Below are 72,089 nucleotides of genomic sequence, written 5' to 3'. Positions count from 1 at the left end.
CAAAGGATCAGAAGATACAACTTCTGGCATTTTGTTTGATGAAGCTTTGTTTAGAACTTGATGTTCATTGAGTTTGAAGGATTCATCGAAATTATGGATGGTGAACTTTGCCAGATTTTGATGTTCCTTAATCTGTGTTCCATAATCTTCCCATTCAGGACCAAAAGCTTTGATGAATTTGATGTTTAACTCAATCTCTGATTTCTTGACATTGTTCTTCCTATTTCATTTATGACATTGCAGAATCTACAGTAGACAGCCTCTAGAGATTCATTTGGCAATTTGCTGAAGTTGTCATACTCAGTCAACACATTTGTCAATCTTATTGTTGAAGTCAGGTCAGATTCTTCCATTTGTCTTGCCACCTCATCCCATATCTCCTTGGCTGTATCATAAGAATCAATAGAACCATAGACTTCATCTGGTAGTGCTTTGTATAAGCATGATCTAGCTCTGTTATCTGCAGCTATTCTATCTTTTTGTTCAACATTCAAAAGATCAAGAGTGAGTATAGCACCAGTAGTGGGATTGCGATGAACTGCAAGTCCAATAAGAATAGAATCTTTAAGTAGGTGACCATTTGGTTGACATTCCACATAGTCCATGAATCTTTTCTTCCATAGTCCATAAGAACCACGGTAGAGAACTGGAGGTCTTGTATCGGAACCCAATGCCAATGCTTCACGAGAAGCCATTTGAAAGAGATTTGGTTTCAAACTTGAAATGAATTAAGAGTTGGAAAATTAAGGAACTAAAACGATCTTGGAGAAGATCGTTCTAGGTGATGATCGTTTTGGAAGATCGTCCTAGAAGAAAGAAGTAAGACGACTTAGTGAAGATCGTCTTAGGTTTAGAAATAATGAGACGATTCAACGAAGATCGTCTTGTAAGAGATTTGTTGAAATTTGGCTAACTATGGAATGAAACTGAAATTGAGTAATGATTTTGTGTTTTGGAAATGGAAACTGAAATTGAATTAAAGAAATTCGAAATGGAAATTGGAAGTTGAAAGACTTGGAAATGAAACGGTCTTAATAAAGATCGTTTTGGAGTTTTGAAGAAGAAAATGAGACGGTCTTGTTGAAGATCGTCTTGGGTGACTGAAAAAATTTCTAAGTATTTTGTGAAAATTTGGACAGAGTTTTGATTTGAATTTGAAGGAATTAATTTGAGCAAAACCAATCAATAATGATCAGTTACGCAGGAAGTGTGTGATTCCCAATCACAACAACTTCAAAGAATCAACCACAACAAACCAACAACCAACACACACTGAGACGATCTTAGTCAAGATCGTCCTAGTTTCTGCCAACTTTTCAAACACAAACAACCACTTTTCACAAAAATCACTTGCTAGAACGATCTTGTGAGGATCGTCCAACAAGCTAGAACACTGAATGTATGAAAAATGAATAATCAAGCACTGAGACGATCTATAGAAGATCGTCCTAGTGAAGATCGTCCTAAGGTCGTCTTCTTCAACAGAACACTTTGCTGAAACTCCATTGTTGAATTTTAAACCTTCAATAACTTTCGATTTACTAAGTGTTATAACTTGAAATCACTTGCAAAATGTTTGTTTTCTTGTCCGCAACAAATCCTTGAATAAAATTCAGCTAATAACACAACAGAATCAAAATCCAAATTTTGAGCGCCAAAACTAAAAAATTCAATCTAGAGAATTAGATCGAATTGAAACATGAAATTCAACAGGAATGTGCTTTGAGCTATAAGGAATCTATTCGTGAACAAATATTGATGATTTTATGTTATTTGAACAACTAAAAATGATCAAACAGTGACGGTATTAAGAAACGGTTTTTGAATTTGATTTTTGATGAAATTTGAGATAGAAATCTGTTATGGATCGATATCAAAGTGATGTTTTGCTTTGATACCAATTGATACTAACACGATTTGAGCATACTAATCACAGATTCGATCTCGTTTGAGTTGTGTGTGTGTTCTTGGTGTTTGGAGTGTGTGTTTTTAGAGAGAGAGAGAGATTGGAACGGGTTTGGAATTAAGTGTGTGTAAAATGGAATGGTTGTTATTGAAATAGTTATATGTACATGTATATATATGATACCTAGGGAATGAGGAGTATTTATACTATAAGTCCTTACACAAGCTAAACTTTATATTTAGCTCCTCATCCTTAGTTATCATATATCTATAGTTTAACAACAAGTAAGTCCACAATCTTAATTACAATTTATCACTATTTTTGGATTTCTAACATTCTCCCCTTAGTGATATATTGTAATGGATGAAGTACGTGTTATTTTGTCTTGTAGGAATGAAGTTGATGAGCCCGGTGGTGAAGACAATTGGTTTGATGAAACAAGTATTTGGAGAACTTGAATCAATCTTGGTCTTGGACTTCTTGAAGTTAAATCATGATAAGATTCTCAATGTTCTTTTTGAACAGAGAACAAGTGTGTGTTCTTTCTTGAATCTTTGAAAATTGTTGACCATGAATCAGAGTTATCTTTTGAGGTGCGGAAGGTATAAACTTGGCTTTGGTTCTTCAATCTTCGATTCTTGAGTGAAAATTAAGTTCTTGGAATAAAGTATCATGAACCTGTACTCTCCCCCTTTATGTATGCATTGGAGCTTCTATAACAAGTGTAAATGAACAACTTGAAGATCTTGAATGAAATATGTTGATGAAGACTCTTTTGAAGCTTTACTTCTTTGTCTTAAATCTTCCAATCAATCTTTCAACTTTTTGTAGCTTTGATCTTTGTCACATTTAGCTTGAATACTTTGGAGAGTAAACATTTGAATGAAGTTTGGTTAAGCATATTATGAAGTGATCATGCTCCCCCTCAATTCATGAGTATAAGCATTTTGGAGCATCTTTGAATATTTTCCTCTCATCTTCGATCTCATTATTATCTTTGTAAACATCTCAGTTTTTCTTTTTCAAGTCAAGAACTCATATTGGAAGTTTTTCCATTAATCTCATACATCCTTCACTCTAAGTTACTTATTATCTCTTAACTTCATCTCCAACCTCCATACACCCACTACAACCCTTTTTCTCACTAACTCCATGATTGCACAAATCAAGCTCAAAATTTTTCTTTCTCAATCAATCATAATCTTTTTCTCCCCCTCATAATGACAAAGTTGGGAACTAATGTCATTATGCAAACATTGATTGATAAAATACGAAAAGAAATATCACAAGTTAAAACTAGATTTGCATGGAGAAATATCAAACATCAACACATCAACCCAAACCAATAGTCCCAACCCAAAGAATCCTAAGGGTAACTAAAATGTAAGGTTGAAGTTGTTGGTACAAACGTTATAGAATGGTGTTGGTGGTTTTTGTGTTTGTGAGAAGAGAAATGGAAAAACCGGATAAGAATGATCCGTTAACATGTTCAAAAATCAAAAGGATTAATGAAATGACCGATAGAAATGTATAACATTTTTCGGATTTCCTATGTATCATTGAAATATGTATAAAGCAATGTACTAACATAGTTCGGTCTTGCAGCTTTTCAACCACGAGATTGCTTCAAAGAATATAAATTATGGTCAGTGTCACCAAGGCGTTCGATAACCATAATCTTCTATCCTTAAAGACTTTTAGGTAATACCCGAGGTCACTGATAGACTTCTCGTTCACTCAATAATCACATAAATGTTATTATCAGACCTATGTTCAATATTGGAAAAAATATTAGCATTGGTAGGATTTCCATTTGATCATCGTGGAATATCAATTAAGATATCACTACAAATGTTCCGGCTATATCACATAGATAAGCAATAATATCACAAAGATATGACTCGAATGTGTCTTCAGAAAAAGAATAAAGATCAAATCAATGATCAATCAAGATTGCTCTAGACACAACGTGATCAAATGAAGTCGGGGACCGAAGCAGAATGTCGCCGTTATTCAATATCAACATCTTCCAAATGAAGAGTCAATAGAAATGTGAAAAAATCTCCGTGAGAAATAAAACAAGTATTTGTTAAGAAATACTTGAGTGGTTAGGTAAAGATGTGCATCGCTTCACTGGGTCCATGAAGTCTTTATCACGATATCAACAAATGACATCCGATAGAAATGTGTTTTACCCGGCGATTTGAGAGTTTTTAGGGAAGGGTATTATTTCTTTTAACCCTTTTCTCACAACATGTCACCATAACCTCTCACTTTTCGACTTTACTCCGTCCATCCTATTTGCACGAAACCATCATCACTAATGACAGAAGTGAATACTCCGGGGTTAGAACTCATCGACGATGATGAAGTTCATGGAGTGAATGAATCGCTCATGTGCAAAATAATCACCGAAGTTCAATTGATTGAAAATCATTTGAAAAGCATCAAATGTGCGTATGAAAAAGATTGCAATAACACATTTGAAGTTTTCAAAGTTTTGAAATCACAAACTCCCCCTTAATCTATGCAAAGGTATATTCGAATGTTTTTCATAGAAAGGTAGAGCAAAAAATGGTATTTGTGAAATCAAAAAAAATCTTTGTTGTGATATTGATGAGTATGGTGAAGATCAAACCAACACAAGCCCTAGTTTATATGTATATATCGACTGAAGAAAAGAAAGAAGCTTGGAAAAGGAGAGTTTTGCTTAATTAATCTATGTATATGTAAATCGATCTCTGATAAATAAAAAAGAAGGAAGGATCTAGCTTTAAAGGAAAGGAGAGTCCAAGCCTCCAATGGGGCCTGCATCTAACGAAACAAGGAAAGAAAAAAGAGAGAGAGGAGATCGAAGAGAGAGAGAGAGGCTAATCCTAAGGAGGATAAGAAATAACAATAATATTCTTATATATATATATATAAAGGGAATCGGCCAAGGAAACAGGAAGAGAGAGAGGCAAGAGAGAGAGAGAGAGGCAAAAGGAGAAGGGAGACGAGGCTGGAGGGCAAGGACGTGGGCCCCAGCCGTGGTTCCTAGTTAGAATCCAAGAAAGAGAGAGGGGAGATTGAGGAGAGAAAAAGGAAAAGGCTTGGAAGGAAAGGATAGGCTAAGTCAAGGTTAGGAAATTAGACCTTGACCCAACTATGGAAGTAGCTTAATTTATATAAAGGCTTGAGAGCCCACACAACTTACAGTGAAAAGGCTAAGTTCCTAGGCTGGTGCCCAAGCTTCACAACAATGGACCAAGACTTTCCTCTCACACCCTCTACTTACATCAATCCGAAAGTTATCATTATATATTCATATTTATGAATATTGGTAAGGACAATTTATGAATCGTCACATCATGATTCCAAATGTTGATTACCTTGTACCTTGGGATTTGGGCCAGGGCCCATTTCTGACAGGCCCAGTACTCAAATATACCCTAATTGGAGGCCTATAAATACTCCTTATCATTGGTTGTCAATTCATTCCATACACATTCTCTCTTTCACACACACGTTTATAACATTCTCTGCAACTACAGAGAATATACAGCAGCAGCAATACATTCATATTTATCAACATTCATTATCAATCAATCATTATATCAAAATCATTTTACACCCATATCCTCCATAGATCGATACATCTCTATGGGAAAATCATCTTACACCTTAGATTCGTCAAGAATTTATTAGGTTTGCACTACTTCGTAGGAGATCTTGATGATTTTTGTGGTTAAATGCATTCGTGATTGAGCTCCTCATTTTAATGCTCAAACATTGGCGCCATCCGTTAATTTACTGATAACTGGACGGTGATTCTTTTTTGTTGCCAATCACAAATCATCTTTGTTCTTATTTTGTTTATTGTTTGTTTTCTTTGGTCAAATGGCTGATGAATTCACTCCTGTTTCTCAAATTGTATCTTCTGGGTTGGGGAAGGGTGTTGATGTTGAGAGAGATGATTCTCCATTGAATCTGGAAACCTCTGAGATCTATAATGCTAAAAACATCTTTGGTGAAAAAGTGTCAGATTTTGCTTCTAGATCTAGTGAGGTGGTGACAAGTGCACCCAATGTTGTTCTTGGTAGTGAGTCTAGGCTACCACCCAGGTTGGGCTTTGGATCTAACCTTGGGGGTGGTAGTGCTAGTGTGGGATCACTCTTCTCCTCATCTTCACCAACTATATCTCCTTTAGTATCTTTATTTTCAACACCCCCAGCTAGTTCATCTCCTATCACCATGCCTTCTTCTGGACCTGGCCAACTAAGTTCTCACTTGGCAAGCATGGCTAGCTCAACCATGACTGGGGGTCAGACATCCTTGCAAGCAATGGCAGGCTCCTCTTCTCAATCTGTAACTATCCAAGAGAGTCATCTGTTAGAATTGTTAAAGCTAGCTGCCATGGGCATTCAGCAAGCACAGACTCCACCTCCTCCTTCAACCAATTGGTTTTCTGAACTCTCTGCCAGGTTAAAGCCAACTCCACCTCAACCAACCCCACCACCTCCATTGGCTACGGGCATTGAGTCCATAATGAAGCTTTTGGTAGATGAGATGAAAAAACAAAAGCCAGTAGAACCTCCTCCTGAACCAGTTAATCCAGCAAAGGAGTTGTTAAAAATGCTAAAAATTGCTGCTAGAGAGGAGGCGGATGAACAGGCAAGGGTGGCTACAGTACCTAAGTCTGCAACTAAGTCAAGGTTTTGTGACCGGGTGGCAAACTATGCCTTCCCAGACGGTCAGAAGGTTCCCACTATTGTTGGCACTTATGATGGAACCAGAGACCTAGAGCATCACTTGGCAATCTATGATCAAGCCGTTCTAACTGAAAAGTGGGTGGACCACGTGGCGTGTCACCTATTCCCAGGCACCTTGCAAGGTTATGCCTTAGAATGGTTTACCAAACTTCCGGGAAAAAGCATTCAAGACTATGCAGTTTGAAGAAACAGTTTATAGCTCAGTTTGCTCAGCAGAAGAAGCGTCAAAGAAGCCACTTGGAAGCTCACTTGATCAGGCAAAAGGGTGGTGAATCGCTGAGGGACTTCATTGCAAGATACACTAAGGAATGTCAGAAGATGCCGAGTCTCCCCGAGAGCCAGCAGGTGTCAGGTTTTACCTTAGCATTACTCCCTGGCGATCTTAAGGACGACCTAAGTAAAAGTATTCCATTGACGTTTGGAGAGGCTATAGAAAGAGCTTTCGATTTCATCCGATCCAGGGAAACTGCCCTTCTTGTGAAAGGGACAGTTGGAAGGGATAGACCTGGGGGAAGTCTTGGGGCCGGAGGATCCGGAGGTGGAAGATACGATGTTAAAAGAAATGATAGAAGATTTGATCATAGAGACATTAAAAGGATAGAAGAAAGTAGAGATGATAGGAAAGATGACAGAAGGGAGAAGAGAGAAGAGAGGCGGCCCTTATGACAGAATAGTCAACTTGATAAAATCTCCAAGAGAGATCCTTAAGACGGAAAGAGTTGGAGAAAACTTCAAACCTCCTCGACCAATGATACATAGGTCTAGAAAGAAAGATATGTCAAAGTACTGTGAATTCCACGAAGACCATGGTCATGAAACAAATGCCTGTAGAGAACTTAAGATCGAGATAAAGAGAGCCTTAGATGAGGTAAAGTTAGAACACTTAGTCCCCGGTGCAAGGCAAGGAAAAAGAGTTGCCCAGGCTTAGAAGACTTACACTTAGCAGAAGCAAGATGGAAGGAATGATCGACCTCCACCCCCTGATGGCCATGTTTACATGATAAGAGAAAAAACTAAGTATGAAAAAATAAACGCAGAGGTCCTTGAACCATGGAGGATGGTCTCAATCTCATTCCCTCTTGTAAAGGCAGTCTCTTCTAACCCGGTGGTGATACAGGCCAGGGTGGCAAACTTTGAGGTTGGAAAGGTATATTTAGACAATGGAAGTTCCTCCGACATAATATATGAAAATTGTTTTCAAAAGTTATCTCAATGAGTTAGAGATCTTAAGCATCCATCAAGGACTCAGCTAGTCAGTTACATGGGGGAGTCTAACAGGCCAGTAGGAGAAGTTTCAATGGAGGTTACGATGGGAGAATTGTAGATGCAGATTCGTTGTGACAATCGCAACATAGATTTGATTATCGTTTATGTTTTTAGGAACCTGTGTGTAATCATTTAAATAAGAACTTATGTTGATATTTAATGATTATGTTTGAACTTCAATATTATATCTGTTTGTGTTTTGTATTGTGTTTGTGTGTTATATATTGTTTTGCAGGTACAAGAACATAGATTCAAGGTTTATAAGTGTCGTAGAACACTTAAACGATGATTGGATGTTATGTACAAGTCAAACAAAGTAAAACAAAGAATCAAAGGGTTGAACCTCGTGCTGACATCATCAGCATGTAGGACTGGCCTCGTGCTGATGTCAGCATGAGGCAGATCGATTGATTATTGTTTAGGGCCTAATCTGCGATTAAGGCCTAAGCCCACACGATCCAATACTTAACTAGTATAAATACAAGACCTAATCTACGAAATTAAGTTAATAATTGACGAATTCTTGAGAGTTATTCACGAATTTACGATCTAAGGTTATTTGTTCCTTCGTGTGTTCTTCTACACGAACCACAAGCCTTGTGCATCTCCTTGGGTTGATTAATTACTTATTAATTAACAAAAGGCAATAGCAATCTAGTTATCTCAAGAGGATTCCGCATTCTTGACATAACGAATCACATCTTATTACAATCCACGCAACGATAGGACACCTTTCCAAGTGGTATCAGAGCCCTAAGGTTGATTACCAGAAGGTTTAAGATTGTTTGATTCGCTATTGATTGCAAAATCAATTCGAAATTCGTGTTTTTAGTCAAGTTCGTGCTCTTCTTCGTGTTACTTCGTGCATACGTCAGCACGAAGTGAACTTCGTGTTCGCGCTTTCGTCAACCAGCAAACTTCGTGTCCATTTTGTGCCACGTCAGCGCGAATCACTCTTCGTGACTTAGGTCGTGACTTGTGTTTTGTACTTCGTGCCACGTGTCCTTCGTGCTATACGAACTAAGTAGTTTTTCGTTTTACTTGAATTCAAAAGATTTGAAATGACTACCATACTAGAACGGAGTGATTAGTAGGTATACTTATGCTGATATGCCTATTGAAGAACATAAAAGATACGCTGTTGAGGGAAAGACATTGTCTACTCTTACTATGGCCTTGCCTCAAGAGAGTGTACATCTGTTTAAAAAGTACACTACTTCAAAGGATTTATGGGATGCTCTCGAAAGATATTGTGAGGGCGATGTAACTTTGAAGAAAAATCATATCAAGCTTCTCAAGCGTCAATATGAAGCCTTTAATGGACTGAAAGGGGAATCTCTTGACGAGATTATTACTCAATTCAGTCATTTGACCACTGAGTTGTTATACTTTGAAGTTGTTTATCCTCAAACTGAGCTAGTTGATAAGTTTCTGGATTCACTGCCTAAGACTTGGACTGATTATGTTCATCAACTTCAAGATGATCAGGAATACAGTACATGGGATTTTGAGAAGGTAGTCTTCAAGCTGAAGAACAAAGACATGAAGAGAAAGATTAAAGACATTCACTCGGATTTTACACAAGATCCATCCTTATATCATGCTAAGTCTGTTCATTTAGCAGGCTCCAGCTCAGGAAATAACGCATTTCTAAGTGGTGCAGAAGGTACACCAATAGTAGATGCTGAAGGTATTGCCAAGATATGTTGCTTATGACAATACAAATGTCAAGAGCAATGTACAATCTTTTCATTCTATGCCAATGAGTATGCGTTTTGCAGAAGGAAGAATGAGTGTTTACTCAGCCTTTTGTAATGCTCATGAAGCATTTATTGGAGGAAAGGTTACTGATCCTGCAGTAATTGATGAGGATTACAATCAAATACATCCTGATGATGTGGAAGAAATGGATCTACATTGGCAGCTTGCTATGCTTACTATTATGGTCAGAAGATTCACTCAGAGAACTGGGAGATCTACAATGGCAGCTTGCGATGGATTTGGTCATTTTGCAAGAGAGTGTCAACGACCTAAGAGGATTGATAATAACGTTACAGGTCGTCAAAATTACAATCAAGGCGGTATTACTCCAAATAATCATAAGACGCAAGCAATGATTACATATCCTGGTACTCCACAACAGCCAGTTTCATCACCATTTTTGGATTCAAAGGCTGTTGTTGTTCAAAATCCAGATGGTACTTATCAATGGGATACACAATCCGATAATACCTCGAATCATGCCTACATGGTAGAATTATATGATGAGGTAGCTGCAACGATTGATTATGTTGTGTACTCAAGTGAAGAAAGTGCATCTGAGATAGTACAGAAGAATATGTGTAATGTTGCTGAGACAGTAAGATTTGAGAGTGAAGAGTCATCAAATCCTACTGATGACATTTCCCTGAAGAGCATTGAAGAGCAGATGAAGAACTTCGTGATACCTGAAGGTATGACAACTGAAGACTTTGTTGCATACATGGCAGATTGCAAGGCTGCAGATCAGAAGGTATCTTATTCTTTAACTTCTATAATTGACGTATGTAGAATGGTGTCGGATTTAAAACTTGAGGTGTTTATTTTGAATAAGTCAGTTATTAACTTAACTAGTCAGAACAACATGTTTAAAAAAGAAAACAACTCTTTGTTTGCCAAAAATTCCGGTTTGGTAAAAGAAGAAAGTCTTTATCAGGATAAAATTCGTGCATCTGATAAGGATATTCTTGCATTAAAAGAAAAACTAAAAGAGTCAGTTCTGATGGAAAAAGTGGGAAATGAACAATATGCTCAACTAACTGAAGACTTTTCTAAAAAAGAGAAAGAATTAGTTGACGCAAAGTTGGAAATAGTTAAGCTTAATACAAGACTAGATCAAATTAGGGGATCTGATTTAACACGATCAACGCAGATGCAAAAACATGTACCACGGGATTCAAAAGATAAAAGTGGTTTGGGTATGAGTTATAATGAAAAGATTGAAAAGATTACTGAAAAGATTGACAGTGGTGAAATAGATTTAATAGTTTCAGAAAAACAAAATGTTGATCCAAAGACCCCTAAAAGCTCTAAAAGCTCAATTGATGAAATTAAAGAGCTTAACAAGAAACATAAGCTTGAAAGTTCATTTGTTAAACTAGTGGATCCTAAGAATGGAGTGTATGATGCTAGTATTTCTAAAAGATCTAGTCAAGTAAAGTCAACTTGTCCTATTGATAAGAACATTAAATGTTTTACAATGAAAGGATGTGATACTGTTTTTACATCAAATGAAATTGATTTTGAAAAGATCGATCATGACAAGAATGATAAAGTATGGAATAAGGATGAATCTACATCTAGTAAAGTCCCCTTAACTCCATACAAGACTCATAAAAATTCTCAAAATAAGGTACATTTTTCGGGTAAAAATGAGTCAACTGGTTTATCAAAAGAAGAGTCAGCCACAATTGAACTTAAAGAATGTTTAGGCATGACTTCAGCTGAGTTTGATGTTAAAGCTAAGAAAGCAAGAGCTAAAAAGTCCTGTTTGTATTGTTATGAAGTAGGACATGTTTATAGTTGTTGTCCAAATAGGAAACGGAGATGTCCTGACAAGGGTATGTCTTCTAGAGGATCTAGTGACTCAGATATTGTGGCTCATAATAATAGATCTAAGACTCCAAAACTACAGGGACCTTCACAGAATACTACATGCTAATCTGATCTAATCTGCAGAAACTTAAAATTTCTTGTAAATAAATAAAGTAGCTTAGTTTATTTTTAATTTTATTTTTATTTTGTTTCTTTATATTTTTATTCTTGTAATAAGTGTCAGTTTGTGTCAAACTAGTTCTTATTGCACGATAGATTTGATAAGCATTAAAAGTTCTAGATGCAGATTCGTTGTGACAATCGCAACATAGATATGATTATCGTTTATGTTTTTAGGAACTTGTGTGTAATCATTTAAATAAGAACTTGTGTTGATATTTAATGATTACGTTTGAACTTCAATATTATATCTGTTTATGTTTTGTATTGTATTTGTGTGTTATATATTGTTTTGCAGGTACAAGAACATAGAATCACGGTTTATAAGTGTCGTAGAACACTTAAACGATGATTGGATGTTATGTACGAGCCAAACGAAGTAAAACAAAGAATCAAAGGGTTGAACCTCGTGCTGACATCATCAGCATGTAGGACTGGCCTCGTGCTGATGTCAGCACGATCCAATACTTAACTAGTATAAATACAAGACCTAATCTACGAAATTAGGTTAATGATTGATGAATTCTTGAGAGTTATTCACGAATTTACGATCTAAGGTTATTTGTTCCTTCGTGTGTTCTTCTACACGAACCACAAGCCTTGTGCATCTCCTTGGGTTGATTAATTACTTATTAATTAACAAAAGGCAATAGCAATCTAGTTATCTCAAGAGGATTCCGCACACTTGACATAACGAATCGCAATTTATTACGATCCACGCAACAATAGGGCACCTTACAAGTGGTATCAGAGCCCTAAGGTTGATTACCAGAAGGTTTAAGATTGTTTGATTCGCTATTGATTGCAAAATCAATTCGAAATTCGTGTTTTTGGTCAAGTTCGTGCTCTTCTTCGTGTTACTTCGTGCATACGTCAGCACGAAGTGAACTTCGTGTTCGTGCTTACGTCACTCAGCAGACTTCGTGTCCACTTCGTCCCACGTCAGCGTGAACCACTCTTTGTGACTTAGGTCGTGACTTGTGTTTCGTACTTCGCGCCACGTGTCCTTCGTGCTATACGAACTTCGTGCCACGTGTCCTTCGTGCCATTCACTAAGTACTATTTTCGTTTTACTTGAATTCAAAAGATTCGAAATCACGACCTTACCAGCTGCCGCAAACTCACCCAATGCCTTACTTATCAGCCAGATGATCATGCACGATCATGAGGTTGGTCGGGGTAATACACCTCCAAAGCTTTTCCATATGGAAAATTATTGGATGTGGAAGAGATGTTTTGAAGACTACATTCGTCTCACTGACATGAAAATGTGGCTAGTAATAACTCAAGGTTTTGATTGGCCTTCATATGAGAAGAACGGAGTAATCAGTAGGTATACATATGCTGATATGTCTATTGAAGAACGTAAAAGATACGCTGTTGAGGGAAAGGCATTGTCTACTCTTACTATGGCCTTGCCTCAAGATAGTGTACATATGTTTAAAAAGTACACTACTTCAAAGGATTTATGGGATGCTCTCGAAAGATATTGTGAGGGCGATGTAACTTTGAAGAAAAACCGTATCAAACTTCTCAAGCGTCAGTATGAAGCCTTTAATGGACTGAAAGGGGAATCTCTTGACGAGATTATTCTTCGATTCAGTTATCTGACCACTGAATTGTCATACTTTGAAGTTGTTTATCCTCAAACTCAGCTAGTTGATAAGTTTCTGGATTCACTGCCTAAAACTTGGACTGATTATGTTCATCAACTTCAAGATGATCAGGAATACAGTACATGGGATTTTGAGAAGGTAGTCTCCAAGCTGAAGAACAGAGACATGAAGAAAAGGATTAAAGACACTCACTCGGATTTTACACAAGATCCATCCTTATATCATGCTAAGTCTGTTCATTTAGCAAGTTCCAGCTCAGGAAATAATGCATTTCTAAGTGGTGCAGAAGCTACACCAATAGTAGATGCTGATGGTATTGCCGGATATGTTGCTTATGACATTACAAATTCAAATGTTAAGAGCAATGTACAATCTTTCCACTCTATGCCAATGACTATGAGTTCTGTAGAAGGAAGAATGAGTATTTACTCAGCCTTTTGTAATGCTCATGAAGCATTTATTGGGGGAAAGGTTACCGATCCTGCAGTAATTGATGAGGATTACAATCAAATAGATCCCGATGATTTAGAAGAAATGGATCTACAATGGCAGCTTGCTATGCTTACTATTAAGGTCAGAAGATTCACTCAGAGAACTGGTAGACCTATAGGTAATGGCACTAAAGGCTTTGACAAATCCAAGGTGAAATGTTATAATTGCGATGGATTTGGTCATTTTGCAAGAGAGTGTCAATGACCTAAGAGGATTGATAATACTGTTGTTGGTCGTCAAAATTACAATCAAGGCGGTATTACACCAAATAATCATAAGACGCAAGCAATGATTACATATCCTATTACTTCACAGCAGCCAGTTTCGTCACCATTTTCGGAGTCAAAGGCTGTTGTTGTTCAAAATCCAGATGGTACTTATCAATGGGATACACAATCCGATGATACCTCGAATCATGCCTACATGGTAGAATTATATGATGAGGTAGCTGCAACGATTGATTATGCTGTGTACTCAAGTGAAGAAAGTGCATCTGAGATAGTACAGAAGAATATGTGTAATGTTGTTGAGACAGTAAGATCTGAGAGTGAACAAATGACTACAGTAAAAACATCTGAAGAAAAGGAAGAGTCATCAAATTCTGTTGATGACATTTCTATGAAGAGCATTGAAGAGCAGATGAAGAACTTTGTGATACCTGAAGGTTTGACAACTGAAGACTTTGTTGCATACATGGCAGATTGCAAGGCTGCAAATCAGAAGGTATCTTGTTCTTTATCTTCTATAATTGACGTATGTAGAATGTTGTCGGATTTAAAACTTGAGGTGTTTATTTTGATTAAGTCAGTTATTAACTTAACTAGTCAGAACAATATGTTTAAAAAGGAAAACGACTTTTTGTTTGCCAAAAATTATGGTTTGGTAAAACAAGAAAGTCTTTATCAAGATAAAATTCGTGCATCTGATGAGGATATTCTTGCATTAAAAGAAAAACTAAAAGAGTCAGTTCTGATGGAAAAAGTGGGAAATGAACAATATGCTCAACTAACTGAGGACTTTTCTAAAAAGGAGAAAAAAATAGTTGACGCAAAGTTGGAAATAGTTAAGCTTAATACAAGACTAGATCAAATTAGGGGATCTGATTTAATACGATCAATGCAGATGCAAAAACCTGTACCACGGGATTCAAAAGATAAAAGTGGTTTGGGTATGAGTTATAACGAAGTTAGAGGTCCGTTCAATGATAATTATACCGAGTCTCTAGCACAGCTTACTGAAAAGATTGACAGTGGTGAAATAGATTTAATAGTTTCAGAAAAACAAAATGTTGATCCAAAGACCCCTAAAAGCTCTAAAAGCTCAATTGATAAAATTAAAGAGCTTAACAAGAAACATAAGCTTGAAAGTTCATTTGTTAAACTAGTGGATCCTAAGAATGGAGTGTATGATGCTAGTACTTCTAAAGGATCTAGTCAAGTAAAGTCAACTTGTCCTGTTGATAAGAACATTAAATGTTTTACAATGAAAGGATGTGATACTGTTTTTACATCAAATGAAATTGATTTTGAAAAGATCGATCATGACAAGATTGATAAAGTATGGAAGAGAGATGAATGTACGTCTAGTGATGTCCCCTTAATTCCATACAAGACTCATAAAAATTTTCAAAATAAGGTACATTTTTCGGGTAAAAATGAGTCAGCTGGTTTATCAAAAGAAGAGTCAGCCACAATTGAACTTAAAGAATGTTTAGGCATGACTTCAACAGAGTTTGATGTTAAAGCTAAGAAAGCAAGAGCTAAAAAATCTTGTTTCTATTGTTATGAAGTAGGACATGTTTATAGTTGCTGTCCAAATAGGAAACGGAGATGTCTTGACAAGGGTATGTCTTCCAGAGGATCCAGTGACTCAGATATTGTGGCTCATAATAATAGATCTAAGACTCCAAAACGACAGGGACCTTCACAGAATACTACTTCTAGTAGTGTAAGTCCGTGTCATTCTCGTACACCTCAAAGGAGTAATTCACCTAGGAAGACGACTCAACAAAATCGATCTCCTCCTGTTAGAATTAACAGTTCGTCTAAATTCTATGATCGATTAGGGAGTCAACCTAGATTTGGTACTCACTCACCAAGGAATTCACCTCCTAAGACTCGTTTCACTTCACCTAAGAAACAGTCTATGACACCATCTTCATCCAACTCTCCATTAAAGAGCGATGGATATTGGACCGAATTGATCATTAGAGATGAATTCGGCAAACCTAAACCTCAAAAGGTTTGGTACCCTTCAGAAACTAACGATCTTATCGTCTAATGTGTAGGGAGAACCAAAGAAGCCTATTAGTTTTTGGTATGTTGACAGTGGATGCTCTCGGCACATGACAGGGGACAAGAACGTTTTGTTCAATTATGAAGATGTAAATTGGTCGTATGTTAGTTTCGCAGGTCCCAAGGGCGGCAACATCTCGGGCCAAGGTGATGTTGTCAATGGGAAAATTACGCTGGAGAAAGTCAATTATGTGGAATAGTTATCACATAATTTATTAAGTGTTTCTCAGATTTGTGACAAGGGTAACACTGTCCATTTTAATGAGAAAGAAGCACTTATATTGAAACCAGGATATGTTATTCCTGAAGACTGGATACTGCTGAAAGCTCCTAGGAAGAGAGACATCTATGGCCTTGTGTTAGGTGTTGATAATCCAGAGGAGTCAGTTTGCTTGTTACCAAAAGCAAATGAATCTTAATCGTTACTATGGCATAGAAGAATGGGACATATCAATTTCCGAAAGATGAATGACATTGTCAAACATGGTTTGGTTGACGGCGTTCCCATGAAGCGGTTTGGAATGGAAGACAAATGTGTACCTTTTCTGAAAGGTAAACAGCAAAAGTCTGCACATAAACCGAAACAAGAAAATTATATTGCCAATCCTTTCGAGTTACTTCACATGGATTTATTTGGTCCAGTAAATGTAAGACGTATTGGTAGGATGTATTACTGTTTGGTGGTTACTGATGATTACTCGAGATTCTCATGGGTATTCTTTCTTAAATCGAAAGATGAAACTCCGCAGATTTTGATAAATTTCTTTGTTGAAACTGAAAACATTTATGGAGTTTGTGTTAAAAGAATCAGGAGCGACAACGGAACTGAATTCAAGAATAATGTGATGGATGTCTTTTGTTTGTCAAAAGGAATCCAACATCAATACAGTTCTCCGTATGAACCACAACAGAATGGAGTTGCTGAAAGGAAGAATTGGACTCTAATCGAGACAACCAGAACTATGCTTGCAGATTCAGGGCTTCCTACTATGATTTGGGCGGAAGCGGTGAATACAGCTTGTCATATTTTAAATAAGGTTACTGTGGTTAAGCGTTATAATAAGACATGTTATGAGCTTCTACATAAGAAGAAACCAAATTTACAGAATGTTGAACCATTTGGTGTACCGTGTACTTTCTTGAAGTATCTACCTCAGTCAAAGTTTGATTCAAAGGTTGAAGAGGGATTTCTCATGGGTTATAAACCAGGAACATCAATTCAACGGGTTTACAACAAACCCGTTGATTTGGGAACAAATGTCAAGATTGTCAGTGATAAGCCCGCTATTCATTCTAAAAGTGGCAAAAACTTCAATTGCGATAGTGTGTTTAGTTCACTACATGGTCCTGATTCTTATTCAGATCCTGAGACAATTGATGATGTGATTATTTTAAGAGATCACATGGATAATACTCCTATATCTCCGCCTACTCGGAATGTCGATACTACTCCAACCAACGTTCAGTCTACTACTGATGTTGATGAAAGTGGTAAGGACAAGGATAAGACACCAGATTCAGACAATAATGTACCCGCAAACACTACACCACCTAGTCCATCGAAGGTTACATTGCCTGATGATGATCCTATTTCTGAAGAATCAGAAGATGATTTCAGCTCTCCTGAGTTTCAGATTAGAACAAATTTAGGAGAAAGTTTGAATGTTGATTCGGTTCTTCAATATCGAATTAATAAGGATCACCCAGTTGAAAATATTCTTGGAAATGCTACAGAACCTGTTAGAACTAGAAATCAGTTGAATAAGGATCTGACTAGTTTGTTTTGTGAAGTGAAAGACACTGGATTGATAACTGAGTGTTTATATTCTGGTTTCATTTCACAAGTAGAACCTAAGAATGTTAAGGCAGCACTTCAAGATCCATGTTGGGTTGAAGCTATGCATGAAGAATTAGCTCAATTTGAAAAACTTGGAGTTTGGGAGTTAGTAGATGTGCCTAGAGGTAAAGAACTGGATGGAACTTGTTGGGTATATAAATGCAAACGAGATGACAAAGGGATCGTTACTAGAAATAAAGCACGTTTGGTTGCTCAGGGGTTTGCACAACGAGAAGGATATGACTATAACGAAACTTTTGCACCAGTTGCTAGGATTGAAGCTATAAGTTTCAAAGGTATAAAGGTGTATCAGTTAGACGTTAAGAGTGCCTTCTTGTACGATGAAGTCAAAGAAGAAGTATATGTTCACCAACCACCGGGGTTTGAAGATCCGAATTATCGAAGAAGAGCATATCGTTTGGATAAGGCTCCTTATGGATTGCATCAAGCACCCAGAGTGTGGTATGAAAAGTTGTCGACACATTTTTTGACAAATGGTTTTACAAGAGGATCAATAGACAACACATTCTTTATTAAGTGGAAAAAGCGAGATTATCTAATTGTACAAGTTTACGTGGATGATATCATTTTTGGTTCATCTAATATAAAGATGTGCAAAGAATTTGAAATGAGCATGAAAAATGTATTTGAAATGAGTGCTATGGGGGAATTACAATTTTTTCTCGGACTACAAGTAGATCAAAGGAAAGATGGATTCTTTATTCACCAGTCTAAGTATGTCGATGACATCTTGGAGAGGTTTCAAATGTTAGAGTCCAAGACATATGGTACTCCTATTCAGCAAAATCATGGTTTAGGAGTTCTTGATCCGAAAGATGAACTTGTGGATGCAACTTATTATCGTGCTATTATTGGCTCATTGATGTATCTGACTGTTTCACGTCCAGATATTATGTTCGTTGTTTGTCTTTGTGCTAGATTTCAAGCTAGTCCGAAAGAGTCACATTTGACTGCAGCAAAGCGTATTCTACGTTATCTTAAGGGAAACCAAGGGCTTGGTCTATGGTATCCAATGGGAGGAACGTTTGATTTTGTTGCATATACTGATTCGGACTTTGGCGGTTGTAACAATGACAGAAAGTCTACGACTGGAGGTTGTCAGTTGTTAGGAGGAAGATAAGTAGCGTGGCAATGCAAGAAGCAGATATGTGTTGCTCAGTCTTCATGTGAGGCAGAGTATATGGCTGCTGGTAGTTGTTGTTCCCAGGTATTATGGATTCAGCAACAACTTCGTGACTACGGTATGGATTTTCTTGATACTCCTATTAGAATAGACAATAAGCATGAAAAGTGTCATTTTGTGTGTCAAACTACTTCTTATTGCACGAGAGATTTAATAAGCATGAAAAGTTATAATTCTTGGTGAATTATATAAGTCTTGTTGCTTACGGTATAAATGTTTAAAAGATGGATTTTCTAATTAATACATAAGTTGTTTAATTTAGAAAATGAAATGTTTTGGAAATTGAAAAGTCAAAATATTTTTGAATATATTTCAAGTAAATTTTTGAAATTTCAATTGTTTGTGGTTGATAAGTATGCTTGACAAAGATTGGACTTGCCTTAGATCTTGTAATGATTATTAGGTTAAGTTTTTGGTTGTTTTGCATATTTATGATCTTTTTATTGTTGTTTTTGATGCATTGATGAAGTTTGTTAAGTGTGCAGGTTACAGATAATTAACTTATTTTTTAAATGTAGTTGGCATCAAACATTTCAGATTGTGCTTGAAAGCAAAATTGTTTTTGCTTGCTTATTGGGATTGCATTGCGACGGATAATAAAAGCCTATCAGAAATTGCTTCTACAGACTGTGTTACAAGGATGGATTGCCTTGTAATTAACCTAAGACTTAGTGTGATAGGTTATAATTTTATAATCAAGATCACAACCTAAGATGTAAGGTGATAGGTTGTTGATATGATATTTTGTAATGCATTATACATTAAAATGCTTTGCATTGTTGAGTTGGACATAAATGAAGAAATGATCGATTTTATGTCAAGATAATAATGTAAGATTTATTTGATACATTATTGCATTGTTGATTTATGATAGCATGTCGAGTTGATATGATATTTTGTAATGCATTATACATTATTGTGATTTATGATACATTATTGTGATTTGTGATGACAGGTTTTTTAGTAACGAGTATCTACAGGTTTATGTTTCTGTAATTTTTCCTTGTTTAAATTTCTGGAAAATTCACGAAATTTAGCTAAGGAATGAAGCTTATGTGGTTTAAAATCTGGAAATTCGAAATCACCTCGTGCTGACGTTAGCATGCCTCGCGCTGACGTCATCACGAAGCCCATCAACTACGTGTTCCGCCCGGCCCATGTGGATTCGAATATATATGTATGGGTTGTTACTATTCATTGATTACCATAAATCAAAATTAACCCTAAGTAAATCACATGAACTTCGTCTCCCTATTGTTCATCTAAATTGAATTCGTTTCGATTTTTAGTTTTTCTGGGCATACACGAACCATAAACAAGTCCACGATGATAATTTTGATTGATTTTAACATCATATGGAGATGTTTTTACTTCGTGTTTCTGGGTTTCAAGCTTGTTTCGTGCTAACGTCACGACGAGGGAAATCCTCCTCGTGATAACGTCATCACGAAGCAGACGGGCCAAAACCCTAATTTTTAGTTTTGTTTATTCTAATCTTTGTTTTTCTTGTTGTTTTTGTCTGTTTTTTGTGCAGGTATGGCAGGACAAGGTAACAACGCTCGTGTGTTCGTCAAGGAGCACAATGATGTACTCGATCTCAGCATTACGCAGATGGGGTGCACTTCAGAGTTTCATGGTGTCTTACAGTTTCTTGCACGTTCTCGTGTTCATTTTCCTGTGACAGAGAATCCTCCGTTGGTGATAAGTGTCATTAAGGAGTTTTGGAACTCAGCCCGTTCAGTGCAGATGGGTGCTCATACATACATTCGCACTACTGTTGGGGGACGTTCATTCTCATTTTCTGCTGGAGACTTACGGACAATATTACGCTTAGGTGATGTCGCGATAGAGCAAGGTCCGACTGAGTTTTCTGAGGATTTCTGCGACGGTGCTCTACGTCGTATGGGGTATACTGGAGCTTTTTTTCACCCATACTTCAGGAATCATCTTCGTGGCAAATGGAAGCTTCTTGCTTACTATTTGTTGAGGGCTATTAGTCATCGGAGTACAGGCTATGACCAGATGAATATACAGAATGCTTCTCAGATGGTTGCCTTGGTGCTGAACAAGCCATATAGCTTCTCTCAGTACATTTTTGATAATTTGGAGAAGCAGTTGAGGTCATTTGGTACAGACAAGAAATTCTTTCTTTTTCCAAGATTTGTGATGATCATAATTCGTCACTATGCAACTCATTTGCCTTTTGACGGTCCTACGTTCAATTTAGGTCGTCTTACTTATAAGGCATTTGTTGAAAGTTTGAAGCACTTGTCGGGTGGAAATGTTCCGATACATGTTGATAACCCACCTCTGTTCGGACATTTGCTTAATCCTAACTATGCTGCTGCTGCTGGTGGTGATGATCAGGCTCAGGATGATCCTCAGGAAGAACGAGTTGATCAGTTTGAGGGACTTAATGATGTTCCTCTGTATGCTGGTGATTTGGAGCATGATTCTGATATGGATGCTCTCATGGAGGACATTGATGATCTTACAAATCTTGTACCACCATCTACTGGAGTTTCAACTTCTACCACTGCTCCAGTTGATGTTGATGTAGGTCCTTCTGAAGTCCCGGTTAATGTTGTTGAGGAAGAAAGACTGCCGAAGCGAAGAAGAAGACATGCAAGATCTTAAGCTAAAGTTAATAGAGAATTTGCTGCTTATAATGAAGCCATGGAGAGGTCTCATGCACCTACTGTTGGTGATACTCCATTGGTTGCTGCTTTAAGAGCTTCTGTTTCTGAGATTCCTGCTTCTGTGTCTGCTCCTAGTGCTGCTGGTGTTACTGTTGGGGAGAGAAGGTCGAGACCAAAGTTTATAATAAGGGGAATTGGTTCTCGCGCACAAGTTGTTACTAAGGCTACAACTGTTACGATTCCTACTGCTCCGGAGTGTACGGTTCGTCAAGAGCCAGAGCCAACACTTGTTGCTCCTAGGCCTTCGTCTGCTCCTATTCAGGCGAAGTTCCTGTTTCAACAATAATGGGACGTCTGTTGGCTCCTCTACAAAGACCACAGATGTCTCCCACAGGAACTTTTAGTGCTCATATGCCTTCATTTGAAGCTACGATGCCACCTCAGGCCTCTACATCTAATGTTGCTTCTACGTCACGTCCAGTTGCTCTAGTTCAAGTGCAGCTGAGTCGTTTGTTTCAGAGAAGAAGATGTTGGAGATGAGGGTAACAGCTTTGGAGAGTCAGCTAAAGCTCTAAGCTGCTAAGCATCAGGAAGAGATGGACGTAATGACAGCTCTTGTTCATTCTTTTGGATCTAGACTTGACCAATTCTTGGCTCAAGGGGGAGATAAGAGTGGTTATAAGGATGATGAGCTTGCTAAGAAGACTAGAGATGATGATCATGATGATCAAGATCGAGCTTAAGATCCAAATCAACAACAAACAAATGGTGAGCCAGAGAATCAAGGTCAAGATGCTGCTGGTGATGCTATGGATACAGAGACTGCAGATGTTCAGGGGAAGTCATCAAGACAAAGAGAGTCAGAGATTGCTGGTACAACTGATGCTAGTACTTCTAGGACTCAAGATAAAGGCAAAGCTGTGATGACCGCTCGAGATGCAGATCCTGATGATCCAAATAATGATGATGGGGAAGATTCCAATTCAGGTAACTCCGATTCTAATTCTGATAGAATAGAAAGGGAGATAGTGAATGATCCTCATAATCATAAAGAAATAGAAAATCTTAGCAAAGGAAAATCTACTCAGGATAGTGAGTCAACTAAGACTATATCTACTACCAATGCCTCTACAGAGTCAGATTTGCACTCAGCACGAGGTGAATTGACTTCTTGTTAATTTGGGCTTAATTACGCGATTAAGGCCGAAGCCCACACAACCCAATATCAACTAGTACAAATACAACACCTAATCTACGAAATTAGGTTAATGATTTACGAATTCTTGAGAGTTATTCACGAATTTACGATCTAAGGTTATTTGTTCCTTCATGTGTTCTTCTACACGAACCACAAGCCTTGTGCATCTCCTTGGGTTGATTAATTACTTATTAATTAACAAAAGGCAATAGCAATCTAGTTATCTCAAGAGGATTCCGCACTCTTGACATAACGAATCACATCTTATTACGATCCACGCAACGATAGGGCACCTTACAAGTTGCTGGTGATGCTATGGATACAGAGACTGCAGATGTTCAGGGGAGTCATCAAGACAAAGAGAGTCAGAGATTGGTGGTACAACTGGTGCTAGTACTTCTAGGACTCAAGATAAAGGCAAAGCTGTGATGACCACTCCAGATGCAGATCCTGATGATCCAAATAATGATGATGGGGAAGATTCCAATTTTGGTAACTCCGATTCTAATTCTGATAGAATAGAAAGGGAGATAGTGAATGATCCTCATAATCATAAAGAAAAAGAAAATCTTAGCAAAGGAAAATCTACTCAGGATAGTGAGTCAACTAAGACTGATTCTACTACCAATGCCCCTACAGAGTCAGATTTGCACCCTTTAATTGTGCATAGACTAGAAAAGAGATTGGGATATGATCCACAAGCTCATATAAGAGCTAGAGTAGAGATTATGGATTATGATGATTATTATGATCCAGGATCACTTAGGGATCAAATGAAAGAACAATCAGGGTTAACTCATACATCTTCAGAGTCAGAGTCAGATTCGGATTCAAATTCGGATTATGAACTTTAGTGCTAATGATTTTTGTTTTTGTTTTTGTAATAATTATAAGATAAATATAAATGTATGTGTTACATTATATTTATGATATAATATTATTGTTGTAAGTTAAAATAGATAAAGATTATAAGATAAATATTAATGTAATTGTTGCATTATATTTATGATAAACTATTACTTATTTTAATTTGCCCTAAGACACTCATTGGTCTTTTGAATTTCAAGATCTTTGTTGGCTTTTTCAAGATCATAAATGGTCTTTTCAAGATTGTGATATTTATGTAATAACATAGAATCAGGAGAGGCATTCAACTCACATTCTCTAACCAACATTTGATCTTTGTATGTTTGAAAATCTTGTTTAAGAGTATCATAATCAAAAAGTAATTCACTTTTAGAAAATGAAATACTATTTTTCAACTTCTTATTTTTGTTGGCTAAAGACGTAATATGAGTTGTCAAATTTAATAAAGCTAAATCAAACGACTCTTTATCTTTAACTAATGAAAAAGTAGAGTGTAGATTTAGCTCATCATCCGGGTACTCTTCATCAGTGCTTTCAGCCTCAAACGCTTTGTCCTTGGCCAACCTCGCCATGAAGCACACATTTGCAGAGAGATCTTCATCTTCATCATCCGAGAGCAACAGCCATTTGTCATCTTCAGCAAGCAATGGCAAAATTGTAGTACTCATAATTCCACTTACGAGATGACCAGGAATACCACAATTGTAGCACTTTTTGTCGGATGCTTTACCCTTCTCAACAACTTGTTTCTCATAGCCTTCTTTCTTTTCAACATGCTTTGATCCAGTTGATTCACCTTGTTCATAATTCTTCTTTTCAACAATCAATGCCAAAGGATCAGAAGATACAACTTCTGGCATTTTGTTTGATGAAGCTTTGTTTAGAACTTGATGTTCATTGAGTTTGAAGGATTCATGGAGATTATGGATGGTGAACTTGGCCAAATTTTGATGTTGCTTAATCTGTGTTCCATAATCTTCCCATTCAGGACCAAGAGCTTTGATGAATTTGATGTTTAACTCAATCTCTGATTTCTTGACATTGTTCTTCCTAAGTTCATTTATGACATTGCAAAATCTACAGTAGACAGCCTCTAGAGATTCATTTGGCAATTTGCTGAAGTTGTCAAACTCAGTTAACACATTTGTCAATCTTATTGTTGAAGTCAGGTCAGATCCTTCCATTTGTCTTGCCACCTCATCCCATATCTCCTTGGCTATATCATAAGAATCAACAGAACCATAGATTTCATCTGGTAGTGCTTTGTATAAGCATGATCTAGCTCTGTTATCTGCAGCTGTTCGATCTTTTTGTTCAGCATTCAAAAGATCAAGAGTGAGTATAGCACCAGTAGTGGGATGGCGATGAACTGCAAGTCCATTAAGAATGGAATCATTAAGTAGGTGACCATTTGGTTGACATTCCACATAGTCCATGAATCTTTTCTTCCATAGTCCATAAGAACCACGGTAGAGAACTGGAGGTCTTGTATCGGAACCCAATGCCAATGCTTCACGAGAAGCCATTTGAAAGAGATTTGGTTTCAAACTTGAAATGAATTAAGAGTTGGAAAATAAAGGAACTAAAACAATCTTCGAGAAGATCGTTCTAGGTGATGATCGTTTTGGAAGATCGTCCTAGAAGAAAGAAGTAAGACGACTTAGTGAAGATCGTCTTAGGTTTAGAAATAATGAGACGATTCAACGAAGATCGTCTTGTAAGAGATTTGTTGAAATTTGGCTAAGTATGGAATGAAACTGAAATTGAGTAATGATTTTGTGTGTTGGAAATGGAAACTGAAATTGAATTAAAGAAATTTGAAATGGAATTTGGAAGTTGAAAGACTTGGAAATGAAACGGTCTTGATAAAGATCGTTTTGGAGTTTTGAAGAAGAAAATGAGACGGTCTTGTTGAAGACCATCTTGGGTAACTGAAAATCTTTCTAAGTATTTTGTGAAAAATTTGGACAGAGTTTTGATGTGAATTTGAAGGAATTAATTTGGGCAAAACCAATCAATAATGATCAGTTACCGAGGAAGTGTGTGATTCCCAATCACATCAACTTCAAAGAATCAACCACAACAAACCAACAACCAACAGACACTGAGACGATCTTGGTCAAGATCGTCCTAGAGTCAGGTAACTGAGACGATCTTGGCAAGATCGTCCTAGTTTCTGCCAAACTTTTCAAACACAAACAACCACTTTTCACAACAATCACTTGCTAGAACGATCTTGTGAGGATCGTCCAACAAGCTACAACACTAAATGTATGAAAAATGAAGAATCAAGCACTGAGACGATCTAGAGAAGATCGTCATAGTAAAGATCGTCCTGAGGTCGTCTTCTTCAACAGAACACTTTGCTGAAACTCCATTGTTGAATTTTAAACCTTCAATAACTTTCGATTTACTAAGTGTTAGAACTTGAAATCACTTGCAAAATGTTTGTTTTCTTGTCCGCAACAAATCCTTGAATAAAATTCAGCTAATAACACAACAGAATCAAAATCCAAATTTTGAGCGCCAAAACTAAAAAATTCAATCTAGAGAATAAGATCGAATTGAAACATGAAATTCAACAGGAATGTGCTTTGAGCTATAAGTAATCTATTGGTGAACAAAAACTGATGATTTTATGTGATTTAAACAACTAAAAATGATCAAACAGTGACGGTATTAAGAAACGGTTTTTGAATTTGATTTTTGATGAAATTTGAGATAGAAATCTGTTATGGATCAATATCAAAGTGATGTTTTGCTCTGATACCAATTGATACTAACACGATTTGAGCATACTAATCACAGATTCGATCTCGTTTGAGTTGTGTGTGTGTTCTTGGTGTTTGGAGTGTGTTTTTAGAGAGAGAGAGAGATTGCACTACAAAAAAAAGGCCTTTGGAGACTGAAAAATTAGTCGTTGTTGATTATTCAGTTACTGAAGCTTAGTCGTAGAAAGTACCAGCCTATAGAAAACAAGAAAATCAGTCTCTATTTTTCAGTCACTGAAGGCCTGTTTTTTTGTAATGTTGGAACGAGTTTGGAATTAAGTGTGTGTAAAATAGAATGGTTGTTATTGAAATAGTTATATGTACATATATATGATACCTAAGGAATGAGGAGTATTTATACTATAAGTCCTTACACAAGCTAAACTTTATATTTAGCTCCTCATCCTTAGTTATCATATATCTATAATTTAACAACAAGCAAGTCCACAATCTTAATTACAATTTATCACTATTTTTGGTTTTCTAACAAATGTGAGCACGAATGATTTCTTGTGGGTTGTGTGACTTATGCCTGCCCCCTTTTTTCTTATTCTCTGATAAGTGAGATATATATTGTAAGAAGGGAATGTCCCCTTCTTTTTTTTGTGAGGAAGTTGCTTATAACCTAAATGGACAAGTGAGTCTCCTCCAACTTAGATGGGTATATCCCTTTATGAGGCCAATGGGTTGGGCTTTTATATTAGTAAGCCAAAGAGTTGGGCTCTTCCACTGCCGACAAAAACTTGTCATAACCATATGTAGATATTTATAACATATATGGTCGACTAGGCCGATTAGCAACATATAATGACTTGTTGTCATTTGTTTGACCTTACATAAATAAACTTATATATTTCGTTTACACAAAATAAACTTGTCATTTGTTTGATCAACCTTACTATAACACCCCGATTTTTATTTATTTTAAAAAGATAAATTAGTAGAATAATAGTAATAATTGATATAGATAAGTATATGTTTTATATATATCCCTGGCTTAAGAGACGTATGTGATCAAACCCAACTAAAATTCCATACTTTGCGGCCTATATTCTTGGATTTACTCTAAGTATATATAGAGAGATACAGCACACGTAAAATCTAATCGATACATTAGAGAACACTTAAATTGAAAGAAACTAAGAACAGGAGGGTGGGTTGGAGTACAGAGATAATTTCGAGCAAAAGTTCTGCCATCAAAACTGTTTTCTCAGTAAGGTAAAACACACATCAAACTTCTGACTATACCTAATATTTTGATTATATAAGTTTTCGGGTCACATCGCTTGTGCTATATGAGTCAAAATCTGTTTCGAAATCACCAGCCATGGTGAAAAGACGGAAGTTTCGAGTCTTAAGTATGTAAATGATTATACTGATCGGGATTTAAAACTTTTAAGATCGAGTTCAAGATAATGCCAGACGTAATAGTGGGTTATCACTCCAACAAGATAAATTTGAATGTTATTTGGATTAAACGGAAGTAACAGAGACGAGAAAGATACTGGTGCATGGACTTCATGTTTAACAAAAATAAGAGTATTTAATTACTATTTTGTTACAAACACATGACCACCTGGTAGGTTATAATATAGCTACGTAAACTAATTTAGTCAAGATATGATCTTAAGCTTTTAATATGAAAAGAATTATGTAGTTACAGTCATAAAACGGGCTGGGTCGGGAATAATCGCAGGCTATTGTTAATGATGGGTAGTTCTATATAATCGTTGTAGATCGTTCGTGGAAAAGATAGGCGATTCTGTTTGACATCGTGATCGTTTAAGGTACGGATTCTTGCTTCTGTAACTCATCGATACGTTAAACGTCGGTTTGAATTCTCTGCATTCTTTCAGCTTTCATCCGTGTGTTTCTGTTAGTTTCCATGTGTTCTGTTAGTGTGCCTCAATCTGGTTGCTAGTCTGTTGTATATCATCTTGCTTGGTCGGTTTTGGTTACTGTTGTTGTCGAGGCTAACTTCTGATGTGGTTAGCTAAGCAATTTGTATGCATACGTATCTGTCTCGTTCCTTTGAAATATCAATGTTAAGGATTTTGTGTGAGCTGATAAATGATTTACAAAACCTTTTAAATCCTCCCATTATTATAGTGACATCAGGTCATTTTTTAGTTCTAATGTAGTCATGCATAGCTGCTTACTTTGGTTAAACAAAGATTCTGACTTTTCTTACAAAACATTAAGAATATGAAATACTTTTGCAACTTGTATGTGATACATAAGAAACTCATTTCTTGAAACTGTAGTATGAGATATGTTTTGATATATGTATGTTTACCCCCGAGCTATTAACCAACTATGGGGGTACCATAGGCATACCATTAGGGGCACCAATGGTGTGACACTATCCATGGCAGTGTGATTAGTTCATGGCGTCTCCTTTTGTGTGCTTGAAAAGCATTGGCCATTCTGTTGAGATGCGCATGAGTCGACTCTAGTTGTAGGTTCTGGTAGGGTGGATGTTGTGTTGTGCCCGACACACCATTTCACATTTGTATGGTATATTTGGATCTGTAGTCCATTGTACATATGTCTGACACTTGTTTATCGGTTCTTGTGACTGGGTATGCAAGTGTATGCGTTCTATGTAGGAGCTCGTTGGGTTTTGGATATACGGAACTCTGAAATATAAGTATTTTGATAATGTTGGATTTGAAAATATGAAGCTTTGTAAGCTTTTTGATAACTTTGGATTTTGATACGTTCAGTTAATAATGTGAAAATATTTATTTGATCATATAATTATATCATGTCTGGAATTAGCCTTTATTTAAACTTACTTTAAATATTTGGTCCGTCAAGGTAAACTCTGTCTCTTTGTTGGTTAAGGGATTTATTTAAAAATATCTTGCCTCTTTTAGTTATCGTCATACATCATTCTATATCCACGCACTGAGGAATTGGCTCAGCCGCAGTTTTCTTTCTTTCCCTGCGGCAGGTAATCAAGGGGATTTTGGGCAAGGTGATGTGAAAGATATTGGATCTGGATGGCACATAGGCTCTTTCTTTTAAGTTTTAGTTGTTCGTTGGATTTTGGAGATTTTTATTTTGGATATTAGTACTATTGTTAGTCTAACTCGTCATTATATTGTTGAAACGCTTCCATTTATTGCTCGTCATTTTGCAATAAGATATTATGGTTTGAATTTGACATAATCTTCGTTAGTTTGGTCCATAACTCCCTAATTTTCTTCCGTGGAATGTTACACTTACACCCTTTTTTTTTTATTCGACTCCACCTCTAGATCGATTATGATATATAATATATATAGGGATATAAGTCGGTTTGTATGGCCATGTGAGCTTTTTGTTTGTTGCTCACTCTTTTCTTTCTTTCTGCCATTCGAATGGACCAAAAGGACTAGAAGCCCAATTCTTCACTTTCTCATGGACTAGCCCACTTGAATTTCTTGATGACCATGTGATATTTTCCAGCCGAGCCCATCAAAGAATTGTTGGTCCGCTGACACATATAATAGTATGTCTTTACAAGTTCCCATCTTCTCTGCTTCAATCTTCGCTTTTTCATAGATAATCTTTATTCAACACATTATTGTCAAATTTTATCTTGTAGACCTATAATTATATAAAATCACATATTAAGTTTAAAAATGTATAAAAGTGACAATAATACAAACATAAAATAAATAAAAGAAATGATATCGCGTAAAATAAATATATATATAATAGACGATATCAGATATCTAGTTATGGTGTTGACAATTTAACCAATGACTCAAAAATCGATACATTGTGAACAACCTTCTAAATTGATGATAATCTCATTACTTGTTTAGGATAATTGTAACTCGTATATCAATAACCTCGGTACCACTCTAAGGTAAGTTCATAGCCCCCTTTTAAATATTTCATTTTGGGGTGAGAATACATGCATTATTTTTCTTTGTTTTAAGATTGGACACAAGTACTTTGTTACTATATATTATCTGAGTTGTTTCTCATTATATCAAATCCCCTATTTCAATACCGTTAGTTATGGACTTAAGCGCGAGTAGTTGTGAATAGATCTATTGGGTTTCACACCCCCACCCGAGTTAGTAGTGCTAACTTGATCGGCATGATCAAATGGGTGTACAATTATTTGATCCATAGTACTTAAGGATGAAAGTACTACGCATGGGGTAACTATATCATCGTTAAGCTTCGGTATTGGGAGCTCAGTGCTATAGTAATATATATTATGAAAACCATGTGATCCATAAACTATGTTTGATATAACAAACCTATGACTCACCAACTTTATGTTGACGTTTTAGCATATATTTCTCATGTAACTAGTATGTTGGATTTTCATGGAGCAGAGTAGGAAACATGTATGGATCATTCAAGAGTCTGGCATTAATTAATAAAAATAAGCTCCTATGTAATTTGAAGTTAATATTATTGTAGAAGTTATGTTTTAAAGACAATAATATTATGTTTAATAAATAAAAACGACACATATAGTGGTCGTTCTCTATACACTTTGTGTTATAATTTCGCTTTAGTCATAACTCGCCAAAAGGATTTGGTGGGGTGTGACAAAAATCATTGTTGCAATCCTGAATTCAAAGAATCAAACCGTTTTCTGATCATGGAATCAATTGTGGTTTTCTTTATTCAACCGATAAGAAGATGACCGATCATCATCATAGGTTAGTGATATGTTTCTTGTTAGAAATATAATTTCTAGTAGTTGATTTGTATGTTTATAATGTTTTGTACTTATTTGTAATTATCTCAAGTATGGAAAGGGGTCTAGTGTAAATTGTATAGGAAGTATATAAAGTCCCCTCCATAGCTTTGAATTGTAGCTTTGATCACATTTCATGCTATCCAATCTTTCCACTCTCTCACATTTCTCTCTCTCACATACACATACTAACATACACATAACCTCCATTAACACACACTTAAACACATAGTAAAGCTCAATGTGTTTTGATCATTTGAAAACTAAAACTTTCGTGAAAACTAGAAAACTGACCAAAACACACTGTTTTTAATATGTTTTTCGAAAACACATTGTGTTAAGTTCATATCACAGTGTATTTGAACAATTTTCTGATTTACATCGCTATAAAAAACACACCGTGATTTAAAATTTAACACAACGTATTTTAGATTACACAATAAAAACACATTGTGTTTTATAAAAACATAATTAAAACACATTGGGTTAAATTCAAATCACAGTGTGTTTTGACCAGTTTTTTAGTTTTCACAGAAAATTTAGTTTTCAAATGAACACTACATACATTACATTTGGTATCAGAGAATAATCGGTGAATCCGATCGATCCACGAACATATTCGTAACCGATTTTGTTCAAAATTTTAGTTGATTTGAGTTTAATTTTCATTCTAAAAATTTTGTCTTTCATGCATTTCGAGGCTTAATTTTAGTTGCTTCTAATCATTGATTTGGAGTGGATTAGTGTTAAATTTGATTAATGAAACTTCAATTTTGGTTCTCTCATCAAAATTTGTTAAGTATTGAATTCGGCAATTTAAAAGAATAGTAAAAGGTTTATCTCATTTTTTTAATGCTACAGTACAGACTCATGTGACATCTAAAATACATAGTTTACATCGATATTGTGAGTCCACCTTCACAAGATGTAATACAAGTACAAGATATAATAACAAGTTATCATTAAGAACAATTATATCAAGTAACCCGACTGGCAAGTGGTTCGAATCTAGACAAAGACTAGTTAGGAATCACGATCCAGATATGGATATGAACAATAAAGAACCAGTGCTTGAAACTATATAAATACTAATTATATTCAAGTATTGTGGCAATGAGTCGAGATGTATTTTTCAATGTATTTTATTTATGCTATAAACAAAATACAAGAGTTGTTGCGGAACAAAGATAATCACACTTGTGAAAGTATCTAAACAACCCTAGAAATACAAATGATCTATGCGACAAGGAATTACTCGTAAAAATACTTAGAATAATATCACACGTTGCAATTGCCAAAGTTCCAAGCATTTTTGCAAATGTGAGAAGTCTTATATTTATAGGCAAACATGTCTTGATGACATGGCAAATGTCGTACAAATATGGTTGGGTGCATTTATGGATTTGTTGGACAAATCCATAACATGTTTGTTTAAGGTAAAGTATGTAAGTTTCTTTGATGTGACTTGACATACTTTATTCCCAACCTTTTGCCAAAACTATCCCAATCCCAGGTATAAAGTTATTAACCGGATAAAGGTAGTTTAAAGCCTGCAAAAAGACTTCCTCGTAATCAGTGAAAAAGTGTTGTAAATACTTTTTCACTGAGCCTCTTCAGATTCAACTTTAGGTAAGATCTTCTCTGAGCTCTGCTTCTGAGATGATCTTCTTCGTCAGTCTTCAGTCTTTGACTTTAGTCTGAAGGTCTTCAGTGTAGGTTGATTCTGAATCTGAAGTGAAGCTTCGGTGAGCTTTATTCTAAATAACTTTAGAATCCTGAGCAAGCTTTCTTCACTGAACTTCAACTATTTTGAACAAATCATACTTATTCGATTTTTGACCTAACAGATTTAATTAAAAAAAACAGACAAAAAGGTCAAAAAAAAGTTTCAACAACTTCTTCAATCTGATTTCATCAATTTCTTCTTCATTATTTATCAAATCGATCGAAAATTCATGAGGTTTCAATCGCAAACTCATTCCGAACATAATGATGTTTTCAATTTTACGATTGGTCGATTTTTTAGTCACTTGCAGATTCTGGTCAGTGCTTGAATTTTCCGGCGACTGTTGAATTCGAAATTTGTTGCTTAGGGTTTGTGCGGAAGTCTATTTTGAGTTGTTTGGTGAAAATTTCAAGTCGTAACTCGAAGAGACTACAAAGTTATAGTACTTTTAATTTCTCCGGTGAGATTCCGGCGAACTTTAGATATAATAACTTTTGCTTAGGATTTGATCACGATAGGATTGTAAGTGTCTTGGTGGGATTTACATGTTCTAATTTGAAGTAACCATCAAGATATCGCTCTTTGAAGTTTTCCGGTGAACTTATTTTCCAGATTCCGATTGCTGTAGTTACTGTTGACCATCGTGTTCTTCATAGTTTCTGCAGAATTCCTTATTTTGCCGACTTAATTACAGTCTTTGCTGAGAGCTTGATTTCTTTTGTTTGCAGAGATTTAACTCTCATGTTTGACGAGTTGAGCATTTCACGTATTTTCCGAAGTGAACCTTTATTTGCATAAGTGTTTTTACTCGTTCCTGCCAAATTGATCTCTGCATTTGCAGAAGTCATTATCTTGTGTTTGCCGAGTTGAGTTTCTGATCAATTTTTGTATTTGCCGACTTCAATCTTCTGCAAACCTTACAAACCCCCCTTCACAACTTTTTCAATCAACTTCTTCATTTTGCCGACCTTTTTTCTCTGCATCCAATACAACTTGAATTTCTTCTATCTGCTGACCTTTTTGCTCGGCAAACAACACAAATCTCTTCTTAGCATCTTCTTTCATTTACCAAGCTAACAAATTGTTTATATCTTGAACCTTGGCTATATGGATGTGGTTAATTGAGTGTATTGTCTTGTTCATCTAAGTGATTGTGAGTGCTTGAGTCCTATGACTCGTTTATAATTCTGTGATTCGTTCTCATTTGTGTTTTGCAAGACTTAAACCGTGGTGTGTGGTGTGTTCTTTATTTCCATTTCCTTCTATTGTTGTGAATCTTAACTGCTGTTGTTGTTCTCAGAAGGTGTTGGGCATAAGGTGTAATAAGAAAATTGAGTAAGAGAGAAAATTGTTTGTATAAAAGGTGTTCAATATAGTTGTATGATATAGAATGTGTGAAAGTTGTTTTTGAATAGGACTGCATAATTTTGTGTCTACATTCGACTGATTTTTTTTTAATAGTTTAGTTGGACTTAAGTGAAATTTGTTGGTATAAAAACTAGTTTGAGCCAAGCATTATTACTAGGCTTTTATTGGGCTTTCATTTAATAATTGTTGGGCTTTCAAATTTGTCTTAGGTTGTTCGTTTCAATAAAGTGTCGTCAACGTTTGTTTCAACATGTCAATCAAAACCATCAAATTTGAACCAAGCTTTGGTTTATATACTGTTCATTGTAGCTGATGTGACTAAATATATACATATTTCCCACATGGTTTTTAGGTCGTTTTATGCACGTTTGTTGGTTATTTACATGTATATTCGACGCTTTATGGTATGTGTAAGTGGTTTCAGGTACATGACATGTAAAACGGATGAAAATGGCTAAAAACGACTTTAGAAAGGATGAAATGATGTTTGTGAAAGTTACGGGTGAAGGAGGTGTGGAAAAAGATGTTAAAGTGAAGAAATCATGATGGAAGAAGTGTAACTCCCGTTAGAATGGTAAACTCCTGTTAAAAGGACCAAGTATAACCATTTCAGCACTTAACTCCCGTTAGCCAAATCATAAATGCCGTTAAAAGGAAGGTGGAACTACAAGGTCTCGCTGACTGCCATTAGGGTTTAGACTAACGGCCGTTAGTCACTGAAGGACTAATGGTGCAACAAAATTCTAACGGGCGTTAGAAAAAAGGACCAAAAGTGCACAGATTTGCTAAATGACCTGTGTAACGGCCGTTACACCTCCCTAACGGCCGTTAGTCGCTACTTTTATATATATATCATCTTTAGTTGTTTATGGACGGGGATTATTCACTTTTTAGCACTTCAAAACCCTAGAAACGCAAATAACGAATAAAAAGCTCTTGTAGGTCGAATTCTATCATCTATTTGTTCAAGAATATCAATTTTTATCCAAGGATTCATTATTGCTTTTCGAATTCATCAAGATTATCGGTAAAATATGATTTATTTTAATATTATTTGTGTTTTCTTGGTTACTATGAGTGGCTAAATCTTATTTGCACCCGCTTGGGTAGTAAGCATGTCATAGGGTCATGTTAATGTTACTCGCAATCGTTGAACAAGATTTATATGTTTAATCGTAGATCCACATTTGTTTGGGTTTAAATATTGTTTTTATATTTTATATTAATTGATTGATAATTGTAATTAGAAGTTCGGGAGAAATCTATGTCATTGTCAATTGTTTATGAACCGGTTAATCGGTATATAATTAACCTAAAGTCGTTGGAGTTCGGGAGAAACTAGCGATAAAGATTTTAAACAATTAAACCCATTTTGAGTGTGTAAACGCTTATGATAGAGGGATCTGATTAGGCGAATAAGCAATTCGGGAGAAAGCTTTTAAAGATTAAATCATAAAATCAACTCAGGTTTTTAGTGCTTAACTGTTAAGAGTAGAAATTAAGTGCGGGAGCAATAATTATATCTTGAACAGTTAAAGTGTCAAGTATAACGGGAGTTCATCTTGTCTACCTTTTGAGTCATTCAACAATATCAAGTAATATTTAGACTCGATGATTGGCATGTGAGCTGATCCAAGTAGGTGTTCCTTTTAAATCTTTGTTAAGATTCAACAACCAAATATTCTCTTGCGATTAATCCTACAGGATTACTGACTTTTTCAACTAACTCTTGCAAAGTGGCAATTTGGCCACAAAACCCCCTTTTAATCTGAATTACTTTATTGTAACAATTGCTTAATAAGTCCTTGTGTTCGACCTCATACTTACCAACTCAATATATTGCATACGAACGGGTACAGTGTCCGCAAGTGTGTAGTAGACACTTGTGAGGAAGTTAATTGCTTTCTTAGATTAGCGTAATTTAGTGTTAATTTTTTTATTTATTTATTTAGTTTTAGTACATTTAGTTTTCCAATTTTTCTTTTCCATTTGTGCTTTTTACGGGGTGTGTAGTTTTTGTTTTATAGTATTAGCGTCCCCATGGCAGATCAAGACTATGATCTGGGGGCAGAATATCCGGATGAGATTCGTAACTTTAAGCAATTTCACGATGAAACTTGGTATGAAACATGGTTGAGGATGAGATACGTAGTTGATAAGTTAACCACGAACAACGTTTTTGTTGATGAACTTGTTAACATATATTTGTGTGGGCTAAATGACAAATCATACGAAATTCTAGACGAGGGAATAGTATGGATGAATACCGACGATGTATTTGAATTTATAGAACAATTCATTTACTATAACGAATTTGTGTATGAGCCTAGAAATGAAACAATATGGCAAGAAGAGTATGATATTGCAGAAGAGAATGAAACAACGGAACCTTATGATCTCTTGGAAAATGAATCTCATACTCAACCTCTTGAAAGCCAAAAATATCCAGAGATACAGGATTCCATTCAAATCCTGAACACTGATGCAATGGAGGAACCACATGTATCTCGTCCGCAATCTGACTTTGGTGAAGTGATAATGGCAAAACTGGAAGAAGAATTCATGGAATTAGGAGATGGTGTTAGTAAGATAGTGACAGAAGAGCTAGAATCATGCCCACAACTTTTCATTGGAGTTGACTCTAAAGAAGATGATTATCAGTTCACTCATTCGGAACTAAATGAACTACCACTTATTAGCAATGAGCCAATGATTGAAGTTGTTGAATTGGAGATTTGTTCCTCATTTCTTGGTAAGGTATGTGATGTTTCTTATGATGATACTAATGTTGCTAACTATATCTTGCAGGATTTAGAGGATAAAGGCATAATCGACTTGGATGAGCAGGTAGTAACCGGTCCAACAAAGAGGATTGAGCTTGAACACACCAAAATGGATGAATTACAGACAGAAGCATGTTTTCAACTGGTGAGCAAAACAAGGAAGCTAGAGAGAGCATCGGCTACTTTCCTCATTGATAAGTGCTTAATTATCTCTCAAGAGAGTCGTTTTTATACTTCCGGTAACCTAATATTGTTTGAGTATAATAAACTGCGATGGATAGAAAACTCGGTCATAAAAATAGATATGATAGATCATGTGAGTAGAGATTTTGAAAATGTGGATTTGAAGGAATGGGTAATGATAAAAGTTAAGTTTACAAATTTTTCACCCTACTCGTGTAGGCTACCAGACTTTTGTGTAGGTGATGTGAATGATTGGATCTCTGAAAAGGTGAAAGGTAATTGTTTTTCACCGTTTAAGGGTAGACCGCCCAACACTCTAAGTGTGGGGGCATCAGAAACCCCACCATGGTAATTCTTTGGGGTAAAAGTCTAGCTAACGACTCGTTAATAAAATAAGCGCTTATCGAGAGGCAGCCCGTGTTTCAAATTTTATTTTTCTTTTGATTTTGTTTGAATAAGTAGAATCGACTAATGCAGGGCTCTATTTTATATCGGTTATCTTTTAATTGTGTGTTCATGGTGATAGCAAGATTGAATGTCATATGCGTATGCTGGCTTGTAGTCTATTTTTCAAGTATAACGGGAGTTCATCTTGTCTACCTTTTGAGTCGTTCAACAAATGCAAGTAATATTTAGGCTCGATGATTGGCATGTGAGTTGATCCAAGTAGGTGTTCCTTTTAAATCTTTGTTAAGATTCAACAACCAAATATTCTCTTGCGATTAATCCTACGGGATTACTGACTTTTTCAACTAACTCTTGCAAAGTGGCAATTTGGCTACAAAGCCCTTTTTAATTTGAATCAATTTATTGTAACAATTGCTTAATAAGTCCTTGTGTTCGACCTGGTACTTACCAAGTCACTATATTGCATACGAACGGGTACACTGCCCGCAAATGTGTAGTAGACAGTTACTAGGTATTTCGTGATATAAATTTAAGACTAGAAAATACACATCAACAGTCAAAAGTGTTCATGTTCTCAAGGAAATGCTTGTGTTGTTCGAATGTATCAAGAGTATGAAGATGCTTACAAGAAGTTCAAAGATCTTTGGGAAGCACGTGAATGTTTTGTGTCTTAAAATAATAACTTGAAATCCGTTATTTCTTCATACCAGACTTTGGAAAATTTTGAGTCAATAAAGTTCAATGTGCCAGATAAGTTGACGACTATGTTTATTCAAGAACCCACAAGGGATGAATTATATGATCATGACTATGGTCGTTGTACATGTAATTTTACTCCCAGGTTTTTCGAAAAACATGTTCCATGTGCTGTCATTCGTTTTCAAGAAAAACGATTCATGTATGAGACGAGTCAAAAACTCATGGAACAACACAAAAGTTTTCAATTTGAAATTGACCAACTCAAATCTGAAAACAAGGAGCTCAAATCTGCAAATGATCTCATTTTGTCCAGCGTGGAAAGTCTTAAAAACAAAAATGATCATTTACAATCAAAGATTTTCAAATTAACAAATGAGTTGGACAATTCTTTCATAGAGCTCAATCAAAACAATTTGGACAGTCAAATCAACGAACTTATTTTGCAACAAACGTTTTCTGAGCTTAACTATGTGTTGCAAAACAAGTCCATCATTTATGAGCGAAAAGTTGAAGAAGAAAGAAGAAATTTTTGTGCTCGAATTAAGTGTCTTGAAGACAAGTGTTTGCAACTTCACTCAAACGAAACATTTTTGACAAAAAGTATTTCTGACCTTGAGAGTGAATTGCAAACACAATTTAAATCTTTTCAAAGTCCAAATCATTGTTCTGCTTCTTCTAACTCATTTAAAGAAGTTGTTGAAGTTTCTACTCAACCCAATTGTCCTATATGTGAAGTTGTGAATTCCCCTGTGCAAACTAAATATGATGTTGGTAAGACCATTGAGACCTCAACTCAGACTGATTTTAATTGTATTTCTAACAAGGTTGAGTTTTCCAAAAACCGAGTCTTTCAAACCTAAAGTTGATGTTCCATAGAAGATTTACACGGGTAAATCTTCAAAACCTTTTGAAAGAAAGTTTTCTCAGTTTACTAATTACTCCTTGCAAAAGGGTAAGAAATATGCTAAGAAACCAACTTTTGAAGGAACAACTACTTTAGTGTGTTTTCTATCCTTCGAGGATGATTCATCACACATTTATCAAGCCAAATCCCAATTGACGAAATCTAAATGGAAACCGATTTCTAAAGATAAGTCAGTTGAGTCAAAATCATTCAAGTATTCTTTTTCGGAACTTTTTGATCTTGCACCAACATCTGTGAAAGCAGTCGTGCAAAAAGTGAATGATTTTGGTTCGAAAAATCAATTTTCAATTCCATCTCCCAAAATTGGATGTTTTTCGAAGAATTCAAATAATTTTTCACCGTTGCTTTCACGAAAACTCTTTTCAACTAAACCACCAGGTTTTAGTTCTCCGTGGAATGAAACGTCAATTCATCAAATCGATGAGACTTACATTTGGTCTTTTAACAAATCAAAAACCGTTGGACCTATTCTCAAATGGGTTCCAAAGGTAATTTCGAAGTTATTTAATGAAAAGTGGCTTATACACACATCAGTGTATAACCCGTGCTAAAATCGTTTTTGTAATTTCTTTATTTTTTTTTTGAAAATACAAAAATATTTTCATTTTCTTAACTTTTTGAAAATTCCAAAAAGATTTTTATTTTTCTTATTATCGAAAAATCCAAAAAGATTTTCTCTTTTCATCATTTTTATTTAAATTGTCTTTGAGTTTCTCACAAAATACTAGGATGACATGCAAGGCATCGAACGCCTTTGTGTACTGTCTTCATAGTCTCATTTTAATGTTTGTGAGCAACTTACAATCATTTTACTCACCCTTTATATGCAAAATAATTTGTTTATAAAACCAAAACTTCGAAGTGTTCAAACTCTTTTGTCATATTATTAAACATTGTGGATGATTTTTAAACCATTTTCAATCATCTCTATTGAAGTTTGGTGTTAGATTTGCACACGAGAGTTTAGTCCACTCATCAAAACTCCATGATCTTGTCATCGCCGATGAGATCTAACCCCGGAGTTATATTCTCAATTCTAGATTGTGAGGGTATATGAGTGTCATGATATTTGTGCAAATAGGACATGAGGTAGTAGTCGAAAAGTGAGAGGTTACGGTGAAATGATGTGAGAAAGGGTAAAAAGAAACAAAAGGCCTCCCTAAAATTCTCAAAAAACCGGGTCAACATGTTTCTATCGGATTTCATTTGTTGATTTCTTGATATTGAAGAAGTCTTCATGGACCCAGTGAAGCAATGCACATCTTTACCTAAGCACTCAAGTATTTCTTAACAAATACTTGTTTTATTCTCACAGAGATTTTTCACATTTCTATCGACTCTTTATTTGGAAGATGTTAATATTGAAAAAGGTAGACATTCTGCTCCGGTCCCCGACTTCATTTGATCACTAATCGAGTCTAGAGCGTATTTGATATCTTTTTCCTTTTACTAGGACACATCGAGTCTTTATATGTCTTTGTGACTTCCCATATCTTTGTGATATTGCCGGAACATTCGTAGTGATATCATATTATTGATATTCCACGATGATCGAATGGAAATCCTACCAACGCTAACATCTTTTCCAACGTTGAACGTAGGTCTCACATTTTCATTTTATGAATTTGTTGAGTAAACAAGAAGTCTATATGACCTCGGATTTATTCACCCAAAAGTCTTTGAGGATAGTAAGACATGGTTATTGAACGCCTTTGTGATACTGACCATGCATTACCTTCTTTAAAGCAATCTATCGGTTGACAAGCCATAGACCGAACCATTTAGAGATAAGCTTTGTGTATTTCTCGATGATAATGGGAAGTCCTACAAATTGTAATCGTATTTTTAGGCCACACCATTAATCTTTTCGATTACATTTCTGTTTTAATCCAATAAGTAAGGGAGAGCAGTTTGTTTGTCAAGAGAAGAGGACTGTTTGAAAGCACAGAATAAGAGGAAGTAGCTGTTGGCGATGCAGTAAAAAGGACAAAAAATCGTTGTATGCGTTTGTGTTAGCGCTTGTGTTTGTGTTGGATTAAGGCTGGAAAATTGGGAAGAGTTTGTGAGGGATGTTCAGTCAAAAGAAAAAGGGAAAAAGGAAGATGGTTGATTGAAGAGATTTAGGGACGAAGATCTGTTGGTTACATCAGAGGGCAAAGATCAGAAAACATTAGTTGGTTGTGTGTTTGTTGTTGTGCGTTGGAAAAACTGAAAAAAAGCCATAGGGGCTGCTGTTTTCTAAAACATGGTTCATCAAAAGAATAGGCAGAAGCGATGTGTTGCATGATGAATCATTGGAACTGTGACGGGACATGTGCAAATCCAGGAGAAGGCGCAACGTGTGTTCAAGGTGTTATGTGGCATATCCAGAAAGGGATTAGAGAGGCCATGGCAAAAAGCAAATGGGTCAAGAGGACCAGAGAAGATTGCTTGATAGAGGAACAACGTTGGATTCTCAAAATTTACAGGATGGACTGTGAGAAGGGAAAGCAAATGTGGCACGCAACAAGCATGGGTTAACAATTAGGGGGGTGAATGTTGGCCTTAATTGTTCAACCCATGTTTGATTGTGTAATGCGTCAAAGTGTTATTAGTCATAAGTACGTATTTTATGTTAGAAGTGTATTGTTTAATTAGATAAGGGTGTTAATTGTAAGTCTTATAGAAACCGGTTTTAGTAACCGCCATAGAGACCTGTTGCGAACAGGCATGTTGGTTGGATAGGTCGGTTCAACATGTATATATATACCCTATGCGCGTCTGTAAAAAACCAACCTACAGAAAGTTAAATAAAACATAGTTTGTTTGGGTTCATCATTTGTTTCTTCTTCTTATATTGTTATTCTTGATTATGGACTGGCAATGATTCTGGGACAATAATTGGTATCAGAGCTGAGGGCTTCAAAGAAGATCGAAAATCATTGTTGCAATCCAGAAATCAAATAATCAAACCGTTTTCTGATCATGGAATCAATTGCGGTTTTCTTTATTCAACCGATTAGAAGATGACTGATCATCATCATAGGTTAGTGATATGTTTCTGTTTTAATCCAATAAGTAAAGGAGAGCGGTTTGTTTGTCAAGAGAAGAGGGATGTTTGAAAGTACAGAACAAGAGGAAGTTGCTGTTGACGATGCAGTCAAAAAGACAAAGAATCGTTGTATGCATTTTTGTTGGCGCTTGTGTTTGTGTTGGATTAAGGCTAGAAAATTGGGAAGAGTTTGTGAGGGATGTTCGGTCAAAAGAAAAAGGTGAAAGGAAGATGGATGATTGAAGAGACTTAGGGACGAAGATCTGTTGGTTACATCAGACGACAGAAATCAGAAAACATTAGTTGGTTGTGTGTTTGTTGCCGTGCGTTGAAAAAACAGAGACAAAGCCATAGGGGCTGTTGTTTTGTGAAACATGGTTCATTAAAAGAATAGGCAGAAGCAATGTGTTGCATGATGAATCATTGGAACTGTGACGGGACATGTGCAAATCCAGGAGAAGGCGCAACGTGTGTTCAAGGTGTTATGTGGCATATCCAAAAAGGGATTAGAGAGGTCATGTGTGACAACCGTCATCCGAGCATACCGTCCGATTGTACTTTTCCGTTCATCATTCCTATGGCTAGTCATGTACGTGTCAGTATAGTTCGTCATTGGTCCATTTAGAGCATGCACATGTGCTTTTGTAAGACATTAAGTATTAATGAAGCGAGTTTATGTTCATCCGGGTTCTAGTACATTTAATACTTAGAGATTTGGTGTGAGTGTTCGTGTTCAAAGGAATACTAGTTGTATGAACTAATGAAATTATAGTCATATTTATAACCATTGGAAAGCTAGTCGAAAAATATATTCATTTATGTCATTTAAAATTTTATATGGGACGTCGAGTCTCTTTAAGTTTGTGAGTCAAACGTATCCGGTTAAAGAGTCAAACTTGGGTTGAGAGGCTAGGAGGCTACTAACTCTCCCCACCTCTTATTTTCCTTATCATTTTTCACATATTCACTCTCTCTCCAAAAAGCTTTGCTACCCGTTTTTATCTCTCTAGAAATTTACCTACTTTGTTTATCAAAATCCAAGATCTAAGTTGTTATCATCAAATCTGTTCATAGATCGGGTGTTACTACCCGATTTCATAACTAAATCGTGAATTTTATGGCTTTCAATCCCGTTTTTAGTTTAGATCTAAAAGTTCCTTTTATTGTATAAACTTTAATCTTGAAATTATTGAAAGAAAATGGTTATGGGTAAATAAAATATGTCAAATCCTTAAGTTTATGATTATAAACTAGATTTATACATTTTACAACCCAAAAACTATCTAAATCGTGATCTATGGCCAAAAATATGAGTTTTTGAATGAACAGCTCGTCGGGGTCGTAAAACCTATTTCAGATCTAAAATTTACTAGCCCAGATATAATTTGTGAGGTCGTAAATCGTTCAGGTCATTACGAGGTGGTATTTAAGTTAGTGAGGTCGTATTTGAGCTTCGGGTCGCATTTGAAAACTTGGGGTCATATATTGAATACGAGGTCGTAAATTAGGCCAGGTCGTAATTTCAATTTTTAAATCTCATTTCTGTTTGGACGTAAAGGACTTTGGAACGAGGTGCATTTAATGCTTGGGAGTAATTAATTAGTGATGGACTCTTATTTACGTCAAAGTCAAAGCACGTCAAATTTCCTAAGCATGTCAAAATTAATTTTCACGTCAAATGTCCTGAGTTTGAAACGAGTTAAACACCCCCATGACAGAATTTTCACTTGTCAAGTCCTAAAAAGAAAATGTAGGCTATTGTGTTAAGTAAATTTTGCCACTGGAATGGGTTAAAAAGACGAAGTAGAACTCTAGATATGAATTTTTGAATTCAGAGGCGCAATGCTGATTTTTCAGCAAAACTGATTCTATGCCTGTCATTAAAACGGGTAAAAAACACTCTTGCAGGTTAATTCATATCTTGGTCACTCAATATAAAATGTACTCAAGTTATGGTCATTTGAAGTCAGTAAGGTCAAAACTGTTTTGTTAATGAAAACAGCAGCAGTGTTGGTTTTTAAAACAACCAGAAGTCATCTTTGAAAGACAATTCACATGTTGGTCACTAAAGATAAAATGTAGATATATGTGTCTTATAAATTTGGCCACTGGAATCAAGTAAAAAGAGTAAGTAGAACTTGAGTTACGTTTGTTTGAAGGCAGCTTGGCCAAATATGAAAATGGTACTATTTGTATGAAAGTGAGTTTGACCATATGAAAATGATATAAGAGATACATGTTATGTGAACTAACCCAAGATTAATATAAGATTGTAAATGATGGGTTTGGTGCTAAGATACTATCGAATGTGGCTAAGCGACCTTGTATGTGATTGATGACATTCTATTTATTTGTGAATCCTTGCTAGGTTGATGCATACGTATTGTGTACTTGCGGTCTTGTTGATTTATGATTTTAGTTGTCGCGGAGGAGGTGAGTTTTCTTACATACTTTTATATATGCCTTGGGTCAATTACCATTCATGTTGAGTGAGTCCATGGTGGTAATTGATTTGGTGTTAAGTCCGATGTTTATGGTTGAGTTTGATTACAGGTCTAATAGGTAGCCATAGGCTCATGTGGAGCATTTGTTATTGATATATTTGATTGTGATGGTAATCATTTGTTTATATGGATCCATGTAATGCCGAGCCCAAGTGTGAGTATTATGGATATGACACGATGGTGTCATAGTTCATATACAACAGTCCCTTGAGCATTGCCCTCCTTCGTATGTATAAACGTATGCAAGATTATTCACTAAACTTTGCTTACTTTTTAGTTGTTTACCCTTTTTATAAGTTGTCACGGATGTGGAAAAAGTTAAGTAATCTAACGAGTGAAGTTAAAGTTGCTTAATGGATATGCTTGCTTTAGCTAAATGCGGATAATGGTATTGGTATTAGGACCCTTAATGACCCCCTTTGAACTATCGGCTCATTGTACCCTTGTTATGTCTTTTTGAAAAAAAATATTATGATGTCTAGCGTAGACCCGAGTTTTTGGGTATTTTTCAATGGGTCGTTTTGTAGTAGTGATGTATGGACCATGATTAAATGTATTTTGGTAAAATTCACTATCCGTAACAGGTTTGGATGATGATTTTACGAATGGGTCATGCCGAAATTTCTAATTTTATAGTTTGACTTTGGTTATTTGGCAAAACGAGTAGATGACACATTTGGTTGTAAAATGAATGCTTGGTCAAACGGATACTTTTGTTATGCTTATTTCCGAGTCTAAAACTTATTTGAAATTAGAAATGTCGTATTATGAAGTTCGGTTTTGGGTTGGAACTTGTAAGTTGATCGAGTGTCAAAAATAAATTTTGGTGTTGTTGCTGTACTGGACTCCCACTGCGGCGCAGTGGGCATGAGCACTCCCACTGCGACGCAGTGGGAATTTACGCTCCGGGTGATGCTTTGTTTCCACTGCGGCGCAGTGGGGAATGCACCCTCCCACTGCGGCGCAGTGGGATATCTCTCAAAGAAATAAATTATTTTTCTATTAATTCAAGCTGAGTCGTTTTAATTATGGACTGGCAATGATTCTGGGACAATATAGAATGGGTCCTAAAGAATCAGTTGAAACACAATATAAGATATACCAAAGTCACGCCAAGATAGTGGCAATGATACTGGCAATGACAGGCGAACCCACGGATGTACATTACAGTATTGACTAAAGGTTGTGTCTCTTTATCCAGCCCATCTATCAGCAATTTATCACTATAGAAAGAGGATCCATCTTACCATTTTAGCTGCCACGCCAAGACTCCTATATATTTACAAGCTACCAACAGTGGATTACGTACATGTGCCCGTTAGTTTTTGCTGCAAAGCACATCAAATTCATCAATACACTCCAACCAATTGACATTAAATATATTAAGTTTTCAAGAGGAATTTTTATTTAAAAATGATGGAAATGATATACCTTCAGTTGAATAACACTGGAGCACTATGAGTTGCAGTAAAAACTGTGATATTATACAATTTTCATATATGACATATATGCATCATGAGCATCCCAATAATTGGCTAAAGCACATGCATTGGGTAGCTTGACATGCCCTTTTTGATCGCTACCATTTGGATTGAAAGACAAAAATATGTTATTCAACACTTTCAATGAGTATTTCTTATCGTTGAATCCTGATTAGTATTTTCTTCTAGTTTTGACTCATTTTTCATTTGATTTTGGAGTTTTAACTTTTCTTGTTCAGCCTCCTTCTGTGCCTTCTTTTTTTCTTCCTCTATCTGCTTGCAATTTTCATCATGGGATTGATTAAACAATTTCATGAATTCTTTGAGCGTTGAAATAACTGAAAATAATACCAAAATATGGAGCTCTGCTTAGAGATACTAGAAATTAAATATTGGTGCTATAGCAGTCCTGAGGCTAAATAGCGGTCAAAATAGCTGTCCCAAATTGGCACTATTTTACCGATATCGGTGCTATAGTGGTCCAAATAGTTGTTAAAATAGCGGTGTTATAGCGTTTTTTTTTTTGGCCCAAACTAGTGAATTGATAATTTTAACCTTGACTTATAATATTTCAAATATTTCGTCGCTACCCCACCGCAAGAACCGATACATCAATGTCTCTTGATCCTGGACCGCTATAACTAAAGTAATTGTACTATAATCAACTTTTTCGTTTTCTCTAAAATTACCTTGCTCATATTGGCAACGAACAGGATCTTCACCAAAGTAAATAATTAAGGCCTCCACACTTTTCACCTATACAAAAAAAATGCAATGTTATAACAAACCTGGATTCATTCGCAATTTGGTCGGAACTCTGAAGGGTTGAAAGTCATTAATGTGTACACCATCTAAATTGTTTTCTTAAAAGATAATAATAATAATAATAATAATAATAATAATAATAATAATAATTATTATTATTATTATTATTATTATTATTATTATTATTATTATTATTATTATAATCATAAATTTAATACTAAAGCATCAACTATTTAATTTTATTCCTAAATAATGCACAAAAAGTTCTTGACCCATTTTAACCAGTTACCCAACCAGCTCATCATGCCACCATCTTTGTCTACAAGAACGTCCGATACATACCACTCCAGAGTACAGTGATAGTAGGGACTTGACTTCACCTTCCGCAGAAGCAAGAAACTTTTTCAGATTCTGATAATAGAAAACCACAAGCTTAACAAATTAAGACATCTATATAATATAAATGATTGAATAATGTTAATATGCAAACTCATTTATAGTACTTTATTATCGTTGTCACCATGAGGCAACAACTTCCATGATTATTTGAGATTCTGTCACCAATACAAAGTCAAACTTTTACAAAAATAAAATCATATGCATGGGTTTTATTTGGTCGGATTATTCGGTTATGGTGTTTTTCATAAATACTAGATTTAGTCATATATCAAATACACGGTTATTTATCACATAATTGAGATGAATATTAAATTTATTTATCAAAAAGTTCTTATAAATTCAAATTAAGTTTTGTTTATGTTATATTAGCAATTCTTGATAATGATGTTAAGTTTATGTTTTTAATTAATAAATTTTGTTTTTTTAAATATACTTAACCATTTGAAATTAAATATTTAAATTTTAAATATTTTTTAATAAGTATTTTATTTATAGTTTTTAATAAGCTAGATAAGTCTTACAATAAGAATAATATTTAATTAAGTATTTTAATTATATTTTTGTAGAAGCTAGATAAATCTTACAATCAAAATAATATAAAATAAAATATTGATTTCAAATATTAACTCGTATTAATCTAAATATTTAATTTTTTGGTATATTTTGTTATTTGATAGATATTATGCGATAAAGTATTAACTATTTTGATATTGGGTTAAAGTGTAAATTGGTGAGGATAAACAAAAAAAGTTTATATTAATTTAGACATGTACTAATTTAATTAATTTTAAAGAGTTGAGAGTTGTGATTGATCAATAGCAATTAGGTTAATTATCTTTTAGCATATACTAAGATAAGATAACCTAACCCATAACCCAAACATACAAAGTACCTGAAGCATCTTATTCTTATATATAAAAAAAAACGGTAATCATGACAAATTAATCTTAAACGTAAAAACTCTTACATCACTTGTTTTTATTTTTAATATTACTCCTTTTTTTTTGGCCATAGTGGTAAGCCCAATGCAATAGAAACAAGAGCGCAAACTCATAAAAGAGTTTTTATATGTTCACACCATAAAAATAGTATGGGTTTTGGTTACCCAAAATTCAAAACCAGAATAAGTGATACCCATTTCGTTGGGTCACCTATTTGGTTATGGAAGTCCCCTAATCATGTGTACCTTGCGAAACCGTTTAGACGCATGTTCTTTATTACATGCTTTCCGCTCATGGATTACTCCATCTAATCCTTTGGCAAAAGTTTGCATTTCCTCGTGCAAGATCTTTAATTGTATCTGGAAGAAAATAGATAATGCACTTAATAAAAAAAACCTACACTAACATAAGTTATAATTAAAGGTTTTGGGATTTTGGTTACCTTTGATGCAGGTTCCAAACTGCTAAGTTCCTTGGAGAAATCTAGGAGTTCGGGTAGTTTGTCTGCAATCACCTAATATATCCACCATGGATACAACAAATAAAGACATAAATGAATGATTTATCCTCAATGATATATTTGTTGTAGAAATATTGTTAGAGGATAGTAAGGTGAAGCATATCTGTCTATATACACTTACATGAAAATTTGCTTCATGCAATACAATCACTTTCACTTTCACTTACATATGCTATCAACCATTTTAAAATATTCTAATATACTTCAAAATAGTGGTTGACAATTTTGGTAAGAAGCATAAAACGTTTGTAATCAATAAGAAAGAAATACACAAACATGAATCGCCTCATATTTTGCCACATTCGAATCAGTTGCTTTTATTGGAGAGGATGACTTGTTTGGAGGTCAGCCCACCATGAAAGACTACTCCATTGTAAACTAAGTAACATAATTGACTCTATGGGATGTAATATCCGTCTAAATAACATATATCAGATAACTATGATGTTGTGGAAGGAGATACGAGTACTATAATTTCAGAAATCATGAAGGCGTAGGAAAGGCTTCTAGTTCGATTTCGATTATGGGATGTAATATCCATCTAAATAACATATATCATACAACTATGATGTTGTGGAAGGAGATACGAGTAATATAATTTCAGAAATCATGCATAAAGGCGTAGGCAAGACTTCTAGTTCGATTTCGAGGCCGGAATCATTTTAAGTGGGGTATGTTGTAATAACCATGAAAATTTTAAAAAGACATAGTGTAAGTATTACTTATATATAACCAAATAGCTAAATATTATTTATAATTAATTAAGTCTAATAAAAAGATAAGGATCCAGATTTTATGTACGTGACTTATAAACTTTTTGAAATCCCCTACGTTTAGAGGTATAACTCTAGCTATTCAATTGATGTGTTAATCATTAGTCATACGAGTTCTGTGATAAATAGTTGGCTAGCATTATGGGAGGTTAAACTAATAGTAAGATGTGTAATAATGTCAGGTTAGTATATTATGATACGGTTGAATCGATTCGAGCCATGATCAAGGATTGTCAAAAATGAGTTTTTGTGTGTCTATCTTGTCGTATACTATACCTTGAATTCATTATAAATGACTCTTGCATATGTTATTGACAAACCCAATTAGCTGCTGCAGTAGTGCCATATCATAAGGTCATAGTTTTAATAAAAGATGAAATATTATGTGCTGGCCTTTTCCCTGATATATAGTATTCATGCAGTCATGCTTTCATAGTGTCTTTGTTAAAAATCAGTTTTTATACAAAAGTCTATATTTACTATAGTTCTTATCTACTGTCATTTTATATATAATATGTATGAGAATGGCTGGGAATTTCACCTCCTGAACTAGCTTAATGCGGCTGTTATACATATTAATTACTAATATTTTATACTTTTTCGATATAGGCTCTAACATGTTGTATCAGGTCCTAATATAAATAATTATTTTAACTATAACGACAATTATAGACTTGGCTCATTGACTCAATGAAATAATTGAACACTTGTAGCCGTTAGTAAGTTATACTTGAAAAGGGGACATGATATTAGGAAATAATAAGTTGAGTGGAGATTTGGATTCTAAGTTTAGCTAATTGTTCAATGTAGATATTATTGAGGACCGTCGTGGAGTTTTAAGCATTACTAGTTGTAAACACCTGTCCAGGTTCGGATGCTCGTACTTCTTCTTTCAGCGTTACTCTTAAATGATTCTTTGGATATCTTTGTTATTCTTCAAATAATTCGTGACTTCATTATGATTCTCTTTTACTTTAGCTAAAATGTTATTTTGAATTTGATAAAATGCGAAACCTTGATTTGTGAAAGATCTTGTTGAATTGTACTTTGAGAAACTTGGACATGTGGATTTTGAAAATACTTATGGAGTAGGGTAGGTTTTTTGTGAACTTGTGAAACCCTTTAGTCGTAGACAGGAGTTAGGACTACCGAGTTAACTACCTGTGGAGGTACCACATGCATGTCATTGTGGCGACCAATGGCATGACACTATCCGTGGCGGTGTGATTTGTCCATGGCATCTTCACATTTCGTATATGATATGTGATATGTGATTATGCTCGTGGGAGAGCTTTTATGATTATTTGTGGAGGCGTATGGATGCATCCTATGTTAAGTTATGATATGATATGATTATTAAGCGGATGTGTGATGTAGTGCCACATACCTTCTGGGTTGGATACACGCAGAGGTGCACATCTGGTGTATTAACTTTGATTTGTGATATTAATATTGGGCGCCGGGAGTGTGATCTTGGATATTTGATATATAGGGATACTCGGTATAAAACAACCCAAAACCTTTTCTTTGCTTCAGCCTTAAAGTATTTATACTCTGGTGTTAAGGATGGTACTTTATGGAGACTTTTGGAATTAAAATGATTTGATTAATCTTCCTTCTTATTTCATTGTATCATTATTATTGTTTCTTGTTATCACCATCTGCGCCCTGAGTAATTGGCTCAGCCGCAGTTTTTCTTTCCCTACGGCAAGTTTACTAAGACAAAAAGGATAACAGATTTATAGTTGGCTTTCGCATAACTAAATCTTAAGATAAGGCTTGAGAGATGTCATACATAGAAGATTCGAGAGATCTTGAGGTTGATAACTAGATTAGCATACGAAACTTTGTAATGATATTTTGAGGATTTGTGTAAAGAATGCTCTGTTATAGAAGTTTTAGTATTGATTTAAGTTGCATAGTAATACCCCATCTTTAGTTTAGAATTGAGGTTTTACAATCGAACTGTTGTTTTCCCCTAACCACAATTGGTTCATGTTCATCCGGCCTAGTTGTAGTCCTCAACCAAAATTGTTGAGTGGCTAACTGAAATTGCGCAGTGGCTTCTTGAAAACGATTGATCCGAGCATGCATTCTATCCAACCAAGCCTCCGTAGCTGCACGCTATTGCTGGAAACCAGCATCAACATCAACAATCGTCCTTGATCCCATTGTTTAACAAAAGCACAGGTTGCAAGATCGATGCTCTAATACCAATTGTATGTATCAACCAAGATTCGCTCACAAAGTAAAAAAATAAACACAAATAAAGCCGAAGCAAGTCGGCTGTTAAATCGATAAGCTTGTTTCGAGCGCCAGAGCTCCGAAATTTTTAAATAGTAGAATAACAATAAACTAAATTCACACCTAAACAAATGGGCACAACCCTTATTTAAATAATGAGAGATATAACCTAACTTAACTTCGAAATAAATTAACAATTAATTAAATAACTTTTGAAACTGGACACTTAACCACCCTTAACTTTCTTTACTTAATATCTACTGTAAACTCAACCCTCATTTCGTGATACATATCAGTTGCCTTATTTACCTATAAAAGCTTTGTTTTGTTTCCTAGCCTAAGATCTTCAATAGTACTTGTTTTATATGAGACATCCGATCTGATATTACTAAGTTACATTATGAAGTTTGTAAAGTGTGTCTCTTTTGGATTTTCATATCTTCAAAAGAAGATTAGTGGTTTTTCTCTATTAGTTGTATATAGTTGGTAGATTAGAAACTACTATGTAATTATTAACTTAGTTTAAGTCCCTCCTTTTCTCTATATATAGCAGGCTCAGTAGTTGTAATTGTAATTACTTTCATTCTATATATGGTATCAAAGCTCGGTTAAGAATTTCTTAGTATGCTTTGTGATTGTAGCTTTGTCTGAACTTCCACTTTAGAAACTTATTCTATCTTCCAGGTGACCATTTCTGGCTAAGTTTCTGGTCACTACCTATTCTGCTTCTAAAACACCTTCTATCTCCATTCAAATATATACTATAAGTCCCAATTATCGGATCGATAACGAGATTGTAAGCTTATGTTGGAGTGTAAAATCCTCACAAGTCACAAGATAACTGATCAACCTTACCTAATACTTTAATCATATTTGACACACAAATAATATTAACAAACAACCTTTCAATCAATTGCAGAGATTACAATACTATCCTAAGGCAAGACAAACATATAAGACACACAATATCCTGAATAATGGAAAAGTTAACCTACTTCACGTTTTACTACTGTAGTTTGTTATATTAACCTCACAAACGTATGCCTGTAAGTTTGTCATGCGAGTCCAATGGGCTCACATCTCAAACTCTGACGTTAACCTCATAACTCATTAACCTAGTAAATAAAGATATATAATATATTAGCTTAAGTTCACATAAGAAATAACCTCACAAATAGTTATCCACACTATTAAGTTCGTAAAATATATATTATATTAATGAGTTCGCATATTCATTAATCTCCTAAAACACTAGCTATTACAAGACGTGATTACTGAATTCCTAATCATCTAGACTATTGTTGTTACACTAGTACGCACTAACACATACATCACCTCCGCTTATTTCAAATCAATCAAATAACGATAAGGTCCAAAACCACCACAATTGTCACCCACTTCTTCAAATCGAACCATTTTTTCCTACAAATCAGATTATACAGCCACCACCACTGAACTCGTACCGAACCGATCTCAAAACATTAAAAAAAATATCACCTGAACTTGCTATGCGTCGCCGCTCCTGTCTTTGTGGTCCACACGCTCGTGCGTGAGGCTCATCCTCTGGCTATTGTTTTCCACAGTTTCGTCAGAATACCACTCCAGTATCGGATTAGTATCTTGATCTGGTCACCTTTTATTTTTTTCCTTGGTTTGTTCGTCTTTTTATACCAACCATTTCGGTATCTTCTAATTCGGTATCATCTTGTCAAGAGGAGGTACCAAAAACACTATAAAGAACCAGACTATTATTAACTGGGATTTGCTAACTAGTGCCCAGCCCCTGGGCACTGGGCACTAGTTATGGTATCTGTAATGAAGTTAATTTTCTTTAAATATAAAAACATGTATGCATGATTCATATAATAAATGGTAATTTTCAGATTTAATTAATGGGCATTAAATGTAGGGATCCGGGAGCACTATGCAAATCACTTATTAATTATCCCTTGGTTTATATATTCTTATTGGGCTCTAGTAACTAGAGTTCATGCAACTTTTTTGTTCATAAGGGTCTTGAAGTAGTCAAAGAGAAATTTGAAAAAACAACCACCTGATCCGACTTCCATGGCATAAGCCCATAACTTCGATCTGACACTCGCTCAAAACCTCCCTACGGTAAGGCAAGCTAGTATCGTTTCTTTTCATCAAAGCTTCAAGACAAATTACGCACCCTCTGTCCACCAGTTGCTTATTTAAAGGTTCAGGAGTAATGTAACATGAAAATGGATGTCATGATGTTCGTTGCTTGAGTATCATAACATAGTATCATAACATTGTTGATCAACACCTATGATCCTATTTCATTTCTGGCATCCACGTATCATCTCGTACGAGCAATGCATGCTCCAAATACTTCTCCATTTCTTAATGATTCATTTGCCATGTTCAGTAAAAGTACGTAACAAAGTTTTTTTTAAAAAGGCACTAGACAGGGAAATACTAAACAAGGCAGTGATATAGTCTTTCATTTGTGTCATCAGCCTGCAGAAGTGAAGTAGAACTACCCAAACAATAGCCATTATTGCAAAGGAAAAGGACACACAAAGTATAATTGTCCCAACCATCCTGCTGTTCTAACCTACCTCCACGTCCACAAGCCAGAATATCTACTACTCGAGTTGTGCTTACACACTCAGCCAAAACTAGTATGTTCAGTTCATGCAGATGTATCGGCATTATCTGTCTACAAGCCAACTTTGTTCATTCGAGTACATTTCTTATTCTTTATTCATCTGGGTTATTGATTATGGAGCCATTCATGACTCATCACATGACTGAGAATAAAGGTATCCTCTCTTGCCTCCATAATATCTCTGAGCCACTAGTTCGCGTACCCCATTCGTGGCATTGGGTTTGCTGGTAACTCTAAATACTTGAAAATATATATCTAATATATATCATATATATGATATAAAAGAAGTATTTATGTTTAAACTATTGTTACGGTATAGTTGAGTAGGTATTCGCATATATAAACGAACATAAACGAATGAATGTTCATTGCTTGAGTATCGTACCTTTGTTGATCAATAACTATGATGTTATTTCAATTCTGGCATCCACATATCATCTCTTAATAGCAATGCATGGTCCAAATACTTATCTATTTTTTAATGATTCATTTCCCATGTTCAGTAAAAGTACCGAAACAAAGTTTTTTGAATAAAGGCTCTAGATAGGGAAATGTTGAACAAGGCAGTGACATCGTCTTTCATTTGTGTCAATAGCCTGCGGAAGCGAAGTACAACTACCCAAACAATAGTCATTATTGCAAAGGAAAGGGACACTCAAAGTATAATTGTCCCAACCGTCCCACTGTTCTAATCTACCTCCACGTCCTCAAGCCAGAATACCTACTACTCAAGCTGTGCTTACACACTTAGCTAAAAGTAGCATGTCCAATTCAAGCAGATGTATCGGTAGTATCTGTTTACAAGCCAACTCTGTTGATTCGAGTACATTTCCTTTTCTTCATTCATCTGGGTTATTGATTATGAAGCCATTCACGACTCATCACATGACTCAGAATAAAGGTATCCTCTCTTGCCTCCATAATATCTCTGAGCCACCAGTTCGTGTGCCCCGTTCGTGGCATTGGGTTTGCTGGTAACTCTAAACACTTGAAACTATATATATCGAATATATATCATATGTATATGATATACAAGAAATATTTATGTTTAAACTATTTTTAAGGTATAGTTGAGTAGGTATTAGCATATATAAACGAACATAAACGAACGAATGCACATGAACATAAGAGAACAATTATTCATTAACATGAGCAAACGTTCACGAACAGATTATCGAACATTCATGAACATAAACGAACGAACGAGATCTTTGTTCATGTTCATTCATTTAACTAACCGAACAAATTTTTGTGTTCATGTTCGTTCATTTAACTAAATGTAGAAACACGAACAATCATCCCACCAAACTGTTCATGTTCATGAACTGTTCAGATCGTCTACAGCCTTATAGCCGGGTACCTTTGGCTTTTCACTAAGAACCTAGGAAATCCAACTGTTACCATATTTAACATCATGTTTCCTATGCTCATCTCTCCACTAAATCTAGAGCCTATACCATTGCTATCTACTCATACCCGGTTCCTAAAGATGCGATGACAACTCTTAAATGCCTAGGATGAAGAAAGGGTATGGAAGAAGCGATAAGGGCACTCATCATATGTGGGAGCTTGAGCCGCTTCCACATGGGAAGTATATTATTGGTTGTTAGGTATTCACTATTAAACTCAATCCTAATGGCTCCCAACAATGCTTGAAAGTCAGGATGGTTTTAAACGGCTAGTGTCAGGCTTACGACATTGATTATGACGAGACATTCTTTCCAGTTTCAAAAATATCATCTGTCTGCATATGTATATCTCTGGCTGCTATTAATTATTATTTGTTCCATCAGCTTGATGTCAAGAATGCATTTCTACATTGTGTTATTGAGGAGGTTTATATGGAGCAACCACCAAGATTGATTGTTAAGGAGGAGGCCTCAAAAACATGCAAATTGTGTCAATCATTATATGGTCTTAAGCAATCTCATGGGGCATGGCTTGGTCAGTTCTCAAGTGCTATGGAAGAATTTAGGATGATTCGTAGTGCATATGAATATATGATCATTGTATATTTTTCAGACACCGTCAAGGCTAAAGAATTATTTTGATTTTATGTGGAGGAAATGTTATCCATATGTGGTTTATTAGGTTATAAGCAAGCTGATAGCCCAATGTTTCCAACAAAGTAGTTTCTTCAGAAAATGTGAGGCCTATGTAGAATCCAGGATGATACAAATGATTGATTGGGAAACTTAAATATTTGATGATCACCATGCCCCTACATAGCCTCACCATATATTGGACATTGGGATGTTGCCCTTCTTGTAATGAGATATCTCAAGACTACACTAGGTCTTGAGATCCTCTGTTCTGAGGGCCAATATCATGTGAGTGCTTTGATGAGCGTCCATTTTGTGTTAAAAACCCCTAGCGAAAGACTTCATTTCCATGCTTAAATGAGTCGTTATTTCGGAACTATTGGTACTTAATGGTTTGTATGATTATGCAGGTTCACGGAAGATGCGAAAGATGATAAATGACATCAAGAGACTCAAGAAGGAAGCCTATGAAGTTACAAGACACAAGGAAGTAATTCGAGAGCTAAACGAAGGTGCGAAAGTTGCAGCATGAGCCACCAACGCCGCTGGCCATCGAGAATCAGCGCCGTTCCTCTATCACCAGCGTCGCTAGCCCATTCAAGCCCAGGACCAGCGCCGCTGGTAAGCCCACCAACACCGCTGGTTAGCCCAGTTCAGCAACCGACTTTCACCTCTATTTAAGCCAAATTAACACTCAAAACCCTAAGAGAGAGCCGATTCAGCAGCCCTAGCCACCCAGCAACAACCCTAGATCGAGTTTGTAGATTTCAAAGAGGTTTTGGAGCTTCTAACACCTTCCGATCTTCATTCTTGGTCTAGATCTTTTATCTTCTATTTACTTTTTTTGTTAAACAATGTCTTTTATCTTTATAGACTTTGTTATTCTTTTAATAATGTTAGGCTAGTAGGCTGAATACTTGTTTGGATCGATGTGACCATGTAGACATTTAGTGTTTTACTGTTTATCGTAGATCCATGTTTATTAGTAATTCATGTTGCTACTGGTTTTATATCTGAACATATTAGTTTAATTTTGATGGTTGTCTATGATCATACACTAGGACTAATATGTTAGGACAGAAAACGACTAGTCGGTCTATAACTAGAAGTAAAAAGCGATTCACTTGTAACCGATGGATCCAGAACCATAGTTACTAGGATGAATTGAACATGAAGCTTAACAATGTCAGACGTGATCCTTTGATTTGTAACCGAGCAATGTGGTCACCGGAGAGAATTATATCTAGCCATGGCTTAATGGTTGGGTAATTAAAAGATGAACTAGTAACACAAACTTTAGGTCATCAATACTTAAACAATGAATCTAGTGAGAATTTGTTTATAGGGTAGTGTGAGTCTAGCGACAGTACTATTATTTAGGCGAAGTGAATCTAACGAGAATCTGACCCGTGATGAAGTTTCCAACAGATTAACAAACAAGTATTTTAATTTTATTAATGTTATTTGCTTTTCTTCAATTTAATCTGATTTACGTTGTGTCTTCTGACACGACCTGCCCCGGTAACATCGGATAGATACTATTAGGTAATAGTTTATTAGGAGTCAGTGACAAACCTCCAAAACAACTAGAATTACACATACTACTAGGTTAGGTAAAGCAACGCGTGCCTGCGAACGATCCTGTAGCTTATCACTAGACTATACTGCGTAAACCGGGTTCTCTGCTCGTTAAGTGTGGTTTGTTTTAAGATAGTTACTTGTACAATATTATAAATTAAAAGACCGAAATAAAAACAGACATCATGCTTTTACATAGAAAGGATATAGAAGGATATCAGGATTCCCCGATGCACATTGGGCATGATGTCTTCATGTCTCACCTCACGACGATATACAATTCACTATTGTGATTTTGTCGGTTGAAACCTTGTGTCCAAGAAGAGTAAGAAGCAACACACATTACTAGATCAGAGATGATAAGGTTCATCAACTCCGGGATGTTTCTGATGACTTGATACGGCTATACTGTGATAGTGAACCATCTATATGTATAGAAGAATCAAGTATTTAATGAAAGAATGAAAATATTGAGGTTGATTGTCACTTTATTAGAGATCTAGTCGTAGCAACTAAAGTTGATCATCCATCAATTCAATCGATGCATGTCAAGACAGAGATCCAGCTTGAAGATATTATTACCAAACTACTCTAAAAGACATATATAGATTTTATACGTAACAAGTTGGACATGATTAAAATTTATGCTCCAAATTGAGGGGTGTTATATAGTTGTAATTGTAATAACGTTTCATTTAACATAATCAAATTTACATTCTCCCTCACATCATTGTTTTATTATCTCACAAAGATGTTACCTTTCATGAATAATTATCTATCTTTTCCATGTGTGCCTCAACCACAAAGAAAGTAATGAATACTTAGTCTAGGCTACTCATTGGTAGATCCTCGTACTCCTTTTACACCCGATTCTGGGCAAAAATAAAAGCCTAATATTCATCCAACTGTTCTTCATATATATCCACGGGGAGCTTGCAACACATTACAACCATCATTGAATGTAGACCCTCCTAATGTTGCATTTGTTGACTTTCCTAGCACTACAAATGGTTATGTTCCCAATGGTCATTTATTATTCAAGATCTACCTATTTCGCTCCCAAAAAAGAGTAAACTCACTTGTAATAAGTTTAGTGTTTCTTTTATTTCATATGATAAGTTGTCTGCATAATTTATATTTTTTTGAAACTCTAGATTCAATTTTGTTCCTATTAGAGTTGGTGGAACTCTAGCTCATCCAAGATGGATATTCGGATATTGATTACGATATATGTCCCTTTAGTTAAAGTTCGACCTAGGAATTCTATGTCTAGTATAGAGACAAGTCTTAGAAAAAAAAGAAGCAAATGTGATTGTGTGATCAAGCGGAGGGACATAACCACAAATTGTGATGACCAGATTAAGCACGGAGGCATATAACCAATATATGCGAGCTTGTATGGGTCACATAACAAAAATGAATACGGTTGCATAAACTAGAGTAAGTAAAAGAAACTTTTTGACACAGAAAAATACGCGTTTTCTGCAAAATGAGATGCAAAATTTTCAATTTGAACTTTCGAAAAAGAAAGAAGAAAGAACTTTAGAAAATTCTACCAACCCGCGGAAAGGCAGCATGAAAATAGTGAGTGGCGTTAAGGCATGTTTTCAGAATAAAATTTATTAGGGTTCACCTAACCACCCAACCATAGCTGAACTTAAGTGTTGAAAGGTATCCCTAATGTACTCATTTATGACTACAACATTGCCCTACACATTGCCTCTAATCTAGTTTGTCATAAAAGGTATCCCTAATGAACATATAGACCGAATGTCACTTCATTAGAGAAACACTTGTATATAGTATCATGGTGGAAAAATTTGTTAATGTTTACAATGTAGATTCATCTACAAAGTCGTTACAAAGTCTTTTAGAGGTCCCGATGTTATAAATACATAAGTTTATAACTTAAGATATACACAGTGACTTGCAGATTCACAATGTATAATAGCCGCTTGGAGTTTCACATACAACAACTACAACACCCAATCCAGGCATAAGCGGTGTGTGAGGGAGGTGCAATGTAAACATTTTTACCTCTACCCAGGGGTTGAGAAACTACTTCTAAGACTTTGGTAAAAAGTGAAAGTAAAAGTGGGAATAAGTAAAACTTGCAGATAACCATACCTATGAGTGGAGTATTATCTGAATAAAATAAAACAAGATAAAATAACAAAGATAGAAGCATATTAGAACATTAAACGTACAAAACATAAAAATATATTAAACATAACATGCATTTATACCAAGCATACAAGACCTACACAACTATTAAGTGTGGCATATACAAAGCTCCTTTTACCCTCCCAAGCATGTCATATAAGCTTATGGTAAACTCATCATGCATGCATACATCATATAGGCAAGTATAGAAAGTAACCAACCCCTAAGTCCCGAAAAGGAGATTTACATAACTTATTTCTCTAATCTAATCCTAGTTCTCCACGTATACCTATCACATGTCATGTCCTTTTACAGGCAAACCTAGTTTATCCCCTTACCTCTATTTAGGCCAACCCTTTCTCCTAAAGCCATCTGCATAGAACGATTCCGTACTCCTAAGATGCGTTATCTAGCCTACATGGACAATGTATCTCAAGCATCCTTCCTTAAGCTTGGTAATGATGTTCCCCACTTCGAGCTCAACTCTAAACAAATCACCATTGGAATACTGTCTAGCAGGGTCTTCTAGCATGTACATCTTAGCATCCTCATCCCAGCCACCTCCATCCAAAATGCCTGAGCTTTCATCTTAGGCCAACATTCTGACCCATATGGCATATCCGGTCTCACAGTCACTCTATAGAACTTACATTTAAACGAATCCTCTTTCCGCATTTTACTATATATTTGCTATTCACTTCATCCATCCAAGATGTGCTACATCTTATCTATCATCCCAGATTTACGTATTACAGATACAAGGTATCTATAAGATTCCTTCGGGTGAAAAATTTGTTCCCCAATGCGGATATCCTCACCCACATTCTGCAATCTCGTCCTTGTCAAAGTTACATCTCACGTATTAAGTATTCTCTTGGCTAACGTGCAAGCGGTTGTCTTCTAGAGTTGTCCTCATTTCTCTAATATGAGTTTTAGACTTTTAGTTCTTCTGTTGTTTTCAAACACGATATTATCAATAAAACCAAGCACCATGGTAAATTCTCTGGTAGGCCACTCGACAACTCGTCCAAAATAGAGGTAAAAAGATACGAGCTAAATGATTAACCCTAGTGTAGAACACTATCGTACACCTTTTCCATAAAAAAACGTAATACAAATCTTTTTGTCTTCCCCTATGCTTCTCCATGAGACTTATAATGATTTGTATAGCCTCTATCGTTGACCTTCCATGCAAAAAACCGAATTGGTTCTCTCCTACCTTCATGACCCTCATAAGCCTCATCACAATCACACTCTCTCATAGCTTCATAGTTGTTACAAATCTTCTCCCTTCTTCTTGTAGGTTGGAATAACCTCACTAAGTCCCCATTCCTTCCAGAGTTTCACATACATGTGTTCATATACTAATTTTACATGAATATATTCTCAATACTATATAAGATACCATTCACTTTCACAAGAAATAAACAAAACAAAAGTTGTACCTTACAAAGATAATGCATCAGAGTCATTTTGGTGTTTCTTGAACGTGTTTCGTTAAGCTTGAGAAGGCTATCCAATCTAAACCCAACAGCAGCACCTAGAACGAAAACCAAAACCAGAACCAAAGCCAAAACCATGTAATTCATATAACTGTTTTTGTTTACAAATCTTCACATAATATTAATGGTAGAGCGTTATACATAAATAAAAAGTCAACTTATAACTCACCTCTTGAAGTTCCCTGGTTCAACGCATTACCAAGAGAAAGAATTGTTTGCATGACTCTTCGCAACTTTACGGAACTCCTGATCTGATATAAGCAATATCAACATACATGAAAACTATAACTTCCATCAATTAAAGTGTCACTAATTATCATACAGGATTAAACTAAAAAGATAACTAACTTGCCTGCTCCACTGACAAAAACACCATATTGAGGCTCTTAGTAAGCTCTGAAACCTAAATTGTCAAACGGACACTAAATTAAGATCCAATACATATTATAAGCATGAAAATATGTGTAATAACTATTCTCCATCTGACCTGTGAAGTAAACTGTATCTTATAAGAGAAAGCTTTGAGTTTAGCTTCTGTACGTGGAACTTTCATCAACTCCAAGAAGAACTGTTACAAGAAAATTCAAAATGTTTGAGATTGATCGACATCTATGATATTGGTTGGAATGGTAACTACATGCCTGTTCACATGGGCCCAAATTGTTCTTCTCTCCTGTATATCCCTAAAATTTAAAAATGCTAGTTATGCTTCGGATAAAAGCCATAGATGAAAGTTTTAACTTGATAAACCATAGAAAAATAGAATGATACAGATAGACACTACCTCAACTTTCACCACATGTAATCTCAAAATTAAACTAGTTAAGTAGATTAATAGATCAACTAACATTGCACCTTAAGTTTTTCCATCTCCTCCTTGGTAGGACAATATTTTATAAAGTTTTCCACCATCTCTAGACCTATTTGTGTATCATCCAAAGCAAGGACATACTCCTATTGCACAAAAATAGGAAACATAAATTTAAAATCAAAACAAACACATAACAAAAGTCTTTTTACATCCATTTATGATGTGTGTATTTTCTTGGGGTATACAGGGAGCCACCTTTTTTTTATATAGATATTCATTAGAGAATATGACATAAAATTTTATCTTTGTTAAAGATTCTATCCTACCTTTTCTATAATTTGTTCATTTCATTAATAAATTATATTCTAAATAGGATAGAAAGATTTGTGTTTGGTGTGTCTTCAAAAGATGGTGGTAAATTGGATAAGACCATAAAAGTATAATACAAATGCATTTACCTTTTTATGATATAAAATAGTCGGTGCTTACCATCAACTCATTCAATGGTGTCTTAACCTTAGAGAGCATGATCTCACAGTTATATGCCCGCTTGAATTCTATCTGCTAAAGGTGTGAAACATCAATCACTAATGTATGCAAAGATGTTAACTCATTCAATTTTTGTCTCCAGAAAGAAAAGAAAAAAAAACCTTATAGATTAATAACAATATATTTGCATGGAACATTGGTAGTAAAATATATTCATTCCTCACATTAAGAAGTAAATTTATTACCAGTTTCACTTTTCCAGGTTTAGCAGCTTTAGATGTTACTGCTGCAACCTTGTCGGAATTTGTGCTCGCTGCCGAGAAGAGTGTTTCAAGTTCCAACATATCAATCTCTGCTGGACTAATGCACATCAACCATAATATAATTTAGAAGATGAAGGAACACCAAAATGAAGTATCAACTCTCAAGAGAAAAGGGAAAAGAGAACCACTTTGAAGGACCATTATCAGCCCACATGCTATCTTTTGATGGTTTATTGAGTTTTGACCAATGTAAAGGCTTTAGTTTCTTTCCCGGTTGAGTTTTCACTGCAGTTGTTCTTGAAAAACCACGATTTTTATTTGTAGGAGGTGGTGGAGATGGGGCAGATATACCAGTTTCGAACGAAAGAGATGGGGGTGGAGGTGGTGCACCACCACCACATCCTTTCACATTTCCATTTGAAGAAGCCAGGGGAAGGGGTGGTGTTGTTGCTGCCTCACTTTTTGGTGGTGGAGGTACTGGCGGCGCTGGTGGTTTTGGTGCTGCTGGAGCCGGTGGCGGAGGTGGAGGAGGTCCTGTCACGGTATTGGGAGGAGGGGGTGGCGGTGGAGGTGGACCAGTTTCCTTCTTTGGAGGTGGCGGTGGTGGTGGAAGAGGAGGCCCAACCTTACCATATGGTGGGATAGGAGGATCTGATGAATCTTTTGTAGAGTCACGCAATTGTGTTTCAAGTTTCCCAGAAACAGAAGGATGTGCACATGTCACTATTATATGAGGTGACATAGATGAAACAGACAATGACTTTTTTGAACCGTCCAAGGATGTTTGAGTTGATGATGATAATTTTGTGGGAAGGGAAATACTTCTATGTTCAACGGCTTCTAAGTCTGATGAGCTCCTTGATTTAATTTCTCCATTATGATTATTTATTTTAGGAATAGTCTGAAGTAATTTACTCGATTCAGTTCTTTGATACATGCTAGCTTCCAACATTTCTTCAAAAATATCAGACAATGGCATCTTGTGTAGCTTATCTAAAGCGTCATCACTTTTAGGAACAAGCCAATCCCCATTGCTAAACATTTCATTAACTTTAGTAAATGCTTCCACCGGGAGTCCCTCAGGCTCAAAACACGACAAGTCTACTGGCACTAGAGAGGCTGATGTATCCATTTCCGAGAAAAGAAGCTTTTTACAATATAAACTCATATTATTTGTGTATGGAAGGAAACATATATGAATGTTTTATGTTAGATGTATGCTAAATACCTCAGCTTTAAAATCCTTATGAAATTGATCCTTAGCATCCCAGTATATGTCAATTTCATCTCGATTAAGCATCAAGACGTTTGATTTGATAAAAGCTGTGTTGAACATCGCACGATACATGATATTTTCTTTCACCATATCATCATGTAAGTTAATACACTCCAGCACAACATCACCTTGAATGTTGCATTTAATATCAATTTTAACAAGTTCACATTCTGCCTATAGTGCATGCCATACATCAGAAAGACAACCATGTTATATACAAGCGAGGGTGAGGAAATATCACTAAACTGAATTATTTAGCAAGACAAGATAGAAAATAACCAGATACATCAAGAGATATAAGATATATTTAAGAAAAGATGGTGCATAGAGAGCTAGAATTTCAACTTTAATCCTACTCAATTTTGAAAATGAAGTATAACCTTCAAACATACATTTTTTGAAAATCATATTTCCCATTTGCCGATACGATTTGCTACATTTAAAAATATATTACTACACTTTTCTAAACATGCAGATACACATTGATATTCCTAGATTGTCCAGATTAAGTTTTGTAAGCAAATCAATTGTATAGATATCATTTTAATAATTAGAATTTGATCACCTGCACAATCATCCACAAAAATCTGACTATATAAGGAATTGAAAAGGATTTTTAAGAGGGAATAACATTTCTTGTTGTGAAAAGAATCAAAACTATTTCCTTATCAATGGATCAAAGCTGTAAAGGAAAACGTAACAACGATTTCATTTAATTCCCTAGAAGTAAGCAAAAAGAGTTCCTAAAATAAAAATATTAAAAAAGCGCATAAGACCCTACGACCATTAAAATATCAGACACCTTCCTAAAGCTTCCATCATAATTCAAAAACTAAATCTTGAGTAACAATGTACTGGTTCTCCATGTAACTAAACCATATATATATATATATAAAATAGGGGACATATTAATTGCTTTTGGGTGCAGCCTAGTAACTACAATTTAAGAACTGCAATTTTCTACTTTGCTTCGATCCATATTTATCAATAACTATTTATATCTAAATTTAAGTCAATCTTCAATTTATATAAGAGTTTTCCAATGGACGAGTCAATTCATCAAAGAACATACTCTACTAGGTTAGCTTGATGAATCTAAATTGGTAGTTATTTCCTTTTTAAATCATGGATCACACCATAATATCATGTTTTTTTTTACTTTCATCAAATACACTCGATATTCAAGGTGAACATGTTGATAGATGATATCGATCGTAATGATTACCTGAGAAGTCAATTGAGATAAAATTGAGATACACTATAAAATCTCAATCTTATTCTGTCTTTTGTTGCTCAACAATCATAACATAGAGTTATGCTTTTCATATATATATATATAATATGTATTTTGAATAGATTATAAACAAATAGGTCTATATAATTAATTCAGGACATTTTTTTTGTGTTCCATCAAAACAACGAAATTTATCTTTTTAACCCATAAGATGCAGCGAGTAAGCTGGGCACGAGCACTCATGTTAAGACCAAATATATATATAATACTAATTAATGTGACATTACTACTAAGCCCTAAGCATATATCTAATTCCCTAACAGGAGTGCTAATTATTCTCCAAACCTACAGAGTGCCATCTATTTACAACAAGTGTCACACGTAGTATGTATTGACACACAATTGAAGCGTAGAAAACGACATAAACCTTATAATTCCAAATGGATGGTAGACTATTTTAATTATCCAGCATTAACTTGTACTAATATTATGGGTCGGAAATTGTGGCAAATGGCTCCAGGTTGCTGCAAATGCCTAAGGATTGCTTATCTAGATAATAGATACACTTCATGATGTTTTTGTTTGTTTTGTAAGTGTACTTGGTCAACTACAATCTGTATGTGTGTGCAGACATGGGGACCCTTCATTATATCCTTCATGGAAGATTATAAGCATTGCACTTTGTACTTTGTGAGATGAAAATAGAAATTTTGCTTTTCGAAAAAAAGAAAGTTAATACAAGTTACAACATGGAAGCATACAGATAAGCAATAGATACTAAGCAGAGTACTTGTATGATAAATCTATAATCTATTATCTTTAAATTTTTCATACTATAGCATTACCTCTAAAGAATGTGACTCAAGCTCCCAAAGGATGATCAAGAATGATTTTCAACCTTCGGCTTTTAAATTCACTTACTTCCTCAACAACATGCAAGAACTACTTAATAATCACCAACAACTACTTAAACCAAGAAGGATATTGTTGCTTCAAAGATTATAGATGGCATATAGGTGATTCTACACGACCCACAACTTCAAAATAAAGTAGCTCATGCAATACTATATGTGCTACATCCACATTTTCTAAAGGTAGTACATGCATTCAACAAATCACAAATATCAGCTAAAGTTAGCAGATTTAGAGTGCCTTGGACTTATAATCATTAAGCATAAGAAGCCAAATTTCATAATAAGTAACACGGGAAAAACATAGGACATCTTACCTGATTGTAGTATCGGATATTCTTACATCTTCTTGGAGTTGAGAATAAAAGTTTGGGGTTTTTATCAACATGCAGCAAAGGATCACGCCCATAGATCCTGAATATTGGGCAGCAACCACCTTTTCCATCAAAATCTGGAATCATTCTCATTATAACACAATCCAAAGTGAGTGCCTTCTCTGTTGGGGGCCATTTTGTATCAGCATTCCTCCTTAAGACATACTGTAAATACCTCAACTGAGAAGGTACAGGATTCATCGGTAACATTTCAGATAACAAAGCCTGAGGAGCTTGCTTATGAACCATCTCCAAGGCCTTGTTATCAAAAGTAAAAAAATTTCTGTAGAGCGAGAGAGCAGCAACCATGAATGCCAAAACAGGCCAACCACCAAGCTCGGAGTGCATAATAAGAAAATTTTCTTGTGCAAGTGAGAGCCAGTTTTCACTCGATTTTAAAAAATGGTGAATCACCTCCATTGAGGGCAGTGGACAGCCTTCATATTGCGTTGGATAGTCGATTTTAGTTATATTCTCATATTCTGACAAAATTGAGGCAATCCTACTTTCTTTCTCTTCCTCCCGAAAATCAAGAATCATGATTGAAGATTCAGGATAATTTTCCTTAAACTGACTAATTATGTTGCCCACATAAACTTTATAATCTTCTTGTTGCGAGGTTTCAGTGAAACAGCACCCAAAGACTACACCAAACATGTGCATCATCATATACTAAATTGGTACATAGACTGTACACAAAATGCTACTTTCTAATCCACATGGAAACTATAAATTAAGGATAAATGCCATAAAGTAGCCATGTAGCGAATTGTCCACCTATGTAACTATATCTTTTAAAGTCCATTCAGCTAATTATTTAACTTTAGCTAGGTAACTCGTCAACAAAATCATTTAGTTTACCATTAAGTTCAATTTTTATCGAAAGGCATCTATGTTTTAGATGGCTTAAGATGTGAGCATATGACATATACATCATGAGATGCTAATGTATTAAATCTAATGGGAAACTTAATGTAGCAAAGAAAAGATCAGAACTGTAGTTGGTTGTCCAATTAAGTAATTATAACTTCCAGATATAATTCAAGTCATATACCTCCGTCCTAATATTCTAATTACCTAAGTAGAAATTGAAAAGTTATAGTAATTAATTGAATGTAAAAAAAATTCAATAGTTACCCAATCTCGTCTTCTACAAGGTATTGGGGAGGTGAGAATGTGAGATTACCCAAAGGTAGGTAGAGAAGCTGCTTATAGAGGACCTCCGACAATTTTGAAAGAAGTGAGGATCAAACCTTTGACCTCAGTATCCAAAGGCGGTTGTTTTACTTAAACGGGTGGTATGATATAGTTAATTGCCATGTTTTACACTTAGACATGTAAATAATTAAGGAATGTCATTTCCTAGAATGCCATTACATTATACCATCACAATAAAGCTTAGAACCAATAGAAATTTCATTTAATCTACTACTTAGCAGAGGCTCAAGTCTCTTTGGGAGAATCAATCCCTAGCATTCGTGAATTTTAGATATATTTGGTACGATTTAGGAGTAGATCAGAGAACTAAATTGATGACAAAAGAAAAATAATTTGAAATATCATACTAAAGTACTCCATGCATCAAAGGGATGAATAATTAAGTACCATATATTCTTTCAAAGACCCAAACAAGTCCATCAGGGGGCTTCTTGGGCAATAATTTGCGTAACAATGCCATTGGAATTCACTAGATTTTGATCCCTAGATAGAAATTTGATAAATCCCCCAATCTCTATAGAAGAGCATTTGTGGTTTTATGTGTTTGTGTGTGTAAAAAATGTGTGTGTATATATAATCTTTATGATGAATATCACGTGAAATGAATGAGGTTTTGGTTGTATGAAGAATCTAAGAATGGCAATTGATTTGTATGAGCTTTCAATTTGTGTTTGTGTAAATATCGTTACTCCAAAGGTTTGTGTTTTGTATGAAAATCTTTTTTTGATCTCTAATAAGAATTTTGGGAAAACAAGTTTAATTTTGGGAAAACATGTCTATTGTCTTTTGTGTGATTATCATATTTTTCCTCCTTAAGTTATAAAATAACATATTTACCCAATGATAGTATCTTATATATACCCAATTGAAATCTAAAAATTCTCACATTTATCTATTTTCACTAAATAAATAAACAAACTCAAGAGAAAAACAATGAATGACTTTGTTTTCAATATATCATTAGAAAGTTTGTTTATTATGAAAAATATAAGTTTAAAAAAAAATTTGGTGCTTTGATGTTATGATTCGGTAATTAATAATTTTCGATAAATTATAGTTTAGTCCTTTTTAGATGATTATATATATAATGTATAACTGTCTCCATCTTCTAAAATTATAAATCACACAAATTCTCGAAAACAACTAAAAGGGTACCCAAGCGTTACGGCTGTAAGTGATGGTTAAATGCCTTATTGTTGCACGTTAGAAACATAATAACAATAAGAGTTTAACAAAATCAATAAACCAAATATAATAAGACATTCCTATGTATAGATTTAACTCATAAATAAAAAAAATACCATATATGCAAACATGAATTATACACGGGCATTGCACTGTAACACCTTGACTAAGGCAGAAACACGAAGTGCCACAGAACGACATGGTACGAAAGATTTAAAGATAAAACATCAACACAAAGTTTCAAATGTCATTCAACTTCAAAAGATAATAAGTTTAAGTTGACATTTAAGAAACATTGCATAACCATAATCCATGAATAAAAACACAAATCGTTTGCATTACAAGTCCAACGAACAACAAGCAAAAAAATTTTCCATGAGGCGGTCCAAATAGCTAACTTACTGCTCTAGACCCGAAAAGCATGAAGAAAAAGTGTCAACTACTAGAGTTGAGTGAGTTAATAGGTTTACACTAACAACACATTTATGTTCCATCAAAACGTTTTTATAAAAAGACATAAAGTTTCCAAGAATATCATTAAAAGTCCAAACCCAAATTAACCGCATGTTCAATTAATATCCATCTATCAATAATATTAATATCGTTTGGCCATTGTATAATTCGATGAGTTGCTCTTGAGCCACTACTAAGACCGCTCTACCGTCCAAAACATTCATCAAAGTGTGTCCAATAGCAATAATGCAAAACACATGCTGTCAATCATGTGCACTTAATAATAAGGGGATCGTGTCATGGAGACAACCATATAATATAGAGTAGATTAGAGCACCCCTAAGCCGGCCGGCAATGAAGGCGGCCATTCATCCCGCCGCCATCTTAGTGGGTGAGGGAGACGTAAATCCTAGTTGTGCAACCCTCTAACTACAGGCCTCCCCTTTCGGAGTTAATAGTAGTGTGACCGAGGACCAAGGTTGACAGAACTCAAGCTCATCATATTTCGTATAACACATTGAACATGCAATAGCATTCCAATATATTCATCATCCGATCAATATAGCATTTTCATAATAGAAAACAATTTTATTTATGATGCTTTTCAACCCGAAAGTATAACACAGAAAAGAGTTTAAAAAGGGGGGCTATGACTCACTTGTTTCGAGAGTTAAAGAGGGCTGATCAAATTCGTGAACTTCGCCTAGTGGTGTCACCTCTCAAGCAAGCCTAAACCATAGTATTTAAATATACACAACGTAAGTGTGTGTTGCATTAACTAGTAAGCTAGATCATGAGATGTATGCGAGTAGACTTGCCCATCTTTGGTTATTGTTTAATTATCGAATTCAAGTGTATTATATTGTTCACATCATTTGGTTGGAAGATATTTGGTGGTGATGGTCATTTATACAATTTTGTACGTTTATTGAAATTTTGATAGTTTGGCTTTGTTTTATATATAGTTTCTTTTGCATACTTTGTTTAATAATATTATTTGACATTTGTGATCTTATAATATAAATGTTAATATATAATTCTGATTTTTATTTATTTATTTAATTTAATATTATTTAATTAATTATTTATTTATTTTATTGATTTATTAATTAAATAATTCCTTATAATTATTTTTAAGTCCTTAAATTATTTTTAAAATTCATGGATAATTACACATGGGTTATTTACTGATTTTTATGCTTTTTGATTTATAACATTATGATTTATATATTTATTTATGCATTATTCTTATTTATTTAATAATAGTGATTAGTTAGTGAATTTTACTTGATTATTTAACTTTAAATGGTATGGAACTTGATTCTTCACTTGTAATTATTTTTCTCCAGTAAGTTTTGGTTACCTTTATCATTGGTTATGTAAATTTAATCAAGTTCATGAATTATATAATTTATAAGTTAATTTATATATATTTTTAATTACTATTTTAATCCATTAAATCATAGAAATACTTACAACTCACCACAAAAGCTTTTGTCCAAAAATCCCACGCCTTTTAGGAAACTTTTATCAAGATAAATTTGTATCAATTGAACCTCTCTTGTGTATAGCTTAAATTGAGGACTTTATGATTAAAAATCGTTTACCAAAATAGTGATTTTAGCCTCATTTCTTAAGCTATAAAGGTACCTTAAAGTGGATTTTCATTCTTAATTCAAATATTAAAGTAAGTAAATCATATTTTGGTGGCTCATGTCGTGAGAGTGGTGGTGGTGTGATATGTGTAATTCTATGCTTTCGGTTAGTGACTATTTGACCCGAAAAGGTGATTTTTGAGCTAAATCTTGCCATGCATCAAGTGACTTGAGTTTTATACTTTTGAAACACATTATATCCAGTAGGTTCATCATATTTTCTTGGCCATAAGATTATGGTGCAT

General features: G+C 35.2%; 1 protein-coding gene across 1 annotated transcript; it reads right to left on the bottom strand.

Annotated features, from left to right (window-relative positions):
• Positions 1–46,554: 46,554 nt before the first annotated feature.
• Positions 46,555–69,011, bottom strand: LOC122591507 (formin-like protein 18). Its single transcript, XM_043763773.1, has 17 exons — positions 68,939–69,011; positions 67,277–67,977; positions 64,767–64,988; positions 63,724–64,685; positions 63,521–63,635; positions 63,276–63,347; positions 62,831–62,929; positions 62,617–62,658; positions 62,463–62,543; positions 62,328–62,378; positions 62,145–62,226; positions 61,919–62,013; positions 48,961–49,032; positions 48,764–48,877; positions 47,521–47,589; positions 47,103–47,169; positions 46,555–46,751 (listed from the first exon to the last, which is right to left on the bottom strand). The coding sequence occupies exons 1-17, from the start codon at positions 69,009–69,011 to the stop codon at positions 46,555–46,557; spliced, it is 3,114 nt and encodes a 1,037-aa protein (XP_043619708.1).
• Between the last annotated feature and the right edge of the window lie 3,078 nt (positions 69,012–72,089).

The sequence above is a fragment of the Erigeron canadensis genome, chromosome 3, assembly GCF_010389155.1.
Source record: "Erigeron canadensis isolate Cc75 chromosome 3, C_canadensis_v1, whole genome shotgun sequence".
Lineage (NCBI taxonomy): Eukaryota > Viridiplantae > Streptophyta > Magnoliopsida > Asterales > Asteraceae > Erigeron > Erigeron canadensis.
This window is presented reverse-complemented; position numbering and strand designations above follow the sequence as displayed.

Coding starts and splice junctions, on each gene's coding strand:
- LOC122591507 (XM_043763773.1), bottom strand. CDS start 69,011: ATGGCATTGTTACGCAAATTATTGCCCAAGAAGCCCCCTGATGGACTT. Junction 62,379..62,462: donor AGATACAGTTTACTTCACAG/GTCAGATGGAGA, acceptor TTGACAATTTAG/GTTTCAGAGCTTACTAAGAG. Junction 46,752..47,102: donor TCGTTGCCAATATGAGCAAG/GTAATTTTAGAG, acceptor TATTATTTTCAG/TTATTTCAACGCTCAAAGAA.